The 60821-nt window shown below is 45.3% G+C and overlaps 9 protein-coding genes across 9 annotated transcripts; 2 read left to right on the top strand and 7 right to left on the bottom strand.

Moving 5' to 3' along the window:
* Nucleotides 1-13900: 13900 nt before the first annotated feature.
* Nucleotides 13901-17191, bottom strand: LOC131286608 (vam6/Vps39-like protein). Its single transcript, XM_058315587.1, has 7 exons — nt 17057-17191; nt 16678-16955; nt 16414-16617; nt 15806-16348; nt 14835-15739; nt 14611-14738; nt 13901-14538 (listed from the first exon to the last, which is right to left on the bottom strand). The coding sequence occupies exons 1-7, from the start codon at nt 17124-17126 to the stop codon at nt 13982-13984; spliced, it is 2685 nt and encodes an 894-aa protein (XP_058171570.1). The 5' UTR covers nt 17127-17191; the 3' UTR covers nt 13901-13981.
* Nucleotides 17192-17777: 586 nt separating this feature from the next.
* LOC131289450 (probable methylmalonate-semialdehyde dehydrogenase [acylating], mitochondrial) lies at nt 17778-20535 on the bottom strand. The gene is made up of 4 exons (XM_058318712.1): nt 20255-20535; nt 19269-19472; nt 19030-19183; nt 17778-18956 (listed from the first exon to the last, which is right to left on the bottom strand). Exons 1-4 carry the CDS (start codon nt 20282-20284, stop codon nt 17779-17781), a joined length of 1566 nt encoding a protein of 521 aa, XP_058174695.1. The 5' UTR covers nt 20285-20535; the 3' UTR covers nt 17778.
* A 302-nt stretch (nt 20536-20837) lies between these two features.
* On the bottom strand, nt 20838-21513 carry LOC131287487 (glutaredoxin-related protein 5, mitochondrial). Its single transcript, XM_058316539.1, has 2 exons — nt 21229-21513; nt 20838-21159 (listed from the first exon to the last, which is right to left on the bottom strand). Exons 1-2 carry the CDS (start codon nt 21497-21499, stop codon nt 20993-20995), a joined length of 438 nt encoding a protein of 145 aa, XP_058172522.1. The 5' UTR covers nt 21500-21513; the 3' UTR covers nt 20838-20992.
* A 436-nt stretch (nt 21514-21949) lies between these two features.
* Nucleotides 21950-24687, top strand: LOC131288221 (serine/threonine-protein phosphatase 4 regulatory subunit 2). The gene is made up of 3 exons (XM_058317338.1): nt 21950-22196; nt 22273-22461; nt 23055-24687. Exons 1-3 carry the CDS (start codon nt 21983-21985, stop codon nt 24623-24625), a joined length of 1974 nt encoding a protein of 657 aa, XP_058173321.1. The 5' UTR covers nt 21950-21982; the 3' UTR covers nt 24626-24687.
* A 108-nt stretch (nt 24688-24795) lies between these two features.
* LOC131289204 (probable 4-coumarate--CoA ligase 3) lies at nt 24796-26203 on the bottom strand. Its single transcript, XM_058318414.1, has 3 exons — nt 26184-26203; nt 24879-25431; nt 24796-24801 (listed from the first exon to the last, which is right to left on the bottom strand). The coding sequence occupies exons 1-3, from the start codon at nt 26201-26203 to the stop codon at nt 24796-24798; spliced, it is 579 nt and encodes a 192-aa protein (XP_058174397.1).
* Nucleotides 26204-26309: 106 nt separating this feature from the next.
* LOC131289203 (eukaryotic translation initiation factor 4 gamma 1-like) lies at nt 26310-34256 on the bottom strand. Its single transcript, XM_058318413.1, has 3 exons — nt 33843-34256; nt 32967-33516; nt 26310-32884 (listed from the first exon to the last, which is right to left on the bottom strand). Exons 2-3 carry the CDS (start codon nt 33435-33437, stop codon nt 26519-26521), a joined length of 6837 nt encoding a protein of 2278 aa, XP_058174396.1. The 5' UTR covers nt 33438-33516; nt 33843-34256; the 3' UTR covers nt 26310-26518.
* Nucleotides 34257-36944: 2688 nt separating this feature from the next.
* On the bottom strand, nt 36945-39558 carry LOC131286444 (tRNA (cytosine(34)-C(5))-methyltransferase). The gene is made up of 5 exons (XM_058315392.1): nt 39414-39558; nt 37925-39353; nt 37499-37843; nt 37287-37436; nt 36945-37200 (listed from the first exon to the last, which is right to left on the bottom strand). Exons 1-5 carry the CDS (start codon nt 39483-39485, stop codon nt 37061-37063), a joined length of 2136 nt encoding a protein of 711 aa, XP_058171375.1. The 5' UTR covers nt 39486-39558; the 3' UTR covers nt 36945-37060.
* Nucleotides 39559-39868: 310 nt separating this feature from the next.
* Nucleotides 39869-40967, top strand: LOC131288746 (adenylate kinase isoenzyme 6 homolog). Its single transcript, XM_058317919.1, has 2 exons — nt 39869-40097; nt 40164-40967. Exons 1-2 carry the CDS (start codon nt 40070-40072, stop codon nt 40670-40672), a joined length of 537 nt encoding a protein of 178 aa, XP_058173902.1. The 5' UTR covers nt 39869-40069; the 3' UTR covers nt 40673-40967.
* Nucleotides 40968-41276: 309 nt separating this feature from the next.
* On the bottom strand, nt 41277-60488 carry LOC131289200 (voltage-dependent T-type calcium channel subunit alpha-1G). Its single transcript, XM_058318411.1, has 25 exons — nt 60109-60488; nt 59719-59830; nt 59397-59628; nt 59134-59311; nt 58441-58500; nt 55551-55672; nt 55304-55458; nt 55131-55223; nt 54806-55047; nt 54018-54414; nt 53756-53932; nt 52945-53669; nt 52678-52881; nt 48438-48603; nt 46985-47140; nt 46724-46906; nt 46505-46651; nt 45943-46438; nt 45293-45866; nt 45022-45214; nt 44639-44950; nt 44352-44570; nt 44078-44270; nt 43538-44001; nt 41277-43453 (listed from the first exon to the last, which is right to left on the bottom strand). The coding sequence occupies exons 1-25, from the start codon at nt 60486-60488 to the stop codon at nt 41903-41905; spliced, it is 7731 nt and encodes a 2576-aa protein (XP_058174394.1). The 3' UTR covers nt 41277-41902.
* Between the last annotated feature and the right edge of the window lie 333 nt (nt 60489-60821).

Below are 60821 nucleotides of genomic sequence, written 5' to 3'. Positions count from 1 at the left end.
TTCTCTTATTTACTTAAGACGCATACCGTCAAAAAAACAAAGGGAAGGAAACGAGCGAACGAACACACAAAAAAGGAAAATAATACGCACACCAAATTTTCTTATTCCGAAGAGGCCGCGCTTAACTGCTTCCCTCCCTTTTGCACGCTCTTGCACCCTCTACGTTTCCCCCCCCCCCCCTCTCTGCACGTCCTTGCTCCTTTCCTGCAGAAGGAAAAGGGGTGATCATCTTTTTACCCCGTTTTGTTTTTTTTCCAAGAGCCTTCCCTTTTTGTTAAGGAGGTTGATTGGCGAAGGGTGGAAGGGTGGCTAGGAAAAACCGGGTGGTGTAGGGTGGCAGTAGAAAACAAATTTAACGCTTCACATTTTTCCCGAAATGGCCAAGCAGCATCAGCCACCCCAACTTTCCGGGGTTGATGCGCTAAAAAGCGTAATAAAAATATATACATGGTTCAACCCCCACCCCCACCCCACCTCCATTCTGCCGGAGCCAACCCCCTAAAAACCAGTCGAAGATGCCCGAACCCCCCTTTCGGCCCCGAAGAAGGGGTCCGGCCAATACAATAATATTTCGCAGAGCTAAATAACAAGAAAAAAAACAAAACAAGAGCAAAGGAAAAATAATGGTGAGAAAAAACACCACGATCTTCCAAACCAACACAAGCTCCCGGTGTGGGGACGGAGTCACGTTGGGTGGAAGTAGGAGGAAACGAAACGGTCCACAACGCCGCCATCATCATTTTCCAACCGCCTTGCAAAGAAGGCCACGACGAAGAAAAGCGTTGCGAAAAAGGATGCGAAGCTTCTTCCCGCTGGTTCGTTGGTATGTGTGTGTGTGTGTGTATGATGAAAAGGGAAGATGTGTGAGAGAGAAGGAAAGAAAGCGTGAACAAAAGAAAGAGTTCATGTAAAAACGAGAGAGCAAATGTGATTCGAAAAAGATGAGGAAAAGGACGATGGTTTATGCCCCTCTCGCCGCTTCCTCCCACATTTCCGGAGGCACCTCTTTCCACCCACCCACTGACCTATCCGAACTCAACCCTTAGCCGCCCCTCATCCTGCTCCTCCACCCTCCTCCCACTCTCCAATCGGTCGGTGCCGGTCGACCAATCGACCCACACCAATCCGATTCCATTCCTTCTGCATCCTTATGCTTGGTCTCCCTCTCGCGCAAACACACTTACACACAGACACGCAATCACCCCCATTGCAGGCCGTCAGGTTTTCCCTTTCCACGAGGATTCGGCTTCCAACGGGTGGTGGTGGGGGAAAACAACACTCCCTTATCGTGAAAACAAAAGTGACTATAAATTTTTCCTTTTCCCGAGTAAGTAGGGAGCGAAGGCAAACGCCGCTACCGTTTCTGCGTTACGAAAAGGATAGGAGAGGGTGAGGAAAAAATGTTACACAAAAGGAAAAAAAAACAACACAAATGCCATTTACTGTTGGTGGAAATCAGTGGTGGTACCCGGAAAAGCGCAAGTGAACGCGATTCGACAGAGCGAGAAGATGGTCGATGAAGAGTGTGTGCAGATTTTTTTTATATTTTATTTTGTTGTCCAAAAAAAGATAGAAAATAAAATACGCGGGAAAGGAGGAGGAAGTGCAGCATCGAGAAAAATAAAAAAAAAAAAATAAAGCGGCAGGCAAATTGGTGAAAAAGGATTTCGGTGTAAAGAAGGGGGTGAGAGCTTCTTGGTGGTGCACTATGGAGCGAAAAGAGCAAATTGCCGGGATAAAATTCAGAATCAAATGTTTTGCAATTTTTTCATTGTAATATCGTGTAATACTATTATATTACACGAAATTATGATGTTTCGGGACAATCCCGCCAGGTGGCGCTGCAAAAACCTCATATTTTTGGAATTTTCTATGGGTGCATTATTTTTTAATTTTTTTTTTTATACTAACTTAAAGATTTTTTAAAGTTTGATATAAAACAAACTAAATTTACTACAAACTTCCATTCAAAATATTGTCATCTGGAATATAATTGATATTCAAAGCATCTAACGCGGACATAACGTCTCCTAACGAAGAGCTACTATCTGAATATTCTGAACTTGTACCATCATCTTCTTGGGTTTGAATTGGCAAGGGACTGTTACTATTTGAGGAGCTGTAATCTACGAAGAATGTTTTTACTGCGTCTGGGTATGGAATTTGTTTTTTATTTTTCAACGATTTAGCAAGAGATATTGTTGAAATGTATGGATCGGATGATTGTAATGCTCTCATAAAAATGTCTTTAATATTGAATTCTCGTGACATTTTACGGGCGTGTTCTCTTCTATCCCTTCTGTATATTTTATTTCTACCTTCTGCTGCTTCCTCTCCTAAGGATCCCAATGGAGCTGGGGCATTTACAATGATTTCACCTACATGCGCAAGAACTTTATGGACAGTGGAAGGCATTTTGTACCAATTGTAATGATGTATGTAAAACTTGTATGTATCTTTGCAATATAGACTAATAGTTTTTGGATTTAAAGGCTGTGAACAGTTGATGGCTATTAAAATATTTCGAAACCTTTCTATGAGTTCTGTTTCTATTTGCAAAATATCGCTCAATTTTTCTATGTTTGAAAAAGCCCGACGACAAACATTTCCCGTCGTACTATTTCCACCCATTTGCCTTGGTTCATCTACTTTTACACCAAATTCCTTGTACATCTTTTCCAATACAATTTTTTTTCGATCATTGTACATGCTTTTAAAATTTTTAGTAACCTTCCATTTTTTAAATTCAATTCTGTACGAAATGTGAAGCAAGCATTCGAAAAATCTGATCCAACAGTGCAGTGGAGATATTCCATAAGATAAATTCTCAGGAGTTGGAATAAATCCATTTTCTAAGTGCTCTACACTGTTCATTTCGGTTGGTTTTGCACCACATATACAACATGTTTGCATAGATAGAGTGTCGGTTAAATATGCCAAAATTTTTCCATCAATTAAACTCATGTAAAATGAATAGTTTACCGTCACATTACTTGTTTCATTTAGCTGAATTGTATAAGGAACTAACCTGGTTATTTGGCTTTTGATTTCGTCTACTGTTTGTAAAACTTTTTCTTTTGACTCTTTCGCAAACTCGATCACAATTGGCCTGCAAAACCTAACACTTTGAGGCATCAAGTTTATCCAGATGATATCTGAATCGTCACTGATGAACGAAAGACGGATAGGCGTTAATGCCGATACTAATAAATCACTGTCTGATGCAGTATTTTCTCCGGAACCATGAAGCGGTTGATTGTAAATGCTGTGTCCACTAGATCCGTCAATGCCCCACGAGCACAATAATACGACGCTTAGTGAATCACACAAAGAAGATGAAAGGTGTCGCAAGATTTCTGCCTTTTGTATTTCAATTATTCTACACGCAGTGTGATTAACCAACTCTTGTAGATTAACTTCAGCTTTTGTTTCACTAATAGAAATAAAATCTTCACTTGGTGCGCAGGTTTTTTTAAGTTTGTTGATTTGGTAATATGACGGAAAAACTTTTTTTGATACTTTATGCAAATCATTATACTGGGATTTTGAGAAACTATTGTCTATAAAACATGCCAACGCTTTTTCGGCAGATACTAAAACATCACTTTTGGTTGTCATTGGCATAACACTTGAAGGATTTTTCAAAAACATGTCTATCATACTCATCAGCCTTAACTGCTTTTCTTTAAAAGCTAACAACCTCACTGAGTATAATTCCTTTTCGAGATTGCCGTTGATATCTGTCTCTTTGGCCACACTTCGACGTTTATTCCTCACGCAGAGATCATTAAACTCTTTTTTTGGCCGTCCACGGCTTTTGTTTTCCGTATAGGCACTAATGTCAAATGGTTTGTTCAACCAGATTTTCGAATCCTTTTGAAAATTCTTCGAGTTTCTAGCACATTTCTTCAATCTAGCCTTGAAACTTTTTTCCAGTATCATCAACTTATTAGTCACTTTCAATTTATCACACGGTTTGATGCTTACTTTACTTTCAATGAACTGTAAAGCATACCCAATGTTTTCCTTGCAAGAAGCATTGTTTTTCAAAACGTTTATGATATCATTGATTATAAAGGAACCCATCGTGAAATTATTAAATCAATCTCAGATAGATTATTTACTTGAAAACTAAAAAAACGTTGTTCGTTCTCCAAGGAGCTTTCTGACAATTGGTGTTTATGCTGTTCAAGGTAAAGCTTGAATGATGTTTTTATAAACGAACGTATGTTATATATGTATCTTTTCAAATGCATACCGCTATGGTATGCCGTTCGAAGGTCAAAATTTTAACATCTACCTTAGCTGTTACTGTATGGTTAGGGTATATTGTTTTCAAAAGCAAATATTATCAAATATTTGTGTTCACTTCTATGAGTTATCCACCCACAATTAGCGGCGTTTTACCATTCGGGTAGAAAAAGAGTGACAGGTATATCTACCCAAAATTCACGGCTTTTACAGGTAAGGGTACAAACAGAACAAAGTGTTAGTGTAGGGTACATTTATTATTATTTATTATTTTAGTGTAGGGTACATTATTCCGAGGAATTTTGGGTATAAAAAAATGGGTTTGTGAGCTGTAGAACAAGTAAAAGCGACCTGATACATTCAAAGCAAACCAAACCAAGTTTCATTCTTTGCCAGTGACTTGGCTTGTCTTTCCCCTTTTATGTGATGTTCAATCACTACCCTGCTTCACATTTTTCATTGAATGAGAATTTCAAATTTGAATGCATTGAATGAGAATTCATATATCTTACCACACATGATGCTGCATATGGCATGATGGAGGCGCCTAGTAGCTGATAAACTATAAGCTTCACATCTAAAGTACAGAATAACGTAAAGATGCGCGCGTATGCGCAAAAAAAACTATCATTTATTGTTACAAAACATTCTAGGCTATAAGTGGGTATGCATCATATTACAATCTTTCGCAATCCTTAGCGATGGCATAAGGTTAAAAACAGAAAATTGAAAAATTTTCCGGGAGTTTTGCGAAACAATGCTTAATATTTTGTGACATTCAATTTCAATTAGCTTAAACTGTCAATAATTTTAAAGCTTGATAATAAACCTTTCCAAAACTGTGCTTGGAATCCGATTCCGACCATTATTATAGGAGTTACAGACCTTCAAAGTTGATGGATTTTTTTCAATTTTTCACGCAATATTTTCACAAATCTTGACTTTGAGAGGCTGTTTCTCAGAACCTGGAAGAGCAGAGGCTCTAGTTTTTGGGTCATTTCTTAGTTTCATCTTGTAGTTTAAGAAAACATGTCTCTTTTTTCTGAAATCCAAAAATGAATTTTTGATTTTTATCCCGGCTTCGCTCCATCGTGTGGTGGTCGTTCGGGTGCACCGGTGTAGTGGTGGTAGTGGTGATGGTGTTGGTTATCCCCGAGTTATCATCTTGGACGGTGGTTTAGAAAAAGAAAATGGTAGTCTTTTCCCGAGTCCCCCCCCTCCCCGCCCCTCCCACCTCATCACAAACCATCACGCCTACCGCTTCCCTCTTCGGGGGAAAACTCCCCGGTGGAAATAAATCACGTTTTCGGAAGGTGAAGAGGAGGATTCGTATGGGGCGGAAAAGGGTTTAAGGAAAAATATGAAAATGATGCCCAGTCCACTCAACCACCCAACAGCACCTTCTCCCTTCCCTACCTTCCCTTTCCTTTCTTCCCTACCCTTTCTTCGGTTCAACCGGTTCACTTTCTTTTATACATTTCTGCGAAACGGACGAATTCAAGACGAATTTGAGTTGAAGATTGTTTTTCCGCGCGCACTTTTCTTCCGCGGGTCTTCCTTTACCATTAATTTCTTGGACTCCCTCCGCCCCCATCCTTGCCAGCGCCCACACTACCGCATGGCCATCGTTTCGCTGTGTTAACAAAATAACAAAGAAACGCTATATAACTCTCCGGAGGCCAGCGGAAAAAGGGTTTTCTTGGTGTTCGTTCGAAGTGTCCTCGCATTGGAGCATTTTCTTTTTTTTTTGCTTTACTTTTTGTATCATTTTGTTTGCGCGCTGTCTTGCGGGGTTTTTTTTATGCGGTGTTTTGTCCCGCTTTGTGACGAGTTTTCCCGATCGCTTCTACTCACTTTCTCAACCTCTCGCTTGGTTTTCATCTTTAGTCGTGTTACAATCGTTTCCTCTTTTTCCTACCACTTGCCGGACCTTGATCAACCCTTGATGGTGGCTTTTCTTGGCATCCCTTGGTCGCGAGGGCGCTTCGTTTTTGTTTTTGCTCGCTCGCCTCTTTTCTTTCGCCGTCGGCCCTGTCCTCCGCGCGGTTATCAATTTAAATGTCCAGGCCGTTATCTGTATTGGAAATGTACCTATATGCTCCACTTTTAGCTCCACTTTGGAGAGCTATTTTTATGTGCCTCTGAGCAAGGTTTCACTTTCTTTTGCAACGGTATATAGCGTCGCTCGATGGGTCGGTTTTGCCGGGTGGAAAAAAGTACTTGGTGCGCGGGGTAGTTGATGATGGCCACTTCACCAACGCCTCCTCCCTCCTAAATAACCCTTTTTCTGGACGAAATTTAAATTTTGTTTCTTCCCGCTTTTCAACCCCAGGACGGCGATTTCAATCGTTTTGGGGAGCATGTTTCGATTAGAGGCGATTAACGGTCGTATTGTCTTTGGAAAATGGAGGGAGAAGATGCGTCATAGTGGTATGAGTGGGAATTAAAATGAAAAAGATTTTGCTTGCTTATTTTAAATTAAAAGAACGCAAGTTTTCGAAAAGATGTCACTAAAACGTTTCTTAATCACTTCGATCGACAAGATCATAATGATTTAAAAAAAAAAATTAACATGCTTTCCAAAAAACGTTTCCGATTTACCAATCAACCAAAGTTTCGACAATCCACGCTAAACAAGTAATAGAAAAAAATAAAACAAAATGAATCATGTTTGAAATCAAATTATAATGTATATTTCTATTTAATGTATTAATTACAGCAAAGAACATTTATTTACAATATATCTCTTAAAACTTGTTAATCGTATGTATTGAGGTAATTGTGTTTCCTAATATTTAAAATAGTTACCGGTCACAATGATTTGAAAGAATTTAAGTAAATTTTAATTACAAAAAACATGTAAACTCCTAAATGGAGAGGAAAAAGATAAAAAGAAATTTAACGCTATTTTTTTTATAGAATATTACCGCGTATAAATGTATTGTGACATATTTTGGAAAAAATTTACAAAACCACTCGCAGGTAATAGATCCTGCAAAATAAGTAATGTTAAATTCAGAGGGTGTCAATATTCATATATCATAGGTAAAAAATAAATAGGTAAAATTTAGGACATTTAATCTAGACACAACAACTTCGTTAAAATTATGTCAATTCAACACAACTGCGGTTTCGCTATGAAATATAGAAATTTCAAACTTAAGTGTAATAATATAATATTAATAAATTTCCTTCCATTGCTGCGCATCACATTTGACTTCATTTGCATTCGTTCGAACCTTCGAACGTGTACGTTGTTTAATTTTTCAACACAAATCTTCCACGAATTCACACTAACCGCGAAGAAATCGCGAGATTGTTCTTGGCAGGCATTCTCACACACAAACACAAGCACACAAACACAAAAGAAGAAGGAGGAGGAAGGGGGTATTGTGTTATATTGAAGAAATTACTCCAGCACCACTTAAGAGAATGGAAAACATAGTGAGAACAAATCGAGAAGTACAAAGAACGGCATGCGAAGAATTACTATTTCCGTCCGATGGTGATCGTCGTCGATCATTTGCAGAGCTTTCCGATAACGCGTTCTTGAAGAAAGTCGTCTCGAAGAACCGAAGAAAGGTTCGGTTTGAGGTAAAGATGGTTTGTAGGATTGCGAGGTTCACGAGGTTTACTTCATGGCACTCCAATGCACCGGTACCAGCATGTTAACCGTTTGTAACACTAACTACACGCGACGCTTGTGACTCGAATCTCCGTTCCGAATGACCCTTCACGGCAATGTTTGGCGACGTCCGACGTCCTTCCGAGGCTACCGTAGAAGTCGACTGGCTTGAACTGACCTTCACCGGCGCGCCAACGGCCAGAGAAGGTGAAGATGTGCATCGCACATATGCAGTGCAAGGCTGGACATTCCCCTGGGGAGGGGATGGCCGGCTTCAACCCTGGCCCTGGCCCGCATCGCATCCGCTTATGTAAATCTAAGCTCGAAGCTGTTTATGCTTATGCATGTCAACCCCTTTCCCGTGTCGGAAAGGCAGGCTTTAACATTTCGTTCCGGAGGGGTTGGACATGAAGCGGGTTGGGCCGAACCAACGAGACGCACGAACGAGTCCTTGCGGCGACGTCGACGACGACGAGGACGATGACGACGAAGTGTATGTGCACGCGTGTATGTGTGCCCGGCAGCTCGGAGAGGGATTTGCAGATGCACCCGCAAGCGACACCCAAAGCCACCCCTAACGCGAGGGTACGAGTCAGGTTCCGTGGGGTGGGCCACACAGTACTCGAACGAAGGGTGAGTGAGTTGTGCTGGTGCGTGTTTTCCCGTTTGTTTTTTTCCCTCCTCCTAGCCTAGCGCCGTTCCCTTCGAACTGCATATTACGAGGGAGTGCAACAAAAGGCCGACCCACACCGCGCTCGCAAATGAGCACGAAATGGCGGCCATAGCGACGAACGCAATTGCAATGGCGGACTGTGGTTTCCATAAAACATTTGCAGTCGTAGCACCTATCCCGCACGAACACCTTCCGCTCGGCGATGCAACTGCACCGAACTAGAATCCGGCGGAGAGAAACCTTTTTCGACGGGACTGTTTAGTCCCGGGTTGGGCGCATTAGACATTCAAAGCGTAAACTTTGATAAATGCGATGGCTGAAAGTTGTTTAAGTCAATTACTTTGTTACTACAATACAGACGATAGTTTTGGTTTGGGTCATTTTTAGTACATTGAAACGTTGCTAATGCACGTTTTAGTATTAGCTTTGTAAATTTTTAGAGAATTCCCCAGGCGGATTGATTAATGTGTGAAACAACAAAGGCATAACTATTAGAAGGGATGGAAAATTTGTAACATGGAGAAAAATCCAGATAGAAAACTTATTTTTACGAAAGTATGCGCAAATTTAAAGGATGTTTTCTTCCTCTAAAGAATATAAATGTTTCATCATTTTTGGGATTCATTAGGATCTTTAAAAAGCATCAAAACCATCCACGAGGAATTAGCTAGATGAAGCTATCTGAAATGCGTTCTCAATCATTACTCAAATGATGTTGCAAATCTGAACATCGTCTGGATGCATTGTCGCAGGGAAAACATTGAAAATTCATCCTTTGCCAGACATATGCCAATTAATTGTTTAGAAAAAGAACAGTTCAGCAGAAAAGCTTAATGAAGCTGGTTTGAGTTGCTAGTCCCAAATGTTGCAAGCCTTGAGAATGAAAGGTCAGAAGGTTAGAAGGAAATTTAAGATCTTAGCTTAATAACGATTTTTTAAATCGATCGAATGTTAGGGCAACCAACAGAAAGGAAAGTATTGACAATAAACAATTAGATTAGTATTCTTGTCTCGAGAATAAACATTGAGGCTCTCACAAACGGAAAAAGTCTTTGATAAATGCAAAAATTGGTCCTTATGATAGAATATGTGTGAATAAACACACTTCCTCGTGTTATGTCTATAATAGGGTAAGTTTCGATCTTCTTGTTATTATCCAACTTCAGCAGAAATTGTTTTAAGCACAATTATTTACTCATGTTTTACCAAATTATCGGCCGCGTACTTCATGTATGTGTACTTTTTTATATGTTTCTAGTACTTAATAAACATTCAACAATATTAGAGATATTGTAGATTGTCACGTAAAATAAATGTAAAATAAAAAGAAAATCTAGCCTTTCAACCACTTTGAACAATAAATTAAACGAACAATAAAACCCGTCGTAGGCAGCGATTCGATGAAATTATACCCACGTAAATGGTTCGGATGATTAAAAATCAACCATCGGACGATAAATAATTGGTGGAGGTAAAACAACGGCACCGAACGAAACCAAATGAAACGTCGAAAATGGGAAATGGCGTCGCCAACAGCGATCAAACTACTTTTCCTTGAGGAAAAACAAAAATGTTTTTCGAAAGACATGATTTCACAATTTCCTTTTCCTCCACAACCAAAACCCCTTGAACCCCCTCCCATCCGTTGGCCGAAGCCCGGTCCAAAGCTGGAAAGGGCATCGCATCCCTTCGTCCGCTTCGAGCGGAGGAAACAAATTCGGATCTACGATATTGAATTTCAAGATCGTCCCGGCGCCCACCGAACCAGCATTCAAAAAGTTTTCCATTATTCAAATTTTTTTGCGTTCGTTTTTAATTTTTCACCCCTTTTTCGCTGAAATTAAGTGTCCCGGCGCACACGGCCACCCTCTACGCTTTTCTTTTCATCTCATTAATTCATTCCTTGCTCGCATTTTCCAATACATAGCACCCGGACCAAAAAGAAAGGCCCGGCTTGGGCTCCGGGATGGCCAAGTTGTTGTATATAGTGGGTTTTCCTTATTTTTACCCACACCCTGCTGCCCGCGAAAGATTGATTCGGGCAATTTTTCTTTTCTTCCCGAGCGCTCCATGTACATTTCTTTTTTATTCCCCCTTCCCTGCGCCCGCTCCCCTTTCTCTCAACGTGCCATCTTTTGAAGTGTTGTTTGGTGCTTCTTCGTCCGGGGCATTTCGAGGAAAAAGGGTTCAAAAACTCCCCCGTTTGCCGTTTTCGGTTGTTGTTGCTACTTTTTTTTCGCTTTCGTCTTTTCTCGCGAAAGAAGGTTTTCCCAATGTCCGATTAACTACCATCGCGTTTTCTCCGTTGCTGGGCGGAATTTTATCATTGTTCGTCTGGTTCCTGCCAATGTGGTGGTGTTGATTTTTGAAATTCATGATTATTGTGCGACGAAAATATATTCTCCGTCGTAAATCATTTGCACACATTTTTTGCAAAGGAACTTTTAATTTTTTTTCATTTAAATATCCAAGTAAATAATGTTTAGCGTTAAAAATAGAATATAAAGAAAATGTCTGAAATAGAAAAGATTTCCTTCATAAAATGTTCCTGCAACCGAAAGGAAACACCAACAAATATTTATTGTACGAAGATATTAAACGGTTGACATCAATGGACAAAGTCCTTCAGTTTTTCATGTAGATTAAATCAGACATATAAAATGTTTTTCGTTTTCCAGTTGAATGGATCCATAATTTCTTTTCCGATACATTGTGGAGTTTTCTAAGAAAAGTAGTTTTTTAAACAGTGACCGAAATTTAAGAATTTTATAAATAATTCAAACAATTGAAACAGTTGTTACGAAACTACATTACGTGGTTAATTACCCATTAGCGACTCATTTTTGGCACTGTGAAAGCGTAGACTTATTTCAAACGAGGACGTTTCTGCGGCTAGAAACATGTATCATTTAAAAATGACCAAAAACAAAGCTTTGCTTCTACTCTGACAATAAATCATACAACAATATGTTCATAACACTTTTTTGTGTCTGATACTAACAATAATACACCACAAATAATACTGTTAATTTAGAGACAATTGTTTGCGAGATATTTTTAATATGTATTGTTTTGAACTTTTAACACATATTTTATTTTATTTTTAATTTTAAATTATGTTTAGTTACATGATCTTTTACAGTTTATTACATTCCTACTTTTTCCAACAATTGTTTTTATAACCCTACGACCATTTTCCAAGAAGCATCCCATTCGTTTGTCGCTTAAAGAAAACGCAAAAAAACTAATTTTCAATACATTCGGGCGGTGAAATTGATTTCCTCGAGATATTTTCTTTTCGAGCGCGCCTTCTCCGCGCCAAAAAGATGCAAATGAGGAAAAGCGCTGGCCGTCTTGCTCCGTCTTACGATCTGCTTCGCCTGCAATGGTCACGCACCGAGTAGCGCGCGGTGGCGAAGAAAGAATGGCCGTTTTATGTATCCTTTTTTTCTCTCCCGCGGCCCGTCTGTTTTCCCTCCAGCATTGAGTGTTCGCCTTCGGACCGACCAACGGCAGTAAGAGGGTACGCGCATGGCAATCAGGTCCTTCGCCACCTTTTTTTTTGCTTTTCCCTTCCTTTTTTTTCCTGTTTGCTCCCAACTGCCTTCCTTCAACCCTTATCTTTTTCTTTTAATTTCCCTGCTGGAAGGGCAGACTTGCTTCTTCTTGGACAGCCGCACCACGGCTTTTCATTCCCCGGCTACTAAAAGGGATGTTTGTAGCAGGATGTTGTGTTTGTCATGTTTCTCATCGCCCGAAAAAGGGTGGCCGAGGAATTTGAATCTAAACCGGGGTGACCACGCGGACTTTTTTCTTCCTCTTTCTGATCCTCTGGTTCTTTTTCTTAATTTACCTTAACCGGGTCGCATCATCTTGCAGTGCAGCATCTTTTTTTCTTTCGTTTGTCTTACGCACTCGGACGTCTTTCGAACAATTAGGGACTTTTAAGGGACCAATGCAACCTGAGCCACGTGTTAGAAAACCCGTTAGGGACCTCGGGGCGAGCGTAATAACCGGTCCGTTCGTCCATCAACCGGGCGCTTCCGGGTCCTTCCGATTTCCATGCATAAATTAGCCAAACAATGACCTTTCTTTCGGCCCCGGGAACAAACGGTCATGGAAAAATGGCCTGGCCACGCCACTGGTCACCCCAGCCCCTGTTGCCTGTTTACTCGGAAGATAAAGGGTTAGAACTGGTTTCGAAGATTGCATTTCACGTGTGTAAAAAAACACACACTAACCGTATACCTTTCCCGGAAAAGGGACACGGGACGAAAACTGGTTTTCCTGGTCAGGACCCATTGGGCAGAACAATATAAGGATAACGGTCGAGCGCCGGCTGTGGGAAAACCGGTTCTCAGGAGGTTCCCGCGGGTCGCGTTGGCCACGGTTCGCGAAAGGACCCGTCCAGGGTCCAGATCCCAGATGACACACACCCGGTCACCCCTTTTTCTCCCTTTGGGTCCCGGTCAGTGAACGGACTGCATTGCACCGGGATAAAATAGTAATGGCGGGACAGGGAAATACCGGTATGTGACTGGGTCATTATCGGCCACAAACCAGTTCTTCTGCCATATGCTGCCACCAAAACCGGATTTTGACTGCGATTTGATCCCGACCCACCGTTAGAATATTTTCGTCAATGACCGCGTAAGCCAGGTAGCTTCGGACAATCGTTGGAAAGTAAACAGATGAGAGATAAGCCGCATTCAATCATTCCAACGGTTTCGCCCTGAAGTTTAAATTGAGAACCGGAGAAGGTATTGCAAGCATTGCCAAACATTCGAGGACATACTGCGCAATCATACTTTGTTCCTTGCTAGGTGAACAGTATTGCCTTCGAGTCTCCAGTTCGTTTTTTCATTTCAATTACACACCTTTAACCATATGGTAAGCTTGCAGTTTCATACTTTTTTGTTTTGTGTTTATTTGTGATAAGATGTTTTGCTAAGAAGCTCCCTTTCAAGTTGCCCGAAAGTTGGTGTGTTTTAACTCGTTTTCCAAATCCAATCGAAGTAAACTCGGTGGAAATTTGAAGCGATGTTTGGTTTAATTTTATGCTAAGTTGCATAATAAATTGAAATAAAAAATGATTACAAATGATGATCGATCGCCACAGAATCGTGAATGTTGGCTACAATTTTTCGGAAGTAGAATTAATTAAACGATTTCATAATTGACCAAACTTTATCGCTACTATTGGAAGTTGCGGACCGCTACTCCATTCGAAGACGATGGACAATTAAGGTAAGCAAAAGCATGTGGATACAAATTAAACCTTAATAAAGAAAATGCGGATCTAATGTTTGTTTGTTTTTGAACGATTTATTCAATGCATAAATATTTAGTGTGATTACAACGAGTATAATAAGCATATTTTTTAGGGTATGGCTTGAACTAAGTCAGCAACACCCATCACCAACCGGTCCGCTTCAGGCAAACATTCGGTCCTGGCATGAAAAGTGTACTATGCTTCCTTCCGGTAGGCGTACGAACGCACTTTGGTTGCTAAATTTCTTCTTGCAGACCGCACAAACGCTCAAGTCGGTTACCAAAAAGTGCTTCGACTCGCACAGCATCTTCTGCTCCATGATCTGCAGATGCTCCGCGTAGTACAACCCCTTCAGCACCTGCGCCCGTTGCTTTTTCTCGAGGTAGTACTTGAGCGCGTTCTCTAGGAAGTGTTTGATGCGCACCAGCGGTATCGTGTCCGGAAGAATCTGCAGTGCCGCATACGGATTGATTTTCTCGGCGTGCTTCTCAAGGATGCTGAGTACCATGTCGTGGTCGGGCGTTTGGCAGCGGGGATGCAGTGGCACATCGCTGTACGGTGGGGCCGACGGTGGCGTGAGAATGATCTTCATAAGCGTCACGTAAACATCACAGTTTTGCACATCATCCGCGTCATACACGTCGTCGCAGTAGGCGAGTCCTTTCTCGAAATCACCCAATATTTGAACAAAAATCGCCATCGCTTTTTCATGTTTTCCTGTGAAAGAAAAGCAGTTTGAAACTCGGAAGGTTTGAATGTTTTTCACTTTTTTTGCTTAAGAGCAGTTACCTAAACGTCCTAGAATGATAGCCCGCTCCTCAAACATGTCTGTGTAAGGAAATTCTCCCAAAACTTTTTCCGCATGGTAATATTTGGACTTTCGCAGGAAACTTAGCAATTTTTCATTTACTAAATCCCTTTCGGCTTTCTTTTGTCTGTAAAACAAAAAATACAACCAACCATTACCATTTCATAGGTATCAGATGAACGTGATTAGAATCATGTGAACTTACGGGCTACTTTCAGCATCAGAATTGTTTTTGAACGTGAGCAACTTCTCACGGTACTGTTGGATTAGAATGTTGTGGAAAAGTGCTTTCTGTTCGTTCCATACATTGATAATATGCTCCAGATACCGAATGACCAGCGTTTTGTGGTCCTTCAGCAAATAGTCGAGCACTTCTGCCCGGGGAAGATTCTTAACCTCCGGTATCTCTTCAATAAACACCTTCAGCCCATCGTCCGGATGCTTCTGCAGCACCCAGCCAGAAAACTCAAATATCAGTTGCTTGAATTCGGACCCCAGTTGCTGAAGGTACTGAATTGTGCGGTCGTGTCCATACAGCGGCGACTCTGGGATGTCCGCTTGCGATTGCAGTAGTTGTAGTGCCCGTTTGTGTTGACCCTTTGTTTGGTAAAGAATGATCAACTCAACGTACTTCTCGTGCTTCTTGAGCACCCGCTCGGATTCTTCCAGATAGCAATGGTTCATGCGGAGCACGGATGCGACGAGGGAATCATTTGTCTGCAGGTAGCACTTCAGTAGGGTCGTATCAATTATGGCGAGCAGCGCCGACACGTTCTTGGACGTCGTCCCGTCCGCATTCAATTTCAACTCTTTCCGCAGCGGAAAGCGCTTATCCGCCAAGTAATCGATTAGCGCGAGGATGGCGTTTTCAAGTTCTTTTTCGTCCAGTTCGGGAGCTGCTTTGTCAGAGTAATTGCTAAGCTTGTTTTTCCCATTGTCGGGCAGAAGATCGGGAAACAAACGTATCACGTCGAGCGGGTCTGTGTTCAACTGAGCAAACTCGCGCATTGACTCCCGGAAGTGTTTTTTCACGAAAAGATTGTACGCATGCCGTGTTTGAATTTCGTTAATTTTCGTTGCCTTGAATTCCGGACTTTCATCAGAAATGTTCTGCAAGATTAAGATAGAAAGGTTGGTAAAAGTAAAGTTGTATACGGAATACTTTGAACTACGAACCGTTAGTTTCAGTGCGAGCTGGAAATTTTCCTCCTTCAGCAAATGGTCTCGCTGCTTCGAGATATCGACCGCCTGTATGCACCAAAGGTGCGAAACGGACGCCGCATACAAAAGACCCTGCTTTCCGCGCACCAAAAACCGTGCCTTTTGAAGCTGCGGAATGCTCTGTATCAACGTTCCTTTGTCCTCGACATTGTCGAACACACGCACCTCGATGGCATCGTTTATCAATCCGACGGCGTACGGTTCATCCCAAACCAACGACTGGAAAGGTTCGCTCCAGATGAGTGTCTTCAAGTTCATCGTGCGTTTAGCCTCATTGTTTGCGGCGGCGGCAATGGCTTCCACTGGTTTCACAGATCCGGACATACTATTCGGACCTTCACGATCGTCGGCCCGATACTTTTCGGTGTAGATTGTAATTAAGAACTCATCTTTCACCACCGCGAACACACTGTCTTCAATCAGGGTGATACACGGTTCTATGGTTTTTGAGGAGCTCGTTGGAAACAGATCGATTTTGCGAGGCTGGTCTCCCGATATCTAGGAAAAATTTAAACGGTCAATAAATAGGCTTCTCCCAACTCCGTAACAACAGCTATCCTTACATCGTACAGCACGTATTCGGTTTTGTATCCGACACAGATGAAATTATTATTCCATGCTACCGTTTTAGGCACGTCGTTCAAGTCAATATCGCTGATAAACTCCAACAACTGATGTTGCTTCCAATAGTAGCATTGCAGCTTCCGCTTAACAGCCACACAAACGCGGCAGACAATCGTTATATCGCTGGTCAACGATTTGGACCGCTGTAAAAACATTTGAGATGTGACCCTTTGGAAACTGACCAACGCTGCCAGAATGCATACCTTTATATCCAATGCAAACACCGTGGCACCCTTAGTTCGCAATGCGGAATGAATCAGTGGGAAGCCGTGCCGGCCAAAATCGTTCACGTTCAACAGCCCGTCGGTCAAGCTGAACATCAGCTTGTACTCCGGAATCACATCAATCTGTGTGATGGGTTTCTTGCTAAAGTTTTTATCGTACTGCAGAAGCTGCAGGTCAAGTTTGTTTGTTTCCGAATTCATCTCGAACGAGTACATGAGCAAGTGTCCCTGCCGGGTGCCAAGTATCAGCTTGTTATCTGGATTGTGGGAAGGAAGGGCGTATGTAGATAGCGATGATTCACGATTCGATTTGAAAAGAGGTCGTACCAAAACATAGGTGAAATCAATCATTACTTACCGAATCCTGTCATTGACTCGATTTGCACGGAGATTTTCTCCGGCGGATAAATTATGTACGCTTCGTGCATTATGAAAAATTGTAAAACAACTTCCGAAACACAAAGTGATAAGAACTGATTTGTTTTGCTTTCAATTCTGCGATCCGTCAAGTTTGGATGACATAACGAAACTAACCGAAACATTTACCTTCCGACCACGGTTGGTCATAAAATATCCAACTTTTTAATGGTTACGCCTATTTGTACAATAGATCTCTCAAATGGAAGCTCTATTTAGGAAAAAAAAACTTTGTACGACAATGGGTTTTCCATAAACCCTATTTTAAAAAAAAAACGATTAATGTTTTGGAAAGAAGTTCAGAAACCTTGGTCGATGGATAGTAGGTTCACTCCGTTCCATTACACCCAATCCATCAATTTATGTATTTTCGAACTCGGCAGCGTGGTAATATTAAAATATTTTAAAATTGAAATCGATACTTAAACTAACCATTATGCAGGAAACTTACATACTACGAGATTTTTTTAAAATTATTTGAAACACAATTCCATATACGAGCAAAGCATATTAGGGCACTTTATTTCACTAACTCGGCTTTGTTTTAAAATAAAAACGTACCAATTTAAATGCACTTTATCTGGAAGACGTTTGTTGTCGCAATCGATATCATTTCGCGTGTTCAGTTCGTATATTCATGGCACCTAACTGGCATAGTTTTCTTTACTTCATCGTTGGCATAGCAACAGCCGCCTTGGTGTGACTAACGTCGCCCTCACGCCACAGCTGCGTAACCGTCTTGGTTTGCGTGTAGAACTTAATACCCTGCTTGCCATAGAAGTGGCAATCGCCAAGGAAACTGCCGCGGCTGCCAGTGAACGAGAACATGGGAAGCGGCACCGGAATCGGCACGTTCACACCAACCTGACCGACGTCGATGTCGTTGACGAACTTCCTAGCGGTGGCTCCGTTGGTGGTGAAGATGGCCGTTCCGTTACCGTACGGGTTGTTGTTGATCAGCTCGATGGCTTCGTCGACGGTGTCGACCGAAAGGCAGACCAGCACCGGGCCGAAGATTTCCTCGGTGTAGCACTTCATGTTCGTCTTCACGTCGCTAATGATGGTCGGTCCAACAAAGTTGCCCTTCTCAAAGTTCTCCACCTTGATGTCACGTCCATCGAGCACAATCTTGGCTCCCTCTTTAACGCCCGATTCAACCAGCTCGTGGATGCGCTGCTTCGACTGGGGCGAGATCACCGGTCCTACATCGGTTCCGGGCACGTGGCCAGCGTTGACTCGCAGGGTGCGTGCACGCTCGACCAGATCGGGAATCCAGTTTTTGGCCTCACCGACAAATACGGCCGTCGAGAGGGCCATACAACGCTGTCCGGCCGCACCGAACGCAGCACCGGCCAGCTGATTCAGTGTGTTCTCCTTGTTCGCATCGGCCATAATGACACCGTGATTCTTTGCGCCCATGTTACACTGTACCCGCTTGCCGTTGCGTCCCGCACGCTCGTAGATGTACTTTCCTGCCTGGTCGGAGCCAACGAAGGAAACTGCCCGAATGTCCGGATTGTCGCAGATGAAGTTCACCGAATCGTGTGCGCCATGGATCACGTTAACCACACCCGGGGGGCAGCCAGCTTCGTTGAGCATCTCCATCAGCAGCATCGTCGCGCCTGGGACACGCTCGGATGGCTTGATAATGCTCGTGTTACCGCACGTGATCGCGACCGGGAACATCCACAGTGGGATCATAGCGGGGAAGTTGAAGGGAGCAATGCCGGCGGTAACTCCCAGCGGTAGCTGATAAGAATACGTGTCCATATCCTTTGCAATGTTCGGCACAGTTTCACCCATTTGAAGCGAGGTAATGCTGCAACAATGCTCAACGACCTCTGTTGGGGAGGAAGTTCAAAATTATTGTTAACGCTAATGAGTTTTATAACCTTTTTTGACACCGTTACTTACGCAATCCACGCAGCACGTCTCCTTCGGCGTCGATCAACGTTTTTCCCTGTTCCTTCGTGATGTTCTTGGCCAGCTCCGACATGTTGTTGCGAATAATGTGCTGCAGCTTGAACATCACCTGCTGTCTCGATAGGATGGACGATTGGCGCCAGGTCTGCCGAGAAGAAACAAACACATTTCAAACGCCCGTTCATCGAACAACAAAAATATGAAAAAAATACTCCTAAAGCTTCACAAACCTTGAACGCCTTTTTGGACGATTCCACCGCGGCTTGCATTTCATCCTGGGTGCATTTGGGGACACGCGTGACTACTTCATTGGTGGCGGGATCGTGAAGATCGATCCATTCGCTTGTCTTCGAATCGACAAACTTGCCATCGATGAACATCTTCGTTGTCGGTACGGAAGCCGTACTGTAGCCACGTTGGAGGGCATTTCGGCACTGAAAATAAAGAGAATAGAAGCAAGGGTTAAAATGCAAGTAAGGGTGTGGGGCGAATCGATTCGGTGGGTTTGAAGGAATGGAAACATTGCAGTTTAAAGGGCGCAGCTATCTCTATCCCTGAGGTCGTATACATTACTTAAACGACCCTTCTCCTTTTTTAATGGAGCCCCAATTGAAGTTCATCAGTAGGGCAATGGCATTGATATCCATTATATAAACTGAGCAAGCTCTAACGTCGCTATACCAACCAGTGAAGAACTTATCACTTCAGCTGTTACTTGCAACAGGTTAGGGTGGCTAATAATCCTGCGTCACCAAATTTATATTATACCTCAACAATCCTCCAGGAACACATACAGCGATACAGTTAAAAACTGGTTACGTTTCGCCACATGTGACGTAGTATCCAAATGATTAGGTATCAACATCGTACGATATCTTTCTAGCGTTATATCTAAATTTACGCAGACGGCACAAATTACGAATAAACGGTCTACAATCAATCCAAATTTCACAGACGGTATTGACCGGCTGTGCTCACAAAACAAAGTACGAAAGAAGAACGTAGTAGATAAACACGTGTCGTGTCTTACAATTTGGGGTGATGACCTTGAGCTTGGTATTAAATATGAATAGCAAAAACAACTTAGTTCCACACTTATAATTGGTTATGCAATCAATGTGAATTCGACTCAACGCAACCATTCGCATCAGCTAATTATGAGAAGCATGTTTCGATTTCGATACACAAAACTGGAAAGGAAAAGTTTTTCGCTTACCTCGGTAGCAACAAGTCGCAGCAGAGCCATCTTGCTAAAATCAGACACACCTCTCAATTCTACTGAGCACAGTTATCAGCGTCAACGACGACGGAGCTCGGGCACCACGTTATGCCTGGCGGCCGGTTCAAAAATAACTAAAGCAGCTAAGCTGTTCTCCCTGCTAGGCGGCCGTCGGCAGCAGTCGAAACCCCAACGACTGACCCCTCGTTTTAATGAACTTGAATTTGTTGCTATAGCGTGTGTGTACTCCAACCAACATCAGCAATAGCAATTGTGACGCGGAACCGGCAACGCGAAATCGCGATAGAGAAGGGAAACCGTATGCTGTCTTGTTTGTCAAACCGCGGGCCCCCGTCGTCGGTGGGCATTATCAAAATAGATTCAAACCAACACGGGATTGCGTGTCGCATACAGGATTTTTTACATACATTTTATGATAAGATAACCATTTGATTTTTGAACGAAGTAAGCATTTTACTTCATTTCGCTTGTGGAAATCGACTATTTTATTGATACTTCTGTTGCACTCTATAAATTTACAATTGCAACATAATATGTAATTTAATGAGTGCACAACTCATACGACGTAAATATTTATTTTATAAGCAACCAAGCAAAGCTACAGATAATCCAAGCTGTACAAATGCCTTTGGTGCCAGCAATGGTTTGATTTATTGCAAATTTTAAAATGTTCCTGATCTTTTAGTAAGTCTAAAGAGCGTGTCCGCTCAGTTGTTACTTTTCCGTGTCCTTCACTAAAGCGCTTTCGATTCCGGCCTTTTTCAGTTCTTCGATAAGTTCTCCATTCTGATGCATCTGTAACAGAATGTCGCAACCTCCCACAAACTCTCCATTGATGAATACTTGTGGAATGGTCGGCCAGTTCGAGAAATCCTTAATACCTGTAGTTTGTAACAAAGATGGTATAAGTTGTTGATAGGGTAATTTATAATAGAAAAGGGATTTGTTACCTTGCCGCAGAGCTTCGTTCTCAAGCACGTCGTGACTGTCGTATTTTACCGAATGCATACGCAATATCTGTACTACCGCATTGCTGAAGCCGCACCGTGGAGCATCCGGATTTCCTTTCATGAATATGACGACTTTGTTGTTACCCACAAGTTTTTCGATTTCCTTGTTATCTAGTGCAGCAGCACAGAAACTCCTGGCGGTGGCTTGAGCCAGGCCGGCCGAGTTAAATCTCAAAAACTGTTGAGCAATGTTTCTCGTGAGGATATTCATTGTGTTGTTTTGACTGGTTTATTATCTAACAAAATGTTCTTGACATTCTTTTCCGCTAGCGTTATGTTTACCACATGCAGTTTGTGTGCTACGACACCGATATAGTAAGATTAATGTTTGAAATATCGTTCAGGGATAGTTAATATGTTTCAAATTCAAGAGTATGATTTATCCTGGGCCATATTTGATGTAATGGATCGAATACAGATCGAATCGATGAACATAGCGAATATAAAACTGTTCATAAAAACCATCAAACTCTCTACCGTAAACGGGTTTGCATATGCCGTTTCACCGTCGTGCAGTTTATAGTATCATGCTTAATGCTTGATTGTTTACCGTGGTCTGCCTTCCGCGGCGTTCTAGTAGTGAAATCGGTAATGTAAACTAGACACGCTTCTAGCAACAAGCGGACTCGGAAAGCGGACCGTCAAAAGCGCTGCATTTTCAGAGTTGTTGGAATCCCGAGCCGTAGCAATTTCGATGAAGATGGAAAATCAGGAAGAAATACTGCTCCTTTTGGAACGTTTTACTAAATCGAAGCAAAAGGACATTCCCAGAGAGCTGGAGGACTACCTAAACTTTGTCGCCCGTACGGGCGATACGCTGTACGGTTGGGTGTTGGTGAAGCCGCTGTTTCGCGAAAAATTGGTGAACGTAATTACAGATTTCCATGACAACACACCAAGCATTGCGGGTAAATTGGTTACATTTCGGGCTCGGCCATAATCTTACAATAAGACATTCAATTTTCTCCTTGCTTTCTTGTATAGATCTCCCGCAGTGTCCCAATGTGGATCCGTTCAACTATGAGAGAATGAAGCTGGCCCTTCTTGATCGGCTGGATTCTTTTAACTCGGCTCCGTTTACGGTGCAGCGTATCTGCGAGCTGCTGACGGAACCACGCAAACAGTACACCCGCATCGACAAGTTTATGCGAGCAGTAGAAAAGAACATTTTGGGTAAGTTATAGTCTATTGCAGGCGCGCAGTATTTGGAACACCTATTTTACTACGATTAGATTAGAACACCGGAAGATTATCTACTTTTATTCACAAACCATTTACACATTCTACACGTTAGGCCCGTTCAGTCTTCATACTGTGCGGCAAGCATGTGGAGCTGCTGCCGGATAACTTTGCCGGCAGCGTTCCGGGGAATCTCTTTCACAAACAGCACACCACCGGCTAGTTGTTTGTACTTCACAACGCGCTCTTTTACGTGTTCAGCAATTGCGGATGCACTGAGGTCCGTTCCGGCTTTAAGCACCACAAACGCCCGCGGCAATTCACCGGCCGCTTCGTCGGGGATACCTGCCACGGCGACATCAGCCACTTCCCGCAACTCAAGGATAATGTTTTCCAGCTCCGTTGGGGAAACCTGAAGTGTTTAACAGATAACAGTTGGTTATTACAATATCCTTCTCCTTGAACCGTTGATTTGCGCTGTTATGTAAGGATTTTAATAGTTAGAATAGAAGGGTTTACGTGTTGATCTATCGCGGTCCGTAGTTTGAGTACGTTTGGACTTACGTTACGCTTTTTGTCTTTTTCAGTGGTTAGCACCCAAGAGCCGGGACGTCGTCGGAGCGACAGTGAAAATGGCGATTCGCTTGATTCGATCGTGAATGGAGACATAGATGTGAACGTTGACGTCGATATGGACAATGACCAGTTCAACCTGGAGCAGGACGCTTTGCTGCCGGACTCGAGCGATCCCGTCGAATCACTGCACAACTCACTCACTGATGCTCCAGCATTGGATCGGGAAGGAGACATTGCGAGCCAACTGAATGGTACCCGCGCCTCGAGCGGTGGCAGTTTCCTAACCAACGAAAACAATCAGTTCGATTCTGTTGCATCCAAAGCTGACGACGAAGACAATCGTGCCGTTATTGATACGAACGAAAACGCTACCGATGGGGACATTAGTGGAGGATCGTCGTTGCTTGAGGAGGATGCTCGAGGAAACTCGAGTGCTACACCGAGTGAAGAAAAAGTTGAAGAGCCGGACTCTGGCGAGAAACATGCTACGGAGGCGGGTAATTCATCACCGATCGGAGAAAAGTTAGACGCAACATCTCAAGAAAGCGACAAGACAGAAACAGGTACTACAGCAACGACACAGGAATATTTCGGTTTACATAAAAAGGACGCCCAAGAAGGAAAGCTATCAGAAGCTAGCAGCTCGGGAGCAGCACCGGAGACGGCCGATGAAGCGAACCCCGAAGCAAAAGCGCAGCCAACAAGTGATGATGACGAACAAACCGTTACAACGCAACCGACGGCTGCCAGTACCGGCGACGACGATGGAGAACCGCACGCCAAAATGAGCAAGTACGATGTCAGCACCACCGAACCGATCACTCCATCGGATTCGACTGACTCGAGCAGTGGTAGCGATGCCGAGGCCCGATCCGTCGATGGTTCATCTTCTTCATTCTCGTCGTCCTCTTCCGCGTCGGAAGGCGGGAAACAGATATCGGAGGAAAAGGCACCAGAAGCAGCAAGCAGCAGCTCTGAAGCGGCAGACATAGAGAAAGCCGCTCAGCCAGCGCCGCCGGTTGTAGCGGAGTCGAGCAACGTTGAAGAAGGGCCGGCAATCGCTGAAGAAAAAGTGACCAAAAAAGATGAAGAAGAGGAGCAGGTCGCAGAAGAAGAATTATCGGACGTCGGAAAGCCATCACAGCAACATTCCACGAGTGAAGGTTCTATTACTCCCGCTGTTGTCTCCGATTCTGAGCCGAAGAAGGAGGGACCAGAACTCGCTACTAGTAGCGTCGGGGAAAACATCGATGCGAAGAAAGATGTATCTCCCACTGATCCCACAGCCTCCTCCATAGTGTCCACGAGCAATCCACCCAACATGGAAACCGCCAGCTCGAACGAAGTGCTAGTAACATCTTCTTCGCTGGAGGTGGATATCGATATAGAAACAGCGCCACAAATGGTGGCGGTAGTCGCCGCCCCCTCCTTCTCCGCTGAGGACGGCATGGAAGAGGAGGATATTGTCAACGAGGCGGGCGCGGAGGCGGAGTCGACCGTAGGAGAAGCAGGAAGCAAGGCGGATAGGGATGACAATGTGATGGACATCGACGAATCGAGCGTGGAGCCAATGGATCAGTAGACTTCCGTAGTTCCGCCTGAGCTATGTTTTAGTTTAGGGAAATGTTCTAAGTTTTTGTACCGTAGCGTTTAGCTCTCCCCTCAAACTTCGCCCCCGCCTCGTTGGCCGACTGGGCGCAATCGGCCAGCGGCCAGCGGTTTACTATTTGTATTAATGCTAATCTTAATGGATTAATTCTTTTTTTTTTTACGATGACAAATAAATACAGATACGATGGAAGAAACAACAGCACAGATGCATCGTGTGTTCTGACCTGATTGCCTTTGACTTTGATCAATTCCTTCGTTCGGTCGACGATGAAGAAGTATCCGTCCTTGTCGTAGTAGGCCACGTCGCCGGTGCGCAAGAAGCCTCCTTCGACGAGCGTCTCCTTGGTGGCGGCTTCGTTGTTTAGGTAGCCCTTCATGATCTGCGGTCCCCGGATGTACAGCTCGCCGCTCTGGTGCGGCCCAAGATTACTGCCGTCGGTCAGCGACACTATCTTCGCTTCGGTGTTCGGATACAGCTGGCCACAGGTACCCACCTTTGTTTGATCGTAGCGGAATGGCGTACACAGCGTGACGGGGGAGCTTTCGGTCATGCCATAACCCTGCGCAATGTCGATGTCGCGGCCTACCTTGTGCCGGAACTTTTCCTGCAGTTGCAGCGAGGCCGGAGCGGCTCCGACGAGCACCGATTCGACGCTCGACAGCAGATCCGACGTTACCTTGGGATGGGTGGCGAGGAAAAGGAGCAGCGAGGGAACGACGAACAGGAATTGCGGCCGGAACTCGGCAAGACATTGGATGTAATCATCGGGAATGAATCTGTTTTTCAGTTTTAAAATACATGAACGCGATGAACGCGGTTAAAAAAGTGCGAGTTAAATTTTTCCATGTACTTCTGCATAAGCTTTAATTTATTAATTGTTAGCGAAAAGTGTGGCAATATGGATTCAAAATCCTTCAATTCCGATTGTGGAAACAAACATTAAAACACGTGGAACATATGCACCAGGTCAAAATGGCACTATCCCAACAACTTAATTAGCCCAAGGTTGAACGTATTTACTATTACTAAAAAGGCTTGTTTTTGTGTGGTTCACCAGATACTTTATTCGATAGTTATTTATAAATATATATTTATGCATGTAAATAAAGGTTGATCTTAACGGTATCCATATTAATTAATTTTATAGTATCGTTATTATTACTTGTGTGTGTGTGTGTTGTGTATTTATGCATTATGAAGGTTTGCTTTCTTGCTGGGTCTGCGGTTCGACCATAGTGTTACACGAGTAGTACTAGGTAGAAGTAGTAGAAGTAGCAGCAATTTAACACCATCATTCGTTTCGTTCATCAGCAATCAGCATCATCATAGAATCATCATCAAAGTTTGTCTGCGTTTGCGTTTCTCTTACCCACCCGTAAGAGAAAACGATGCGTGTATGAGGAGGTTTTCTAGTTTCGGTGTTGTGAGGCAGCAGCAGCATGTAATATGTTACCCCGAATTCCTAGTTTTCCCTCAAACATACTTACACACGCAGGACAATGTTTAACGCACCAGTACGCACTACTACCTCCTACTAGATACTACCATCGCTTCGTTATCATCGTGAGTCTGGTTTCCTTTTCCGTTTATATGTTGTGTGGTGTGTTGTTTCTTCCGCAGCTTCCGAAGCAAGGACCTCGATGACGACGACGACGACGACGACGACGATGAATGCTACACACCACCGTGTATTTTCTTTTTCCTAACCCTTGCGGCGTGCAGTGTTTTTTTCTTTATAGTCGATTATTTACTCAGTAATAATAGGTAATTTGTATAAAAAAGAACCGACAAATCCACGACGAACGGACGAATGCGTCGTCTCGCGGCAATGCGTGCGGAAGATTGACGCGCGCACACGATCTACTAATTGTTCTCGTCCCCACTGGCATCGCTGTAGGACTCGAGGAGCATGGTGAAGAACTGGGTGGTGGACTTGACGCAGACGCCCTTGCCCTCCGTATCGTGCGGGTCGTCCTTCCACGCCTTAAAGCCCTCCATTATCACATCGCGATCGTACAGCTGTTCGAAGATCGAATGGAGCAGCTTCTGCGGGTGCTGCAGCTCCACCATCAGCTGCTGGATCGCGTACAGCGCCTGCAGTTCCCGCTCGACCTTACTGTTGATGTATTTCTGCAGAATGGTGTGCCACCGTTCGATCGCGGGCAGCAGCAGCCGCGTGCCGTCGATGCAGTGGGCGAGCACGGCCGTCGTCAGCGTGCGGATGAAGTCCGGCGAGTCCTGCTGCCGCACGTACTCGTCGATCCACTCGAAGATCGCATCGTTCTTCACGTCGTCGCGCATGAACTGGCGTAAGCGCGCGTCCACTGTGCGCATATCGACCGCCGTGCAGCACTCGAGCAGGTAGCCCAGACTGGCCTGCTCCACGCACTCCTCGATCGTGCCCGACGTCGGTTTGTAGAAGTCGGCGAACTGGACCGACGATTCGTGCCAAAGGACTGCCGCGTCCTTTTTGCCGTGCGCCACCTCGTAGCTCTGTAGCAACCCTTTAAGCAACAGCCAGCCAAAGCTGTCGTTCGGCTGGAACGAGTTGGCCACCAGGTGGCGCACGTCGGCGAGCGTGATCTGTCGATCGTGGAGCAGCGGCACGAAGAAGTCGGCGAGGCACTTCCACAGCGTTGGCAGATCGATGATGAGTTCGTGCGTGTCCCGCAGTAGATCTTCGAGCGCGTACAGATAGTCCGCCCGCGTGATCATCTGCCTCCGTAGCATCGCGGCCACGATTTCCGTCGCCGCCCGGCGATGCTTCTCGTCCCGCTCCACGTTGTTGCGGAACAGCTGCATAGCGACGCCGTAGAAGTGCTCGGGGTTGAACAGACTGGCCACTTCCTCCAGCACGACCGTCACGTTACGCGTGTTGATGAACTCGCGGATGTTCTCCGAGAACTTGCGCTGTTTTAGCTCGGTGGCTTCGTCGATCTTGGCGTAGCTGTTGGGCGCCGGGCCTCCTCCACCAGTTGTTGCCGAACGTCCCCCTGCCGAACCCGCCGAACCGGCGGCGCTATTCTTCTCCGCCGACGCTGAAGAAGCCGACGGTTGCTGGGGCATCATGATCTGTTGATGGAATCCACCGGAGGAGCCGGCGGATGCTGAGGATGGCGGCGGTGGTCCCATTCGGTTTGTCATCCGCGGAGGCGGCTGTTGTGACTGAGGGCCTCCTCCTCCTCCTCCTCCTCCTCTGCTGCCGCCTCGATCGTGCATGTCCATTGGGCGCATGCTGCCGGACGATGGCTCGCGGGAAGATCGTGAAAAGCGATCCTCGTTCTGACTGCTACTACTTCCGAAGCGTCCGTACCGATCGCGCTCCATCGAGCCTTTATGGTAAGAGTCCTTATTACTGCTACTACTAGCGTAATTTTTGTGACTACCGCTACGATCACGATCTCGATCACGATCACGATCCCGATCCCGATCCCGATCACGGTCACGATCCCGGTCACGATCCCGATCTCGGTCCCGATCACGGTCTCTTCCGTTGCTATCGCGATCGTTTCCGAAACTACCGCGACTGCCTCCGAGGCTGCCGGATGATGCGGCGGAACCTGCCGGGCCACTGTCATCGTTACCGAGCGGAGCGAACATGTTGGTTTTCCACTTCTGGTAGTTCGAGGCGTTGCCGAGCTGAGACGTGTCCACGTTCACCGAGAATAACAGCTTCTTTGGATCGATCGGAATCGCGCGGTTCGTGCCACGATTGCTCGATACGGGCAGGAATCCGTCATCGTCCGCCTGTAGACGGCTTCCCTTGCCGGAGCCGCCACCACCGCCGCCGCCGCCGCCGCCTCCACCGCCACCACCACCACCACCTCGTCCCAGGGTTCCCTGGTTGTAGCCCGTTCCGGGGCCACCGCCGGAAGACATCTTCCCGAACGTTCCACCACCTCCGCCGCCGCCGGCACCGGTAGCGTTGCGCGATCCCATCCGACCCATGTCACCGCCCATGTAGCCGCCTCCACCACCACCACCATCCTTACCCCCGCGGGGCATGAAATTCAACAAGTTGATTTGATTCTGCTCCGACTCGGCCTCGCGCGCGATCTGCGAGAGTGTCTTCTGGTTCAGCTCCTGGCGCCGCGGGATCCAGCGACTCTTGCGTAGGTCTATCAGGTCCTGGATCATGAACCGGATGCGGCTGCTGATCTTGTGCTTGTCGCGCTTGCGCACAATCTCTTCGAGCCGCTCGAAGTACTGGTCCATTGACGTCCACCCTGCGGCGGCTTTATCCTTTTCCTTACCCTCCGTCGCCGCCTTGGCCCGATCCTTGCTCTCCTGCTCCATCTTGCCGCCGATCGTGGTCAGCAGCTTGCACAGACACTCAAGTGTCTCCTCATTGTACTGATCATCCTCCTGCTTGGTCAGCAGCTGGTCGATGCACTGGTGCATGATGCGCAGCGCCAGCTGCCCATCCTTGTACAGCTCACCGATGAACCGCACCGTACCGACCGCTCGTCGGCGCACCTTCTGTTCTTCTTCCTCCAGCTGTATCTTCAGCTCCTCGAACTCATCCTTGCCGAGATGCTTGCACTCTTCCAGCTTTGCACGTCGCTCGCGAATTGCCGTCGCCTGATCGTTCCGCCGGTTGACAAACTCCTTCTGGCACTGGGCGAGCAGGCGCGTCCGGAAGCTGATCGTGGTGGCACCGATCGTCGTGATCGAGCCGACCTCGCGACACATCCTCGAGTACGCTTCGGCAAAGTTTGGCTCCGAGATGGCCTTCTCGAACACCAGTCGGATGCAGCTGTCGAGCTGGTCCTCCGTATTGATCTTCAGGTCCTTCACCTGCTGCACTAGCTTGACGAAATTCTCCGGCGTCAGCTTGTTGAGGATACTGCGTACCTTCGCCATCAGTTTCTGCGTTTCACGCTCCTCCTCCTCGACGTTTTCTTGCGTCTGCAGCATGTGCGGGCGCCAGGCGTTCGCGCACGCATTGAGCTTCACCTCCTCGTTCAGCTGCAGGTTCATCTTGATGATCTTCGAGCCGGTCTTGGTCATGCCCGACTGCGACTGCTTGCCGCCGGACTGCATGCCGCCTCCTCCGCCCGACTGGCTTCCGTTACTGCCCTGCTGCGACGAACGCTTCACGTACTGATGCCGGACGGGATTGTTGTGCTGGCCCATGTGCGACCCGCCACCACCGCCACCGCCGCCGCTCTTCATGAAGTTCGGCATCAACGAGTTTTCATTGATCTTTTGATTGTTGCTGTAGGCGTTGCCACCACCGCCACCCATCGCGTTCGAGAAGTTGGTTCGTACCAGCACGTTCTCGAGGCTGTTCAGCAGATTGGAAGGTTTCTCCAGGGCGGGGGCCGCGTTCTTCAGCTGCAAAAGCTGGTCCCGCGAGTACTTCTTCTTGCCGGACGGGTTCTCCGGGCTCCACTGGTCAGCATCGTAGTCGATGAGCGTGATCGACTTGCTCTTCTTTAGTGCCGGCGGTATATTTGCCGGTTGCAAAGTCGTCGGGCTGGGTTTCACAGTCGAGTCCTTTCCTCCTCCGCTCGTTGCTTCCGGTGCCGGTGCCGGTGACGACTTGAGTGGTGCCACGACGTCCGGTGACACCACCGCGGTAACTAAGTTACGATTGTCGTCCAAACTACTACTACTGTTTGCGACATTTGAGGCCTCGTTGCTGGCCACATCCGAAGCGCCGAGGCCCTTCTTCTTCGCCGGTTCGGCTGGCATGATTAGCTCAGCAGATTCACTTTTCTTCTTCGTCGTTTCCGTACGATCCGATTCCCGATCTGCGTCCGTCGGCACCACTTCGCTGATCGCGTTGACATTACCGGCTCCGGCTGTTGGTGCCGCGGCGTTAACTACCGGCTCTGCTGCGGCCACAACCTTCTTCTCGCCGCCAACCTCACCTTTTATCGAACTTAAGTTTCTGGTGTACTCCACATTATTGTTAATTAAATTATCATTATCTATTTTTTCCTTAGCACTAGATTCCTTATTTAAAAACTTCGCCGGCTGTACAGCGGGGGAGGAAGCGATAGCAGCGGCAGCTGGTGCCGCCGTGACCGCCTCTTGCTTCGTAATCGAAGCATCAGCAGCAGTAGTGGCAGTAACGGTCGACAACTCAGCGACTACTACAGCAGCTCTATCCGTCTCGTCGGCAGCTTCCGCTTCGGTGGCGGCTTCGGGAACAACGGCCGCGACTTCCTTCTCCTCTACTACCTGCTCCTCCTGTTGCGGAGTCTGCTGCTGGTCGACGACGGTTGTCGGATCTCCAACCATATTCAATTTCGCTACACTATCCGCTAGCTCATCGGTGGCGGCGGTGGCGACTGAAGCCGGGCGGCCACTGCCTTCGATGCTAGACTGCGGAGGCACCACGTTTGCGTTCTGTTTATCCGCTTCCACAAGCGTCTCCTCCTCCTCCAGTCGGCGTTCCACGGAGGCTTCTTCTCGCGCGGGCACATTATCTACCTCGCCCCTTCGTACGACACCGACGGTTTCACGCTCGACACTCCTGCTGCTGCTAGCGCTTTCTACCACAGCCACGGGTGGGGGCGGATTGACGGCTACCATCTGCTGCTGTGTTACGGGCGGCGGGGGTAGACTGGCTGCCGCTACATTGCTGTTTGCGGTGCTACTGCCAGTGTACACGAAAGGTGCGGCATCCGTGGACAGCGTCGATTCGGTGATCGATTTCTCCGAGATGGTACGATATCGCCTATCGCCACCGGTCGTCGCCGCCAGCACCGGTGGTGGTGGTTCTGTCATGTAGTTAGCAGCCATTGGAACGCCGCCTACTAGCTGCGATGGATGATGGTGAGCTGCTGCTTGCGGAACTACATGCTGAGACATCATCTCACTGTCCATGGCGGCTAGCGTGACTCCTGACGGATGACTGCCGGGTGGGGCTATCGGGACTCCTGCGTGCGCCTGTGCGTGTGCATGGGCTGCTGCCGCCGCCGCTTGGGCGTGGGCTGCTGCTACATGAACGGCCGCCACATTATGCTGCTGCTGCATCGCATAAGAATGGTGATGCTGCTGTTGCTGTTGATGTCTTTGCTGCTGCTGCTGCTGATGATGATGATGGTGTTGATGCATTTGCTGCTGTTGCTGCTGTTGCTGCTGCTGGTGTTGATGTGGATGCTGCTGTTGCTGCCCATGATGGTAGTGATGGTGGTGTTGCTGTTGTTGCTGCTGCTGCTGTTTCATTTGCTGATGCTGATGCTGATGTAAACCGCTCCCATCGGGGATGGGTTTTTTCTTCTTCGTGTAAGAATTCGGTATCTCGACCGAGGGCCCGTCGGACATGGCGGATACGACCGGTGTGCCCGTCACCGTCGCCATATCACCGGCAAGATGCGGTGGCAGGTGAGGTGGCGGGTGCGAGTGATTCATCATTTTCAAATTAGGAGCATTTACCACGTACATCTCATGCGGATGGCCCGGACCGGGCGGTGGTGGTCCACCCGGGACGGCCTGCTGCTGTTGCTGCTGCGGAGGCGGTGGAGGTTGTTGTTGCTGCGGGTGACTTGTGTGGCCCGCTAGAAGCATCTGCGGTGGTGGCTGATGATGCATGTGTTGCGGGGGTGGAGCGACCATTGATGCTGGTACCATAGGCGACGGAACGGCGACCATTTCCTGTCCAGGTTGTTGTTGTTGTTGTTGTTGCGCGGTGTAATCCGCATACTCTGGCTGCTCGCCCATTTGCGAGGCGGGTGTGACACTCTGTGGCAACTCCGCCGGTACGGGCGTGCTACCTGTCGAGGAGACCGACGGTGCTGCAGTGGAAGAAGCGGTGGCTCCTGACGAACCACCACCACCACCGCCCGAGGAAGTATCATTGAACATATTCTGCAATATGTCCTGTTTTGTGACGGGATCGATGATGCACAGTGCGTGCTTGCGCTTTTCTCGCTTGGCTGGTTGTTTCGTTGGCTCCCCTTGACCGCCACCACCTGGGCCGACGCCGACGCCTACACCCATACCGACTGCACCACCGCCCGGTTGCAGATGTGGCGGAGGCGCGGCAATCAAATTCGATATCGGAGAGTATGATGCATGAGGCTGAGAGGACACGACGGCCACCTGAGCCGCCGTTGCCGCCTGTGGATGTTGGTCCAGCGGAGCACTGAGCTGGGCAGTGGTTACCTGCTGTGGGGCCTGCGGGGGATGCATGTGCTGTAGCATTTCGTGAGGCACCTGCATCGGTGCCGGCTGCTGATTCGGTTGCGGAGGCTGCGACAGCGGTAATTGCGAGAGCTGTGTAAAAAGGACATACGCACAATCGTTAGCATTGAGGGTGTTTCAGGGGGATGGCTGCTGCTAGAGCTACGGTAGTTACATTGACTATGTTGTTGTCTGCTCCCGGCTGCCGGCGTCCTCCCGCCGATTGATGCTGATTCGGCACTACCGAGTACATGTACGGCGGATGTTGGTACACCACCACGTTGTTCATGTTTGGCCAGTGACCAGCCGGTAACCGCGGCATCGGCTGCATGTAGTTAATCGTCATCGGCATCTGCTGGTACGGGGGCATCGGTATTCCGCGTGGCCGTGTCGACTGATTCGAGCCCGCCCCGCGGTACACGGCCTGCGGGTAGAGCGGACTCTGCTGCGAATGCTGATTCATCATCGCATTCTGGGGATTTCGATTATCTGGAGGTTGCTGCTGCTGCTGCTGTTGCTGCTGTTGCTGCTGCTGTTGTTGCTGCTGCTGTTGCTGCTGCTGCTGCTGCTGCTGGGACGAGGGGGTCCCCGATGCCATGCTACGTATGACCGTACCCGGCGGCAACGGCCCTCCACCACTTTGCATTTTGAAATTCCAGACGTCACACTAGACAGAGCATACTTCTTTGCTTGTCACGACGCGGAACTTTCATTGAACAGTAGCACTGCAAATAATAGTGACGTATCCACCCCAGGGGGGAGAGAGATGAGTTTCCCCCCGCAGGAGAAAAAAAAGGAAAACGGGTGATCAGATTAAATTGCACTATCCGAACGCTTTTTCGGGTTTCGTTGTTCGCTACCGCTTTTACTGGAATGTACTGAGCTTTTTTTTCTCTAACTCTTTTCTAATGAAACCTTTCTCCCCGGCTACTTTGATACTCGGCAGCAGCGACACGTTACCAACCAACCACACCGGAATCGCACACGCACGCATTCTCTCGGGGCACAAATAACAAACAAAAAAAACCACAGATTCTCTATTGCTTCTTACCTAGCCTAACTGGACCCGTGTGAATGCCATTGAGTCATCAATAACGTTGTTCGACTGAGGACACCTCGCACAGAAAGTGCCAGTCGTCGTCGTCGTCTTCGCGAAAGGAGGAAATAGAAGCAAATATAGGTTATCTGACTGATGAACCAACTAGGCACCTGCTGCTATATTGCTGGCTAGGCCCTCTCTCGCTCTCTATCTCAAGCTGCTGCTAATGCTGCTTCGTCGAGCCGATTCGTCGATGGTGACGACGACGTTCGGCGCACGGACTTTCGACAAAAAGGCGAGTCCGCAATCCGTGCGGAATAGTTTCCTCCGATCGTTGGTAATTCGCGTGCACGTTAAATCTCCAGCAGTGCTTCCGTGTTAAGCAATTATTTTTACCACAAATTCATCGCGGTCCAGCAAAAAATTAGGCCGTGGAACGGTTTTGACAGATAGTGACGTTCAACGAAATCGATTTGATTACGTAAAAAATGCGGACTAATGTACCGACTCGCCCGTGCGGCTCTCGCTGGCAGCACTGCATCGGACGGCAGCACTGATAGCAGTGATTGCGCTTGCTGAAATACCCTCGGTGCGGGTAAGTAGGTGCCCAATGGGCTACATTAATTCATAGTATAAATTATCAACCATATGCAGATAAGAACATATGATTTTGGAGGCGAGAAAATTCATACAAAATGCGAATGCATCACCGGGTCGGCATAATGTGTGACTTGAAGTTTGGTGACATTCGTGACATACAGTTGACCTTCAGAGGATGTGGCCGATCCTCTCGGTGGTACAATACCGACTAAAAATACGTTTATACCTCCATGTGAGGGCGTCTAAACAGAAGTAGCGTTAGAAAAATAATTTTCATTCCACGTTTTTTGAATGATTTTAAATATCTTAACGCCAACATTGGAATATTAAGATATAGAAATTGCTTAATGCCTAAAATTTATGTTTATACATTGGTGACAGAAATATTGTACGAGGAATATTCAATAATATTGTAAATTCTTGACAGCACATTGATTAAAAAACACGTTTTCTCTCAATTTGAATATGAACATTTGAAAAAAAATGAGTCAATTAAATAATGCATAAATACCTTGGAATCGATACAATGTGGTGTTTCGACTTGAGCACTGAATGTAAAATTCCATTTAACCCGTAGATATGGAAGTAAGGAGGAATTGTGAGAATCGTGTCTTTGCGATCAACTGTAAAAACAATTATACAATAGTTGGTGGTGTTAGAAATGTACTCGTTTGCAAAACAGCACGTTCATACTCACTATATTCCGGTTGGTAGTATTTGGAGATTGTTGGATGCGATCCTTGAGCTAGATTGGCTACCAGATTGTAGTGCGTAAGCTCAACACCTTTTGGCATTCCCGTAGTCCCGGACGAATATGGGAGGATGGCGGTCCGATGGCAGTCAATTTCAGGCAGTTCGCTTGTATGATTTTCCATCAGAAATTGCTTTAAAAAAGATTCAATATACAAACACATGCAAGCTGTGGGTAACACTGCGATTCAAGTGGCATAATATTCTCAAGCTATCAAATAGTAGACAAATTACCTCGAAGCCATAAATATTCTTGTCGACGTCGTGTTTCCCACCGATACAGATTGTTCCCCGGTATTGTTTCACCTTTTGTTTGAACAATTCCGCAACAGGTAGCAACATCGGTAACGTGACAATAGCCGTTACACCAGCATTTTCGAACTGACGACACACTTCCTCTGGTGAGTGAAACACGTGGATGAATTAAATCGACCGGCAACATTCAAAAGTCGAGTCGAAAAACATTTATTAAACACTTACCGGCTGTGTAAAGGGGATTGGCGAACGTTACGGTCAATCCAGCCATTAGACCACCATGCAGAGCTGGCACGAATTCTGGAATGTTTGGAAGCAGCAAACCCAGTACATCGTTCTTACGCATTGCGCATCCTTTTTGGGATATTAAACCACGGGCCATGCGCATTGTCATTTCATGGATCGTGCCATATGTATACGAGCGCTTCGAAGCACCACATGTCTTTGGGATTTGAATTGAATAAAAAAGCCCATCAGATACTATTTAAAACACACAAACATTATATTATACACAAAGTAAAGTAATACTTTTGTTTACGAGGAAGAAATCATAGCGACAAAATAAACATGACCAGACAGGCGTGTATGATGTAATTCTGCTTTTTTTTTCTAAAACACCCACTATCAGCTCACGATCGCAAGATCACTCGTGTGTTTGCTTCCTTAATCGGATCGAGATCAAAGTACAGGCGACTGTTTAAAATGTGCTGAATGAAAGCTAGCGAAAATAAGAGTGCTTATCAAAGCTTATCAAATTCGAAAATGACCTACTAGCGCCTCATTTGGGGTTCTTTGGTGTTAGTTGCTTTATCTCTAATTGATATTTTGTACAAGTCACTGCCTAGGGGTGTGTTTTTGCCAAATGCTAGTTGAGTATTTAAATATAAAGTGCTAATTTTCCTACACCCAAACCAAATACTCACCACAGCTGGTTTATCTGCGTACTTCTCGTATCCTTCAAAGATGTACTCGGTCACGTTCTGCATTGGGATATCAACATTCCCAAATGGAGACTGCACCAGGTTACGCTCGTAGCTAGCATGGCGTCTGCTCACCTCACTACCAAATGCACACCGCGATAAAGCAATAAGTCGACGCGTTGTCTGTGCGGACGAGGTAATAACACGCGAAATCATCGTAAAAATCCGAGCACTAGATTGCTTAGAAAGTCACAGAAAAATTGACCAAAGATTTGCTCCTCGTTCGAAACTTCCTTAACTGCAGCAGAGCTTTATGTGAACTGATCAATAGATTATAATGATTCGAAACCATTGCGATCGTTATGTCGAACTGATTGCTGCTACCGCACCCTACATCCTCTCTCTTTAATATGCTGTCCCCGCTGCAAGCAGCTGGGTGGGAATTGCCCCGTTCTGTTATCAATGAGGCACCGAATGGGGTATACCTTCAAATACACAAGCCTTCGATTAGGGTATGAAATGTGCTTGTAAATCATTTCAATGTTTCGGAAACGGTATGCTAATCCTTTGGCAGTAGCCATTACTCGTTTTATCGTTGGTCCTGCATTTCAGTTGCTTAACCTCGGTTATGATAAGGCTTTATTTTGAACAAAGTAAGTTGTATAAGTTTAACGAATTTTCTCATTGTTTGTACAACCGCCATTACTAGGCCGTTTCTTCCGTCGGTGCAACCTCACCTTCACCCGGGGATGGACTCTCGTTCTCAACTATATCTTCGTCTCCGTCATCATCCTTTTGCTCCCCTTCCTGTTCCGCTCTCAACTTATCTTGGAATTTGTTTTTCTCTATAAAAAAAAAGAATTAAATTTAATCTCCTGTTGCTACGAATTCAAATTGAAAATTGCTGCATGATAAACGCATGCTTCCTTACCGAATTTGGACAGATCGCCCCCAAGGAGTCGAAGCAGGTGCACCGTGTCGTATTGATCGACGTAAGCTCTCAAGCTGACGGCTCCCTTCCATCCGACCACGGCCAGGTTCAGTTCATCCAGTTCGCACTGTAGAATGCAGCTACCCGAATCTGAAAGTGACAAAGAATTAATGTAAATTCTCACCGGATGCATTTTCGACAGTATGCTTTACCAAAGTTCTTTAAATTTTCCTGCGTTTCAGCAGTAAGTGCCGCTATTTCCGGTGGCTTTGTTGGGTCGGTACAGGAAAGTAGCTCTATTAAATCGCTTGGCTGAACCTTTACGCGACGTCGTTCACCGATAAACGCGTTCACGTTTGCTAGTCCCTCCTGGGCTAGGCGGAACTCACACTTGATGTTTCGCGTGACACAGCGAACAAACGATTTGACGCCAAGATTTATAAACTTCACGCGTTTCTCATTCAACTGCACCAAATCGCGTACCACACTGGAGCAGAAGTAGATGTTTTTCTTCTTACCGACCTTGCAACGAGTCAGCAGATTTCTTGGGTTAAAACCTGTAAAATACAACGTGTATTGTTCACCACTGCAAAGAATTGAAAATATGGTTTTGTTTGTCACATATTGCCTATACTAACCTTCGCTGAGTTTATAGAACTCGTTTATCGACTCGAAAACGTCTTCATTGTCGTCGAAAAATACAAACGGATCTTCTTTAAATCCGCGCATGTATTTAGCTTTTTTTGTCGGTGGTTCCGGCGCTTCGGATCCTTTCGCTAGATCTTGGCCATTGTCTTCCTTAGTGTCTGTCGATTCCCATGGGAGTGGTTTCTTTTTTTCAATCAGCGCTACAAAGAATCCTCCCGTATTCTGCTGATTGGGTAATATTCGCAGACACCGATCGAGATGGAACTTTTCGACAGATTCTTCCTTCGCCGGAGGAAACATATCTGGTCGCAATACGGTTCGCTGATTTTCCGGTACCTCGTCGAAGGATTTATAGTACTTTAGCTCCTTGTGGGTGGCCGGTTCCCAGTAGGTCATCCCTTTGGAGTACTTCAGCGTTGGAAGCATGTGACCACATTCGACGATTTCCAACGAGTCATCCGTCTGTTTCAGTAGATGATGCAATACGGCCTCATTCTCGATTGGATTGAGTGAACAGGTGGAGTAAACGAGTTTTCCCCCAACTTCTAGCAGCTCGGCACCACGTTTCAATATACGGTACTGCAGTCCGTGCAGATTAGTTGCCTGGCCAAGGTTCCACTTTGTCCAGATGTCCGCATTCTTTCTCAGCGTTCCATCACCCGAGCAGGGCACGTCACAGAGCACCCGATCGAACTTTAGCGGACTGACCACACCATCCTTCGTGATTTGCATCGATGGAAAAGTGGCACTGTCCGTGTTAGTAACCATGAAGCACGGCGAATTGAGTCGCTTCGCCTGGTGCACCAACATATAGCATCGGTTATTATCGACATCGTTGGCCATCACGAAGCCGGGTGGTATTCCAGTTCCTTCGCCGGCATGCAATGATTCGATGAGCTGTGCCGTCTTCGAACCGGGTGCCGCACACATATCAAGCACCTTATGATGCGGCTGAACGTCCAGCACTAGTGGCGGTATCATAGAAACAGCTTCCTGTCGACTTATGTTACCCGAGCTCGTCTCCGAGATGAGAAAATTGTGCAGCTTGAACAGCGGCTCTGACCGACGTATATCCTTTCGGCTAAGTTCCAACTGCCAGGCCATTTCACCCGGATACCAACCGAGGCATTGGGGCGGTTCGACGTGAGCGCCTTCTTCTTCCTTGCGCAGTTCCTTTACTGCGCGGAAGTACTCATCGAAAAAGTCCCGCTTGATCAGTTTCAACAGCAAGTTTGCTTGTGCCTTCGATCCTGTGATACGAAACGTCACCGGAAGATTTTTCCTCATGTGTTCGATGAACTGATCCCATTCTTCTTCGCTACTGCAGATCTGTTGATGCTTATAGTAGGCTTCAAAAGATTCGTTCTTCAGTACGATGCTTTCGTACGGCTTTTCCCTGCGTGCCGGTGGTTCGTCGGCCTGCGGAACCAAACATGGATAAAGAAGCACGATCGCGACAACAAACAGTCATGCACTTACCTTTTCTTTATTATGACGCTTTTTCTTCGCAAACGGATTCTGTTTGTTAGTTAAATGCTTCGGTTTTCCCATGTTGACGATCGCGCGTTGTTTCAGAAAACGAAAATAAGTTTTGTGAGCTAGAAACGTAGTCCAATCGCAACCGGTGAATACGGCGTACGGCGTTTCGTGTGTCAAAAGTAAAACGTGCTGGACAGCAAGAATCGTGTAAGCAGGTTAGCTCAATTTTTTGTAATTGTGACAGGCAGCGTCGGAATAATGTTCTTCCTAAATTTTGGACGTAATATTATAACGTGCTGTAAATCATTCTTTTCCACAGATTTCTTTGCATGAACTCGTAAAGTTCTCTTTACATATGAACGTTGTGTACGCAAATTGCCATCATTATGACAAAACAAAAAGTGTAAACATCCAATTGAGGTAACCTCGTCATTTGTCCAAGCATGCCATGTGTGTTGTCAACTACTGGTACGAACATCTCGAATCTTTCTGTCCACGACAAAATTTAGTTAAATACACCAACAGTGCCAATCTTTAAAAATCTACCGAGAACTGTTCGGGCTACCCACGTTGAGAGCTATCGAGGAGCTGGAGGATAAGCAGTATATAAAATAAGTTGCGTGTTAATCTATGTGAAGATCACATTTCCTCCTACCATGCCTCTACCAAATATCTTGGTCACAGGTACAAAAATAAACATGGAAATGCATTGTACAATGTGGAATAACGTTGGATTATTGTTTTTTTTAGGAACTCCTGGGACTGGCAAGTCTGAACTGTGTCGGAAGCTCGCGGAAAAGCTCGGATTCCAATGGCAAAACGTAAGCACAATCGTGAGCGATAACTCGTTTGTCGAGGAGTACGATGAAGAATTCGAATGTCCTGTGCTGGATGAGGATCGGCTGCTGGATTTCCTTGAACCGATCATGCAAAAGGGCGGCAATATCGTCGAGTACCATAGCTCGGAGTTTTTCCCAGAGCGCTGGTTCGCGGCCGTGTACGTCGTACGCTGTTCCACCTCGATACTGTACGATCGGTTGCAGGCCCGTGAGTACGGCGATCGAAAGATCAAGTCGAACATGGAGTGCGAAATATTCCAGATCCCGCTTGACGAAGCGAAAGATGCTTATCGTAAAGATATCATTTTTGAGCTTACCAGCGACACGCAGGAAGATCTCGAGAAAAATGTGCAGCAAGTGTACGACTGGTTGATGGAGTGGAAGAAAGGAGATGCATCCAAAAGTGAAACAAAAGGATAAAGCAACTTAGGCGAAAAACCAATCATGTCATTTCTAGATTCAACTAATTGGCTCATTTAATCTTTTTTGTTATTGCACTCGAAATAGAAATCGGTGTAGAAGACATTTTGTAACACACAATCATCCAACACAGTTGAACAAGTAATCGAAGAAAAATGTATTATGTACTCTAGAAGTACGGGCCAGTACTTTTACCATACATTCGATAAAAGGTATTTTGGCGTAAGCAATCAAAATGGGTGTCGAAGGGAACCGTTATGAATATACGTATTCAAGATTTAATTTTGAATTGGCGAATAATTGAAAACCAACAGATAACCGAGATAACAGAAGAACCGCACATAGATCAAAAAGCTAAGACTTTTTGTGACACACGTGTTGAGAAACATGAACCATCAGTGAAACCAAAAATTACTAGACAGAATTAGCAAAATGTGAAAGTCCGAAACAGGAACATGCAAGTTCATAGCGCACAACGGTTATTAATTATAATTTTGTAATAAAATTTGTAGTTAAAGCACACATGCAATGCAGGCATTATCGAGTGCGTTGAGAACAAGGAATTGTAGGTTATTTTAGTGAAAGAAAACCAGTTTTAGGGTTTACTCTTACGTATACTATTTTTATTACTTGGAACAATTGTAATAGATAAATCGAAGTTTTCTACTACGAAACTAACATGATTACACCTGTTACGCTTGAGGATAACTAGAGTCAGACCTAAAACACCATCAATTCAATATGAATACAAAACTTCATAGTTCTGCTTCCCTCTAAATTCTCTCTATAAAGGCGATACTTCTAAGATTGTCCTTTTTGATCCATGTTTTTGTTCACTTGGTAGATTTGGTAATTGCTCAACGAAATTGCGTGTGGTATTGCACCACGAGTGTACAATATAAATATTGTTTAAATTTTGGGTTTCTTTTTCTATGAAACAGGAAGATAAAACAAAAAAAGTGAGAATCCCTTACTAAACCTACTCGCATACGCATCCATCTTATCGAGGCCCAACTTGCTTGGCCCGAGTTGGCACTGTTTGCATAAAATCACTATCTAAAGACAGGTATAATACTTCACATAATGAACAGTTTGACCGTTTTGATAACGAACCTACGAATGTAATTATTTTTTTTGCTGAGAGAAGTAGCGGACACGCGGCCTCTTAGCCCCAAAAAACAAAGCGCCATTTTTTGTGCGGTGGCTATTGACGGCTAGTTTTCTCTTTTTTTAGATCTTGCGCCGCTCTGAAATGATGCGAATAATCTCGCACGATTCCGAATTCTTCACCGACTCGGATCCTAAATTGCTTCCCTCGGCTCCCGGCAGATTCAAAAGAGCAACACCAGGACCGGAGTGACTGACCGGGCTGCATCCGCCGTTATCGACGGCGTCAGCCGGAAGCAGCAGTGAGCTTTCATCATTCGTTTCGCCGTCCTCGTCCAGGGCCGACTGCTTGAATAGCTGCTTCGTACTGCCGGATCTGCTCTTTGGCTGCAGCTTAGGAACCGAGAGGAACGATTTGCTCGAAACGGTGCCGCTACTGTTCGCACCGGCGGCACCACCGGAACTATTGCCGATGCTGGCCGAGCCACCGGTGCCCACGGGCACTGCAAGGCCACCATCGGCAGATAGCGTGCCGTCGCTACTCGCATCTTGGGCAGATTTTTGGTGCCTTGCCGGGTCAAATTCTGAATTAAATTGACGTGATTCGAGTTTATTTGCTGCCTGCGGGCGCGATCTACTTGACGAAGTGATTGTCGAGCTTTGGGATTCGACCGCGTCCCCATCCACCGGTTGCGATGCCGACCCCAGCAACCCGCCGGCTTCCTGAGCCCCTTTTACCACATCCCCCTTAACACCGGCCGCGACCGGTATCGTTATGTTGAAGCATTCGTCCTTCGCACCCTTGCGCTTGCCGTCGGACTGAGGCCGACCGTCGCAGGACTTGCTAAAAAGATTCGTCTTGTTGATCAGTATCTTCTTGTTAACATTTTTCGAGTTGTACTCCTTGACGGAGTTCAATCCGTCCGCCCCCTTGGCCGCTTCGGCTGCCCCCTCAGCCTTCGCTTTCGTTTCGTCTTCCGCCTCTTCCCCCTCAGTGTTGATGTTATTTTCGGCCGTTTCGTCATACGAATTGTTATTGGTGTATGAGTTGAAAACCGAGAGGCCTAGATTCTGGTTGAAATATTGTATGGTCTGACGACGCTGAATATTGCTCTTCTTCTCCAGGATCGGAGTGCTGTACGTGAAGTTCGAAGGCAAGGAAGAAACTTTGGTTAGTGGACGTTTGTGAACTTGCTTATTATCGTCGTTCAGCTGCATGCAAAGCGCCTGTTCCTCCTCAAACTCTTGCTCTCTTTCGAACTCGCGTTCCAGCTCCGTGTCAATATCCAGCTCATCTTCCATCTGCTTATGGCTTTCTTCCAGATGCTTCATCAGCACGGCCACAACCACATTCACCAACACGAATTGTGCCATCAGCACAAAGATGACGAAAAAGATCGGCGCAATGATCGTGCTGACGCAGCAGTTTTTCACGCAATCCGCCGCATCGTCGCAGTCGTCCCGCAGCGTGTCCTTCATGATGCCGTTCCAGTTGTCACCGGTGGCCACACGGAACAGCGTCAAGAAGGCCATACCGAAGTTGGCAAAGTGTGCATGCTCTCCCAAACCCTGACATGGTACCTCCTCTGAGCATTCGAGCCGTCCGAACAGCTCCACGCCCAGGGCAGCAAAGATAAAGAACAGCAGGAAAAACAGCAAGCCCAGATTTCCGACCTGTTTCCGGGGGAGAGAGACGGTTGAGAAAGAAAAAATGTAGTGCACGCCCAAGTGCTGCAGCAGAAGCTCCCGAATGCTTACCTGGGGCAATGCCTGCATTACTGTGTCCAGGAGAGCACGAATACCCTTGGCCATCTTCAGCAGCTTTAGAACGCGAGCGATCCGCAGCACGCGCATGACGCGAATGATGGTCGGATTGATCGGGATTATGTTGGTTTCCAGCTCCTCCAGCACGATGCCCACGATTGACAATATGACGATCGCTACGTCTAGCTGATTCCAGCGGTCCTTGAGATAGATTTTTGCACCAAGTGCAAGCAGCTTCATGGCCGCTTCCAGGATGAACACGGCCGTGAAGAAGTAGTTGAAGATCTTTAGCGCATACTCCAGTGCTAGCGGCATCATGTAGTACTCCATGGCCATCGTCACTACGTTCAAACCGATGACGGCTGCAATCGCCAGATCGAAGTACTTGGAGGTGACGACATTGTGAACGAACAGCCGCATCGGCGAGTAGTTGGTGTAGTAAGGCGGTTCATGCATTCCTGTAAACGATAGAGAAATTATTTAAATTTGCTCTGCCATCCTGGAAGCTAATTCAATATTTCAATATTGAACTACTTTTGCGCTTCTTCTCCATCTGCAAAGCTCGCTTAGCGGCTCGACGGATTTTCTCTTCCTTCTCCTGTTCCTCACGACAACGATGGAAGTTTTCCACCACGACACCAACGAACATGTTCAGAACGAAGAATCCGACTAGCAGTATGAAGGCGATGAAGTACAGCAACCGCCACTCGTTGTAGTTGACAATAGGCTACAATAGACAAGTAAAACACACACGAGGAAATTAGGAAAAGGATTCAACTTTCCCGGCGTTCGGTCCAGGTTTCCATACCTGCTGATCAACGCCGACTGCATCCAATCCGGTGTACATAATGTTCACCCAACCGTCGCGCGAAGAAAGCACAAACAGAGACATAAGCGCCTTGCCCAGATCGTCAAAGTTGTACTTTCGGTTGATCCAAACGTTCCCTTCGATGTCCAAGCATTCTTTCTTATTCTTCACCCCCTTAATGTTTTCACCCTCGCAGTAGTAGAATGTACCTTTGAAAAGCTGCATAAGAGGAATGGTGGTTAACTTTGCGAACGGATGGAGGATGGTTAAGCTACGGTATTCCTCACCTGCACTCCAAGTATACCAAAAATGATGAAAAAGGTACAACAAATCAACACAATGTTACCGATGGGACGTAGCGAAGAAAGCAACGTCTGGACCACCAGCTTAAGACCCGGTGCGCGATTAATAACCCGCAGCGGTCTTAGTGAACGCAGCAACCGGAACACTCGCAAAATACCGAAGATTCGCGGACTCGATTCGCTTATCAACGACATAAGAAGGTCCACAATCGAGATGATAACCAGCGAGCCGTCCATGATGTTCCAACCGGATGTGAAGTACGCATCCTGGCCGTAAAACAATCCCGCCGAGACCACCTACAAGAAGTGGATAGAGAAAATGTCCTATAAGAAATGCATGTTACGGCGGAATGTTTGGTATCCTTTACCTTGATAAACATTTCCACCGCAAACACGACTGTGAACACGTAGTTGGCAGTGGAGAGAAAGTAGCGTTCGGTGCAGTTTGGAGGAATGTTGGGTCGTTCCATAGCCAACGTAATGCAGTTAAGGGCGATGAACAGCAGGATAACGTTATCGAACCACTTTTGGTTCACGAACCAGGTACAAATCTGGCGGAATCTGTGGCATCCGGAGGAAAAGGGAAGTCCTATTAGTGTCTATGGAATATTTTGATAAGATCTAGCATTAGCTGCTAACCTGTTATGCTCGGGAAAGATGTACAACGTGTACGTCTCGTGATCATCCACAAAATTGTGCGGAGTAACCATTCGGAAGAATTGCTTCAATCTTCCTTTTCCCTTTTTCTTCGGTGTACAGCTACCGTTCCGCGACATTCCATCCGGCAGATCGGTACTGTTGCCTGCAATCTTGAAAGCGTTCGAGGACTTCTCCAGCTTGCCTTTGATCATTTCGTCCTGCAGCTGTTTGATCTCTAGATTGCGGATGCTACTCATTGGCGATTGCTTGTGGTAGGCCTGCTCAAAGGAGGACATCCGGCGTCGATTGTTGGGCGTACGGATGTCGCAGAGTCGGAGGGAATTTTTGCGATCAAAGTAGTACTTGGTGCTGCCGTTGTTGTAGTAACAGCGTGGGTGCGACGTACTGCTCAGGTTGCTGGCAATACTACTCGCTCCACTATCCACTTTAACCGAAGATGACCGCCTCACTGAACTTCGGCGGCGGTGATTCGCCTGCTTCGATCCCTGCGTATCGTTCTGAATGCGATTGCTTTTCTCCAACAGCGGATCGTGGGTGCGTCGATCGGATAAACCTACGGACAGATATAAGAGATCCACAATAAGCATAGTCCGCGAATTGCTGATTTGTTGCTGGTATATTTCCATTACCCTTCGGTTGGGAAAGTATCTTTCCGTTGTTCAGCATGCTCTCCTCTGTTGATGCTTGTCGCAGAAGTCCAGTACTAGTAGCACCGGCGAGTGTACCGCCGCTACTCGCGTCATCTTTGGTTCTCATCACACCTGCCGATTCCGTGCTGGCCTTTTCAAGCTTCTGTGTTTTGGCTTGCTTTTCCTCCGCCAAACGACTGTCGGACGCTGTTGTATGATTCTTGTCGTGCTTCTTGCGCATCTCGTTCAATACTGGCGTACCCTCGAAGAACGAACGATCGTCCAATGCTTTCAGTGAACCAAGTATAGAGGGTGGCTTTAGCAGAGACGAGTTTTCTCGTTCATATCGCTCGAAATCGGCCTGATCCCAGTCCTTAAAGCTGGTACCTGATTCCATCGTACCATTCGGGGAATCTTGCGGCGTGGCGGCAGTTGTGGTAATGATCGGTGGCTCCTGCACTTGAATGTTGTACAATTTCAAGGATTCCGTTTTCTTCTGCAAAAGTGAACAAGTAAAATGAGTGTAACTTGAGGATAAAATGGAAGCATCTTGTCGACGTACTGCTTTAATTTTCTTGTTTGCGTGAGGTTCCGGTTTCGAGACATCCTTTTCCTTCTTGTTCTTCTGTGCCACATTCTTGGGATCTTCATAGTTCGGTTGGAGTAGTCGTTGCTTTTGAATGTTGCACTTGATGTCAATATTTTTCACCTGAAAATATATAAGCATCAGGGCATAATTCACGATTTATTTGTTCCACCGCTATGCTGGAAAAAGGCGTACCTTGCTGAGTTCTTCGACGCTGTACCATTTTCCTCGGGAACCATTGTAGCTATCGGTTGTGGACGATTCAGAATAACTCCTCTGATCGTCATATACCTCCATGCTCTGCTCCTGAGCAAGGGCTTCCGCGTTCAGCTTAGCTTTCACCAGCTCCCTCTGTTCACGCTCTCTTCTTTCGTTTCGCTAAAAAATGTCACAAAATAAGGGATTTCGATTCACTCAGATAAACCTAAGCTGGTGCACATAACTAATGGCAGATACCTCTGAGCTGAAACCTTCGACGAGGATAGCCACCAGCAAGTTAAACAGGACATAGTTGCCAAAGGTCATCAGCGTGACAAAGTAAAGGGCGGCCCAGTGGCTCGTTTTCTCCATGCCATTAAAAAGCACCACGTTCCAGTCTTCCTGCGTAAGGATCTGATCGGGAAGAGAAGGTGGCGTAACGCCCCGTGGGCTTATTATAGTAAGCTTTCGCGAACATCTTGTCAAGAGTGACGACACAACATACAGTTCAGTACGAGAAAAGTTGATTGTGTATCGAAATCACATCGAGAAGGTACAACAATAACACGTAGCAAGTTTTATTACAATAGAAGGGAGGAATAAGTTGTAGAGAATGTAATAGTCTACCGAAATCAAATGCATTCCAACTACAACACCAACACTACTGCACTACAGATACTGCTATAGTCATATATTGTGGGATTATGTTCGATTATGTTTAGCGATGGAAAATAAATGCACACAAATTTTGCATAAAAATAAAATTTTTTTACCCGCCTACAGAAAAGTTCTCTAAAATAGAATAACATGGTTATCGTAATCGAAGTTGTGTAATATATTTTCAAATATGAATCAATCTCATTGAAAATTTAGCATTCAAAGGAAACAAAAACACGGTATGAAAAACGTTCTGTCATGGGGAAAAGAGATGGTTTCTATTCTACGATAAATTATAACGTCGAATGATAAGACGTTGAAAAGGCAGTCCGCAACATTCTAAAATGTATAAATTTAAAAATTTGAATACATAACTCTGAAGACAACATCGATGCAGATATACGGCAAGAACGACATTCACAGCGACGCTGGTTAACTTGAACATGCACACTTTTGTTTCACATACATTTACAACGTAAAAGGGAAAACGTTTGAACTTGTACTTTCTGTACCAACTTTATATGCAAATTTAGAATAACAGTAAACATGAAAAGATGCATAAGCGAAAAGGATAAAAAGATTGGAGATTTGGAAAGGCTGTGATGTTGGGGCGATGTACAAGTTTTGGCTAAAAGCGTTGTCGAAGCAAGAATCTAGTGATAGAGAAGCACATTATACATACTCTGTACTACCGATTGTTATCGACTTTAAAAAATCTGTTACATTGCTAAAGCACTTATACATACGTAGGTAAACTCACAGGTCCAATATCACGAGGAATAATAACCAGGTCGATAAAAAGTACACGGCAAAAATACAAAAAATCGCAGAACGTGTGTGTACAACACGCTTCTTACATTTAAAAAAATATGATTAGGACGACTAAGAAAGAGCGAGTATCATACGAATTGCAACAATAACTTGACAACCGACTGTAGGACAATGTTTATGTAATAGAGAAAAATAAAACGGACACGCATACACATAGGAGACGGCGCAAAGAAAGTAGCGCGGAACGGAACACGGGAAGTTTTGTGTAAAGATCTGCACTTACTTGGAAGACGGTCACAGTGGCCCAGAGGATATTGTTGAAATGTTTTCTGTCACATTCACATTGCGGATGCTTGGAGACAATTTCTGGACAAGTACATTCCCTCTCTTTCCCGCTTTCTTCGACAAACTTACAGAACTTACCTCCAAAAAGGTACATGCCAAGAATGCTATAAATTATGGTATGTATATATAATTATGTTTTAGAACGATGCAAAAACCAATATCACTAAGCATTCATTTATCAATATGTTTTCAACGATATCGCGACTAACGTTGTGGGACGACATGATCAGCATTGCATTTGAATGTTCGTTTTGGGGATGTATAAAACGATCTTGTACGAATCCTTTTTTTTTCTGCATGTGATCTTTACTTTTGTGCATGAAACTCCAAATTAATTATTAAAAAGATTGTTTCCATTACGTGTTTGCTGCCTAGCTGACCACGTCGTCTACAAAGTTTTGTTTGTTTGTATGTTTTGTTTGTTTCCATTTAGTTTTTCAACTGTTTCTACATTCCTTTTTCTATATACTTTCGAATAATTGTTTTTTTTTTGCATACATCCGTTTATGAGTAGAAGAACTTTAGATAACATATAGTATATGTAAGCTATTTTCGTGGGACTTCTCGTAAAGTTTAACATAGTTCTCAACACAATGCACGTTTTATAGTACATCCGAGAAAGCTACAGGCCACATGAAAACATGCAATCGAAAATCGAACCATTTTGATCGCGGAGGACAAAGCATCCTAGTGTCCCCCCCGTTGGCCACTTCACGGCCGGATGTATGCAGTGCAATTAAACCGAAGCAATACAAGTGTAAGCTTACATTACTTCGCAATTTTGTATTATCAGGTATTGATATGACTTTCTGGCAACTACTTGTTTATTTATACTATGGAACAGTGAGGGTTTGATTTGGATGTTGCGATTAACTGTTGCTTTGTTTTTTGCGTTATAGTATTGTTTAACTGGCAGTTGAATTATTTGTATCGGTTTTGTGTATTAATTGGTGTATTAATTGGAAGGTCATCGTTCTATACTCTGGGTGTTTGCGGTCTGTTTAGCAAGAATGGCTAAAGTGCTCCTATGAATTTGGTTGTGATTGTGTTTTGCAGCTTTTCTGTTAATTTTAAGATACCATTAGAGTTTTGCTGAACTCATTTTATATTCTAAATAGATAATACGTTACATGAAGACCTTGAATGTACAACGTAGGTTGTGGCTTGTACAAACTGCTCTGCTAATTGTAATTGTCTGCATGAAGGTGTGTTGTTTCTTATTGTATGCCGAATTATTTGAATGTAATACAATGCTGCAACATCGTGACGAATTCATGAACGCAAGATCAAACAAGATTTAGAAAAGAATGAAGAAGAAATTGAGAAAGAGGAAAAGGCAAACACAATGCATGCAAAGAAATGGCAGAATGAACAAACTTTCTTATACATTAAGAAAAGTCTCTTTGCGGTTTCTCCTATTGGTTTTGTTCTGTTGAATATTGTTGTTGTCGCTGTTAGCTGTGGGCTTGCAGTGGGGTTTTTTGTTTAAACTTTGAGTGGACACACTATGTATGTGAGGTTAATATCTGTGGCACGATAAGTAATAGTACTAGGGCGTGTGTGCATGAAGGCAGATATGTCTGTTCATCGCGTGTTAGAATCCCTACCGTGTCCCAATGGCCGGACACGGGTCGTATTTCTGAGACTTTGATTTATTTTTTGTAGGCTAATGTAAGTTAGATGATACAATTATACAACTCATGCGCTGTAAAAGGTGACGAATGATTGCATCTCCATTCCTTAATATACATAATGAAAATGGTAATGGTAATCATATCAACGCATATACAAGCAGAATATTTTGGTAATTTATGTCAAGTAACTATATTTTCAGTGTGTACAGTTAGTAAGATGTTCATGTATGAAAATAGTACATTAGTATATCGACCTATCCAATGCCCAACAATTTCAATCAGAGGGAAAAATAACGATTCTAGCAAAAGGAGCATTCGTGCTGAATTAGTTTAAAAAAGAAACTTGCGCCTCGGAACTTACCTTCTGGAATTTGGATTAATGTACGTATATAAATATACATATAATTTTGTTTTGCTTTGATCAGTTTTACCGGGTTTGTATATCTACAGAAGTATTTAGCTGAGATGTTTTTGATTTGTTTTCCGCCTTTTTTCAATGGGAAATGATTTTGCACAGCCTTTTTTTTAAATGATTTTGCACACCGAGCAAGTAAGTACTATACAAATTCCATGAAAAAGAAATATAAAACACTCTGGCGCCACGATCTGCGTTTTAGTTTACGATGCAAATACTCAGACTGTGTGTTCCAATCCATTCGCATCCAATAGTGAGTTACACATGATCAGAGGAGAGTGTGTGGAACCTCAAACACATTCATGTATGTTACCGGGAGCAGAGTTAGAGAACGGAAAATGTAAAAAAAAAATGAAACACAATCCCACTAAGATGTTAAACTGAAAATCGCGCAACATGGGTAAGCAAACTGAAGAGAGATTAACATAATAAACGAACATAACGGGAAAAGTAGTAAAAGGAGTAGATTAATCTTTTTACATACACACACGCACACGAATTCCACCAATGCCCGAGTGAATCTTACGGGAAAGGTGCAATGCATTACTGGTTTTTACTTTTTTTTCATGATCAAGAAAACGTACACGATCTGTTGAAGTTGGTGAGAACTAGGCCGAAGCAGCGATCATGTACCTTTCATTACAATTACTTACGGAATCTACTATTGACTAGTCAGTATTAGGAGCATGGTTACGGAAAGGGATATTAATTAAAGGTGGGAGGGGAATCTCGTAGGCTCACGAGGACAGAACATTTTCCATTATGCAACGATACTGAACGAACCAGCAAATTTCAGATGCTTATCCAATCACGATATAATGGGCGGTACATATTAGTAAACAACTGGAAAAAAGGTACTGGGACGTCAAAAAACGAGTTGTCCAACGAATAAGGCTGATAAGATAACGTAAACTTAAAGGGTAACTAAACGTTAACGAGTGCATAATTTTCAAAAGGTTTTCGTTCCAAACAATATATGCATGTACAACGTGAAGCAAGGATAGTTATGTTGATGGGAAGTATTATTATAACGTTATTACGTATTGAATTAAAAAACAATCGGGGTGGGGAGGAGAAAAAAGGAAGAAGTTACAGAAGTGGTTGAGTTTAAATACCTGAAACACTGTCACCAGGGCCCACAGGAGGCTGTCAAAATTTTTTCTATCACACTCCACCTCTCCTCCGGCCGCCTCGTTTTTTTCGCAGAACTTGCAGCCAAATAGGTTCATTCCAAGTATACTTAGGAAACAGTGGATGATGGATTGAGTTGATTATTTTCTGAGCGCTGATGGTTTGCTTTTTTTTACGGTTTTTTTTTTGTTTTGGTTGGTTGGTAAGTTAAAAGTACGCATAGTATGATGGGTGGTAATGGGGTTTTTTTTGCGTTATCGCGTAAATCAAATTAATGTCAGTCGGCTAACGTTCGCTCTAGGCAGTTTGGCTGAAGCTTCATAGGTACAATGGTGAGGTGCGGTGCATCGCAAAATCAGGAGCAAATTGCACTAGGAGATATTTGCACAAGAATATATTTATACGGGACCTCAATTGGCTATGTTTACAACGCAGAGTACAACTATGTATGAGGAAAAGAGTGCTGCCTGCCGATGCCGCGAGTACCGCGAAGATTATTTATTGTACAAAGTCAATAGATGGATAGACATGAACGAAGAAAGACAGAAAGAGAGTGAGGTATAGAAAGGGAGGAGAAAGAGAGAAAGTGAAAGGGAAAACCCGCGGTGCTCGATTTAAACACCTTATCACAAGAAAATGCATTTACACCAAGAAAGTGCCATTACTGAGATATGGATGTAGAGTAGAAAAATCGTCCATAAATGGAAAACAGGTTTTGCTTTTCTGTCAGTTTCATCTTTCGCTAAAACCACAGTATGGATGTTTGTGGTTTAAGATTTTGTAAAATCGAATCTCTTTTGAACGTGACGACGTATGACATCCTTCCTTGATTAATAACCAATATAATACAGGTAAACGTCGTTTGTTTAGCACCTAACTTGTTTTTAATCTTTAGCTTGTTTGCTTATTTGTTTCATTGGCTTCTTTATATTTTGATACGTTTTTTTTTAAATAAAACCAAACGGATGCGCTACAAGAACCAACAAGGATTCACTTACCTGAATATAAAAATGAAGAGTATCAGAAGGCTAAAGAAGATGGCAACATTGTCCATAGTGCGCAGCATGACAAACAGCTGGCGGCGCAAGTTGGGCATAAATCGAACGAGTTTCAGGATCCGCAGCAAGCGGAACGTTCGCAGGACACTTAGGCCCGAGTTGCCTTGACCTTCGCCGAGGTACGCTTGAGCCAATTCGACGATACTAGAACATAAAGCAGCAGAGTTACATTGAAGTTCGTCTCCCAAGGGATCACGATATCGTTACCTAAGAATCACGATCACTCCATCGAACACGTTGAAGCCGTTAGCGACGTAGCGGAATGGTCCTTCGGCGATTACCTTGAGCACCATCTCGACGGCGAAGATGGCCGAGAACACGATATTGCTCGTTTCGACTATTGCCGTCAGTTCGGCCGGCTGATCGTGGTACTCGATTCCCATCGAGAGCGTGTTGATGAGGATGGCCAGTAGTATGCCCTGCTGGAAGTACTTGTGGTCGACCAACTTTTTGACGACGAACCGCGTTACATGGCAGCACTTTCGAAAACAACGCCACAAGGCTATCAGGACGCGCACGCACTTGGATCGTTTCGGTGACTTGTCCTCGTCCAGTCCTTGGTTTTGGTAGAACTCGTAACAGCAGGCAAACTCATCCATGTTGATATTGTTGATGCCCGTCATCGGTTCGAAGCCACTGCGCGATGGTTCGTTGCTGGACTTACTGCTGAGCCGTTCGATCTCCGGCAGTGGAAGGTTTGCCTGGTTGGTCACTGCAGGTTGACTCGTGAGAAATCGTGTCGATTCGTTCCCTCTCGAGCGTTTCAGCGAGGTGTAGAATGATTCTAGCGTGGTCTGGCCCGTCGGAAGTGCCGCAGAAAAGGCTACGGAGAACGCCAGTAGCTCCTGGCATGTCATGGCGTCCGTAAGACAGAGGTCCGAATACTCGTTGAACACGGTATTGACCGTTTGCAGTGAGTGAGGCAAGTTTACCTGCAATGGGACCTGGAAGAATATGAGTGCTTCCGTGATAGTAGGGCTCAAGAGTTAGATATACTCTACATGCGTTAGCTCATTACCTGCCAGATGCTCCCATCACCCGCTTGTGTCATTTTCTCCACACAGTACACATTCTTATCTTGCGGTGGTTCTGTAATGGTTGGAGGTGTATGAAGCACTACATATTCGTTAAACATAACGGACGATCTTCGTCTACCTGCTGACGGAGGACTGAGCAAGCTTGGCATACAATGATCCTGCAAGGCAAAGGCGTCAATGAGACGGTCGAATTAGTACCGAACTTGTTAAGATCAAATCCCCTTCCAAGATCACTCCACTTACTTGTCCGTTCGATTGATCTTCATTGTTAATTTTTAGTAGCAGCACTTTCTGGCGGTCTTCATTTAAAAAGTTGGTCGAATTATTGAGCGCATTATTTTTGATGTTCTCCAGTGAAACGATCTCCGACACCTCGGGTGAGGACACCTGGTTCTCGCCGCAAACTGGTCCACCACCGTCCGTGTTGTTGTTGTTGGTTGCGGTACGGTTGATCGAAAGGTTCGACTGCAGATGGTCCTGCTTGACAGTCTTTTGCTGCAAGTTGGTAATCGAAGAGTTCGCCAGCATCGCACTCATTCGCGGACACTTTGGGTGGTGTGCTTTGATTTTGTTCGGTGAGAGCGTAATCGTTTCCGGCGTGCATGGGATGAGTCCTTCCTTTCGCCGTTGCATGTGATACCTTGAAATGGAGCATGCAAAACATTCATATGTGTAGTAAGGTCCCTGGCAATGCACTACATTCAGTCTGCTACTGGGTGCTGATGGAAGAAAATGTAGCAACAGGTTCTTTGCACAAAGCAATGCTTGTAGAAGGGGCCGTAACACGTCGTGCACGATTCGGAGTGCCTTGCTTAGTTGTGTTATGCAAAAGGGGTCTATGAAGGGGTGGTAGCAAGTATTCGAGTAAGCAAGCAAGCCAGCAAAGGGAACCTCACAACCCAAACAAGTAGTTTGGGAATGGACAAATCATAATCAAAGCTCCTGGGTCCACGACCTCGATCCCTTGGGAAATGGATTTCTTCCTTCGCTAGAGTGCTTAGTGGTTTAGTTGTAAAACAGCTCATTCATACTTATACAATCGTAACTTCTTAATGATGCGGCGCTTGAGTCGACGGTAGAGGTGCGCGATGTACTTGACGATCTCGGCGTAGCACGTCGTCGGCTCGGAGTTGTTGGTGCTGGACGCCAGCGTTGACGACGAGGTAAACCTGGCCCGCTCCTGTCGCATGCGCTCCATTTCGCGCTTTTTCGTCTCGGAAAACTGTGTCGCGATAACGACGAGGCAGAGGTTGATCATGAAGAACGAACCGATCTAAGGTGGGAAGGGTGAAAAGGAATCCAATTACACTGCAGATACTAAATGGATGAAGTCGATTACGAAGGGATGAAAATTACCACAATCAAGAGCACAAAATATATCCAATCCCAGAAACTGTGTGCGTCTTGTACGTAGTACATGATGTCTGTCCACCCTTCGAGAGATATAACCTGAGAAGGAGTATGTATACATTTGGGAAGTTATAGCAATTGTTGTGGAACTATTGCGCGCAGGAACGCTGGATACTCACAAGAAATATAGCGACCCAAGCAAGCCCGATATTGTCGAACGATATAGTCCCTTGGAAGGGGTTGTTCCCAAGCTGCGTACAGTTCGTATAATACTGATTCCAGTTAACACACGCCGTCGCTGTAGGTTCATTTTCGGAATAAGGCAAAGCACTGTCTGTGGATCGGAATAAAATGCACGTGGTTATAGGACCTAGGCCCGATCGAGAAGATCGAAATGAGTTCTTGATTGTGTTCAGATTACATTACCATTGCACAAGAGTGGTCCTATTCGATACGGGGGAAGGTTCTGACACAGGTGCATACCGGAGTCCTCGGGCTTGGAACAGATGTAGTCTTGCTCCTTGGAAAACTCGTAGTAAAACGAGACACTGTGAGTGCACACAAGGGTGCGTGAATTGTGGCGAATGAGGAAAACCGCGCGCGCGTGTGTGAGTGTATGCGTTTTTGTGTCGGCGGGTTGGGGGTTGGAGTGAAAAGGGAGGCAGAGTATTAATGGCAAGGAATGAACCGTATCGCGGGGAAATATAGGGAAAAAAAAGAAACATGTACATAGTTATTAGATCTGTCTAATGGTGGTTTGTCAACACTATATCTATACTCCGCCGGGATCCTTACTCACACACACACACACACACACATCGAAAATAACACGTATAGCTACACACAGATACCAACAAGGTCAACTACCGAGGGGTCTAGTGGGGGGGGGGGACGACAACATATTACTGAATGAGGAGTTTTCGGGAGACAAGCCGATAGCATGGAGAGATGGTTGATCTTGGTGAGGGCAGGGTACAGGGCAGCTCGTGGTAGTAGTAAACTATCCTAATACCATCCTATATCCACTAGTTGGTTGAGAAGCACATAGAGATATAAAACAAAACACAGTTCCATCGAAGACTTTAGTAGCCGGGTGTTTGATAACAGAAGACTGAACGCACAGTGGAACGTAGAGCATGGGTAGCAGGACCTTCACGTTCCAATGCGTGTTCCTTCGGCGTCGTAGCTAAATAAGCTATCTATCTAACACATTCTATTCTAACGACAAAGAAAGTTATACTGATGTTACAAAGGCAAGAAGTTTGGAAGAAAACTAAAAACTGTGTCACAGCGGTCACACCGGGGGAAAAAAAACATTTCGTAAAACGGATCCGAGGCAATTGGCTGCCACTTCGGTGGGTTTTTTTTTGTTGTTTTGCTCTATGTACATATGAGATAAAATTTAGGAATAAATTGCAACAAAGCCTGAACACACGGAATCCTGAGAAATGGACTAAAAAGGGTATTTACATCTACCCCGCTTGTAATAGGATTAACTACAGTAAACAAGAACGTACATTCACGAGTTGGACAAGGCATTCGCCCTGCAGCCTTCGACTTATATAGTTGAACTAACCAGGAATGTTCTTTTTTTCTCAATGATGCATAATATTAATTAAAATTATCGAAAATACCTATTTTTAAAATCGGATGCACAAAAGCTAAATCACAAATCAATGCAGGAGGGTTCCGTTTAATGTATTGTACAATTATCTTTTTTTAATGAAGAGTGGTAATGTTTATGGACATGTGTAAGTGGTAAACCTGAGTACTTGGTAAGTTGAGGTATAAGAGGAAACAAACCAAAAAGGAGATTGCCCTTAGAGTTGTTGCTAGTATATTATGTTTTATAACGATCGAATGTTTGTTTCAGGCTCTGTTAGAGGAATGAGAGTTCTTTGAGTCTTTCTTTGAATGGTGGCGATAGATCTGATCCCACCAACTTGTGGGGTTGATTTAGAACAGGTACGGTTGTGGACGCACGAAGAATAAATGTTGTGAAACACACTGTTCGTGTCTTCGTACTTCACCATCGTCTGTGACGTTTTTAACGAAACCCAATCGCACAGTATATCAACTGAACGAAATGGGGTTTTTGATGCAGCAAGGCTTGTAACTTTCATCATGAAAAAGAGGTGAGGATAGTAGGATGCACAAAATTGAAGTCTTTTTCAAAAATTTTGCTTTTACGAAAGATTAAACCATAACGTATAAAAATACATGTAAATTGAAACGAAGGAAAATTAAACGGTACAACCAACTACTGACTAGAGCCACCCGTGGAGCGGGGGCAGAGTAGGAGGGGTGTCCTCGACCCGCAGAGGGCTTGCAGGGAGGATGAAGAAAAAGGATGAAAGAAAACAAAAACCAAATCACAAAGTTCGCACTTGGACAGTAACGGATATCTAAAAAATAAACTGAATGACAATGGAAAATTGGTAGGCACTCAATTGGTCAAAAAGTGGGAGATTTCTTACGAATTCAAGCGAACGCGAACTCTGTACTCATCTGGAAGGGGCCTGTAATGAAGTGTGTTAGTTTGGATTACATACTGGTCGTATTTGCGGTAGCACTGTCGTGTTTAGTGGACGCTGGATGTTGGTGATGTTTGTTTCGCAGAAAAACTAAAAAGCTTGAAGGGCTTGAGCCAAAAATTTAAGGTAATGATCTCTGTTAATGATGGTGTTGGTGGTGGGAAATTGTAATTTGAAGTGCAGTTTTGAAGTGAAGAAGAATAGAATAATGTTGTTATTGTTTTATCTCCAGTGTAGATTTTTACAGGTTGTTTGACAGTATACATCAACGCACGGGAAATACTGCTGCTAAAGAAGGTAAGTTGTATCGGAGCATAAGGAAAGCAAAGAAAGCAAAATAGGTATTTTCGGTCAAAGTTGTAAAAGAAAGGTCAGGCAACAAGACGTTTGAATATTTAAAAATGAATCCAAAAATTGAAACCATACGAGAGAAAACTTGTCCTGTCAAAAAACGGTACGAAAGGGTATCGAATCAAGGATCAAGAGAAACACAGAACGTCAGCAAGTAAGGTCAGTCGTTTAGTACAGCGCAAGTGATCGAACTTTCCAGCTCGCAATCATTAAGCCAGCCTCCCCGAAAAGATTAAGATACATCGGAAAAGCTCCACCAACGACAAGCGAACGGTTTAGTAGTTTGCTGGATTAGTTTATGCTTCACCAAAGTAAGGTGTTGGTGTTAGATGTGAACTATCTTCGTTTGAAGCAACCATCATTAGTTTAGAGTGCGAATGCAATTATACGCAAAGAAAATGGTCCATCCAGGCAAAGAGAAACACAATTACTCTGTTTTTATCTTTTTCTGGTTAACAATACGGTAGTAAATGTTACGCGGGGACGACGTGCTAAAAAAGAAAATGTATAAAGTATATACAAACGAGTATGAGTAACACGGAAATGGAGAGATTTCTCGGTTGTCTTATATTCTACAAGGGAGGATTTTCATTCGAACAAGAAAAATGTGTCGTCGCAAGTGTCGTGGCCATCAGCGCCGGTCGTTTGCACATGGATGGATTCTATCAACGAAGAGTGTCCACCAACTTCTACTTTCATATCTCCCTACTGCTATGCTATTATAGGATGGATGTTTTTTGAACAACATTCCGGGGGGGATATGTTTCATTCGGCTGCTCGGAGGCAAGGCTGTTTGAGTTGGGCAAGAATCATTGTTGGGCTACAAATATACAAATGGGGCGAACTCAAATGTCGGAAACTGTACAACTGGTCAAGGATAAACCAACAGATTGTTTTGGAATGGGAGAAGGGGGGAAAGCTTTTCGATCGAAGGGTATTGATAAACAGAGGTACTTCTAAGATAAAAAAGAAAAATAAACTGTCACTAACTACAAAGTCACTATCGAATGTAGAGAAAAACGGGGAAAAAAGTAAAATTGTAAACGGGAGCAAGAAGAGAGAACATTCAGCCGGTGTTTACCGGGGCATGGGATGGGACTACTTGGCGTTCCGGGACTACTTACAGGTAGGACGGGGGCGAGACGTTGTCCGGCAGCTTGATGACGCACCGCTGGCGCAAGATTCCCTCCCACAGCTGCACCCCGACGATGCCGAAGATGAAGAACACGAAAAAACACAACAGCAACACATTGCCCAGCATTGGGAGTGTGTCCAGCAGGAGCATCACCAGTATCCGCATGCCTGGAAGAGGGACAAATGGGGTTGACAGTTGGTTGGTTTGAGCGTCCCCACGAGAGTTTGCATCTCCGCAGCTCGAATCGCCTACTCGGAATCCGGTTGATGGCACGCAACGGCCGTAGAACGCGAATCGTCCTGATGGCGGTGAGGTTCAGGTTTTCCACCTGCAGACAGTACTCGAGGGCGCCCGCCAGCACGATGAAGAAGTCCAGCCGGTTCCAGGAGTCGGCGAGATAGGTGCCCTTGCCCCACGCCCCCATCGCCACGATTTTGATCGTCATCTCGAGCGAGAAGAACGCGAAAATGATGTCATCAAAGATCTGGCGGCGAGGTGCGAAAACACTCGGATTAAGATTTGAGCGGCCAAAAAGCAGTACCCCCTCTTCACACGGCACCCAAAACACACGTACCTGCAAAATCTTACAGCGATTCGTCACGCAGGCATCGTCCACACATGGCTGGTACATTCCCAGAGTCACGCAGTTGAGCAAAATTACGATCATCGAAATCCGCTCGAACCACGTACAATAGGAGGAACAGGCGGGGGGAGAAGGTTAAGGAAAATTACGATACCGACGTTGTGCGTATAAACGGAGACGCATAAAGTGGAGAAAAACCAGTGATATAAACCAGAGCGAAAGCGAGAGAGAGAGAGGGAAAGAAAAGTACGACGACCAACAGTGCGAGAAAGAGAGTGAGAATAAAAGGGAAAGAGGAGATAACTGGAGGCATCTGCAACATTTAGGTGCGCAAAGAAGGAAAAACCTATAAAAATAACGACATGTTGTTGAAAAGGATATGGATTAGTAATGAGCTGCAGGCACCAGATGCGGGGCTTCGTCTCCTGGGCGAGATATTTGAGCGAGAACTCGGCGAAGCCCGGGTACGGCAGGTTGGGCTCGTCGTAGGACGAGGACGAGGAGTCCCCATCGCTGCAGCTGCTCCCGGAGGTGTCGGTGGCATCGCTCGAGCTGGAACCGGGCGTCGGTTTTCCCGTCGGGCGCCCTTTCTGCGAACCACCCGGACGATGCTGGTGAACCTTGTCGGTCTTCAGGTTCAACGAGTCGATAACGCCACCGTAGTTCACCTTATCGGTGAAGACACTGTGCTGCGAGGTTGGCTCACGGTTTTGGTACGTGGAACCATCCTTCACGGAGCTCCTCATGGCGGCCACCTTCATCGGGGGTAGGCACGCTGACACACACACGCACACACACACACACAGAACTGCCTGCTGGTGCTACGCCACCACGACGCCACACGCGTTGGACGATGAGTACATTGAGATGCCGATGTTACACGAGGAAACACGGGGTGTGAACGGGAAAAAAACGACTACTACACCAGAGGAAAATCGAACCTCGACCAAGGGAGGATTCTATTTATTTTCACCACCACTAGCACCGACACCTTTACCAGCACCAGTGCACAGGTTAAATTAAACAACCTTAGTTTTCTTTTCTATTCACCGTTCACTGCACTGCATCGATATCATCTCAATTACACCCAGATG

Source organism: Anopheles ziemanni, chromosome 3 (assembly GCF_943734765.1).
Source record: "Anopheles ziemanni chromosome 3, idAnoZiCoDA_A2_x.2, whole genome shotgun sequence".
Classification (NCBI taxonomy): Eukaryota; Metazoa; Arthropoda; class Insecta; order Diptera; family Culicidae; genus Anopheles; species Anopheles ziemanni.
Note: the sequence above shows the minus strand (reverse complement) of the source record. Positions and strands in the feature narration are given on the sequence as shown.

Excerpts from the sequence above, each read along its gene's own strand:
- LOC131286608 (XM_058315587.1), bottom strand. The coding sequence starts at position 17,126 with ATGCACGAAGCGTACATAATTTATCCGCCGGAGAAAATCTCCGTGCAA. Across the intron at positions 16,956-17,056 it reads CGAGTCAATGACAGGATTCG|ATAACAAGCTGATACTTGGC; the intron begins GTAAGTAATGAT and ends CCCACAATCCAG. Across the intron at positions 15,740-15,805 it reads AGCTCGCACTGAAACTAACG|AACATTTCTGATGAAAGTCC; the intron begins GTTCGTAGTTCA and ends TTAATCTTGCAG.
- LOC131289450 (XM_058318712.1), bottom strand. The coding sequence starts at position 20,284 with ATGGCTCTGCTGCGACTTGTTGCTACCGAG. Across the intron at positions 19,184-19,268 it reads CGTCCAAAAAGGCGTTCAAG|ACCTGGCGCCAATCGTCCAT; the intron begins GTTTGTGAAGCT and ends TCTTCTCGGCAG. Across the intron at positions 18,957-19,029 it reads AGACGTGCTGCGTGGATTGC|AGGTCGTTGAGCATTGTTGC; the intron begins GTAAGTAACGGT and ends CCTCCCCAACAG.
- LOC131287487 (XM_058316539.1), bottom strand. The coding sequence starts at position 21,499 with ATGAATATCCTCACGAGAAACATTGCTCAACAGTTTTTGAGATTTAAC. Across the intron at positions 21,160-21,228 it reads GAACGAAGCTCTGCGGCAAG|GTATTAAGGATTTCTCGAAC; the intron begins GTAACAAATCCC and ends TACAAACTACAG.
- LOC131288221 (XM_058317338.1), top strand. The coding sequence starts at position 21,983 with ATGAAGATGGAAAATCAGGAAGAAATACTGCTCCTTTTGGAACGTTTT. Across the intron at positions 22,197-22,272 it reads CAACACACCAAGCATTGCGG|ATCTCCCGCAGTGTCCCAAT; the intron begins GTAAATTGGTTA and ends TTTCTTGTATAG. Across the intron at positions 22,462-23,054 it reads AGTAGAAAAGAACATTTTGG|TGGTTAGCACCCAAGAGCCG; the intron begins GTAAGTTATAGT and ends TGTCTTTTTCAG.
- LOC131289204 (XM_058318414.1), bottom strand. The coding sequence starts at position 26,203 with ATGGTAGTATCTAGTAGGAG. Across the intron at positions 25,432-26,183 it reads ATGGTAGTATCTAGTAGGAG|ATTCATTCCCGATGATTACA; the intron begins GTAGTAGTGCGT and ends ACTGAAAAACAG.
- LOC131289203 (XM_058318413.1), bottom strand. The coding sequence starts at position 33,437 with ATGCAAAGTGGTGGAGGGCCGTTGCCGCCGGGTACGGTCATACGTAGC. Across the intron at positions 32,885-32,966 it reads CAGACAACAACATAGTCAAT|CTCTCGCAATTACCGCTGTC; the intron begins GTAACTACCGTA and ends CTTTTTACACAG.
- LOC131286444 (XM_058315392.1), bottom strand. The coding sequence starts at position 39,485 with ATGGGAAAACCGAAGCATTTAACTAACAAACAGAATCCGTTTGCGAAG. Across the intron at positions 37,844-37,924 it reads GTTCTATAAACTCAGCGAAG|GTTTTAACCCAAGAAATCTG; the intron begins GTTAGTATAGGC and ends TGTATTTTACAG. Across the intron at positions 37,437-37,498 it reads GGAAAATTTAAAGAACTTTG|ATTCGGGTAGCTGCATTCTA; the intron begins GTAAAGCATACT and ends TGTCACTTTCAG.
- LOC131288746 (XM_058317919.1), top strand. The coding sequence starts at position 40,070 with ATGCCTCTACCAAATATCTTGGTCACAG. Across the intron at positions 40,098-40,163 it reads ACCAAATATCTTGGTCACAG|GAACTCCTGGGACTGGCAAG; the intron begins GTACAAAAATAA and ends TGTTTTTTTTAG.
- LOC131289200 (XM_058318411.1), bottom strand. The coding sequence starts at position 60,488 with ATGAAGGTGGCCGCCATGAGGAGCTCCGTGAAGGATGGTTCCACGTAC. Across the intron at positions 47,141-48,437 it reads CCACTGTGACCGTCTTCCAA|ATCCTTACGCAGGAAGACTG; the intron begins GTAAGTGCAGAT and ends CTTCCCGATCAG. Across the intron at positions 44,271-44,351 it reads CAGTCGGCGTTGATCAGCAG|CCTATTGTCAACTACAACGA; the intron begins GTATGGAAACCT and ends TGTCTATTGTAG.